The sequence below is a fragment of the Mercenaria mercenaria genome, chromosome 11 (genome assembly GCF_021730395.1).
Source record: "Mercenaria mercenaria strain notata chromosome 11, MADL_Memer_1, whole genome shotgun sequence".
Classification (NCBI taxonomy): Eukaryota; Metazoa; Mollusca; class Bivalvia; order Venerida; family Veneridae; genus Mercenaria; species Mercenaria mercenaria.
In genome coordinates, this window is record NC_069371.1 from 70,717,491 (window position 1) to 70,789,579 (window position 72,089).

The 72,089-nt window shown below is 33.4% G+C and overlaps 5 protein-coding genes across 5 annotated transcripts; all 5 read right to left on the reverse strand.

Moving 5' to 3' along the window:
• Window positions 1–5,198: 5,198 nt before the first annotated feature.
• LOC123531819 (sarcoplasmic calcium-binding protein-like) lies at window positions 5,199–7,498 on the reverse strand. The gene is made up of 4 exons (XM_053517679.1): window positions 7,389–7,498; window positions 7,006–7,112; window positions 5,574–6,020; window positions 5,199–5,533 (listed from the first exon to the last, which is right to left on the reverse strand). The coding sequence occupies exons 2-3, from the start codon at window positions 7,104–7,106 to the stop codon at window positions 5,579–5,581; spliced, it is 543 nt and encodes a 180-aa protein (XP_053373654.1). The 5' UTR covers window positions 7,107–7,112; window positions 7,389–7,498; the 3' UTR covers window positions 5,199–5,533; window positions 5,574–5,578.
• A 5,392-nt stretch (window positions 7,499–12,890) lies between these two features.
• LOC123532351 (sarcoplasmic calcium-binding protein-like) lies at window positions 12,891–39,916 on the reverse strand. The gene is made up of 3 exons (XM_045313762.2): window positions 39,771–39,916; window positions 39,401–39,507; window positions 12,891–13,593 (listed from the first exon to the last, which is right to left on the reverse strand). The coding sequence occupies exons 2-3, from the start codon at window positions 39,499–39,501 to the stop codon at window positions 13,152–13,154; spliced, it is 543 nt and encodes a 180-aa protein (XP_045169697.2). The 5' UTR covers window positions 39,502–39,507; window positions 39,771–39,916; the 3' UTR covers window positions 12,891–13,151.
• Window positions 39,917–49,251: 9,335 nt separating this feature from the next.
• Window positions 49,252–51,821, reverse strand: LOC123531763 (sarcoplasmic calcium-binding protein-like). The gene is made up of 3 exons (XM_045313001.2): window positions 51,667–51,821; window positions 50,574–50,681; window positions 49,252–49,972 (listed from the first exon to the last, which is right to left on the reverse strand). Exons 2-3 carry the CDS (start codon window positions 50,672–50,674, stop codon window positions 49,531–49,533), a joined length of 543 nt encoding a protein of 180 aa, XP_045168936.2. The 5' UTR covers window positions 50,675–50,681; window positions 51,667–51,821; the 3' UTR covers window positions 49,252–49,530.
• Window positions 51,822–61,223: 9,402 nt separating this feature from the next.
• Window positions 61,224–63,886, reverse strand: LOC128546922 (sarcoplasmic calcium-binding protein-like). The gene is made up of 3 exons (XM_053518329.1): window positions 63,347–63,886; window positions 62,438–62,538; window positions 61,224–61,897 (listed from the first exon to the last, which is right to left on the reverse strand). Exons 2-3 carry the CDS (start codon window positions 62,536–62,538, stop codon window positions 61,456–61,458), a joined length of 543 nt encoding a protein of 180 aa, XP_053374304.1. The 5' UTR covers window positions 63,347–63,886; the 3' UTR covers window positions 61,224–61,455.
• Window positions 63,887–66,285: 2,399 nt separating this feature from the next.
• LOC123532924 (sarcoplasmic calcium-binding protein-like) lies at window positions 66,286–71,154 on the reverse strand. The gene is made up of 3 exons (XM_053517680.1): window positions 71,001–71,154; window positions 67,702–67,811; window positions 66,286–67,049 (listed from the first exon to the last, which is right to left on the reverse strand). Exons 2-3 carry the CDS (start codon window positions 67,800–67,802, stop codon window positions 66,602–66,604), a joined length of 549 nt encoding a protein of 182 aa, XP_053373655.1. The 5' UTR covers window positions 67,803–67,811; window positions 71,001–71,154; the 3' UTR covers window positions 66,286–66,601.
• Window positions 71,155–72,089: the final 935 nt, after the last annotated feature.

Consider the following 72,089-nt stretch of genomic DNA (forward strand, 5'->3'; position numbering starts at 1 on the left):
TGATAACAGAAAATAACAACTAAATGACATTCAGTATGATTTGTTCATAACATAAATTATAACTGACAGTAATATTATAAAAATGCCTGGCATTTCTTTGCTTCAATCGTAATAAACAGTTTGAATGGCGTAGCTAACTTCCGAATGATGAAAATAAGACCACATGATGTCTAAATAATAATATGGTATTCTTGTTTCTATTATTTCTTTGATAAAAAGTAAAATTTTAGTATTTTGTTTTATATACAAAGCATAATAATATAATATATAGATTACGGTTGCATGGTTCCCAGTAACATTCTTAAATAACAACTACCTTTCATATTGTTTACAAGTGTCACAGGGTGAGAAAAATGTGCAGCCAGACCGTGACTCGAACCCAGGGCCTCGAAATACCGTTCTGAAGCTCTACCGACTGAACTACCCGGCCGCCTACGCACTTTCTCCCCGTTTTAACATTCAAGTTCTACACCGTGACATATTTCCCCACCATTTTGAAATTCGTCCTCGAATTTTAGCGGGTACTTTATATGTAAGCAATTCTACAGGCGTCGGAGACCAACCAGTGTTATGTCATCACGGTCCCATGTTAGGCGCCAAATTCTACAGGCTGAGAAAAAAGAGCAGCCAGACCGGGACTCGAACCCGGGCCTCGGAATACCGTTCCGATCCTCTACCGACAGAGCTACCCGGCCGCCTACATACTCTCTCTCCGTTTTATTATTCACACATATATAAGCACAAATAAATGTGTTTGAACATTACACATTTTAAAAATGTATTTCTTTCCCTTTCATGAGAAATGTCCACTGAATTTAGTCATTCTAAACTCGCATGCTTTTGACTTTTTTCAGTTTTGCTACACATGTCCATGCTTAAACATGTATGAGCATGTGAAAGTTGATGCATTAAAATAAAAGTTTTGACATATTGTTTCCAATCATGTCAAAGCTGAATTTACAAATACGGTTATTTCATCAAGACTGTATGAGCTGATAGATTCCTGTTTTCAAATCTAAAGCCCGACTTAGACTGCATCAAGTTTCTCCCATGCAAAGAGTAAAAAAAATTGTCTTAGACGCAATAAAGAAAACAACCTTTAAGACTCTCAAGTATATTTAAACTATGTAATGTGTTTGTCACATCGAAAATTTCAAACTGTGTCACCACTTGTCAGATACATTGTCAACAACAATTACATGAGGCTTTGGAGGTTTTGTGTACAAAATTTGTTTTCCATGGCGAAATTGTGATAAAGTTTTTCATCGTTATCAATTGAAATAAATTATTAGATAATGCCCGTATAAAGACAGAGATGTCACGAGTCAAAAGTGTTTGCCATTACTTAAATAACAAAATTTTAAAATCTCTGTTTCTTCTTCGTTCATTTCAGGTTTTGAATTTTTCACCTGTTTATGTCTCACAAAGCTTTATCACGTGTTTACAGAAAAGATCTTTTTCAAAAAGGCTAAGAGTAAATATGTTGTTTTTTAACTTAACACTTTATACACTTGTATCCACTTGTTACCTATGTTAAACATAATACTTTGAAAATAGACTGCGCGAATTCAATCCCCGAGATGGGTGCTCTCCTAAAATAATAATGAAAAAAAAGCATTTTACCTAAATGCTTTTTAGTTTTCAACGTCTGGTTCATGTGAGGAATTCACTGAGAACTGTCAAAGATAATGGTAATATAACATCCCTAAATAGAGGCGATTTTTTTTTGTGCGCGAGCAAGTCTTCCTTTACTGAGCAAATGAAATATGTAGGTTTATGCAGGTTTATCTGGTACAGTATGTGATCTAAATTTCTCTGACTGAGCAAACACAATGTGCAATATTTTAAAGTGTAAGAGTTCATATTATGATGTTCAAAGATATTTTGAACATTTAAAACAAAAAATATTTTTGTCATATTCTATCACACCAGCAAAACTTCACGAGCAGCCAAGATGTCTGAATGTTTATGTATATGTGTCTAAACAATCGGTAAAAATGAGAATGTAAACATTACTTCAAATATGGTAAACAATTAGATACCCGAAAAACAATGTTTTATCTTCATAACAAGTAGTTTAAATTTCTAACTTCAGGCATATTGAAGAGCAATTCAGATTAGAAGATCAGAAGAAAACAGCTTTGTACGGATGTACTTATCGTAGTGTCAAGTGACAAACACTTCATGAGTTTCTGTGTTTATCCCACGGTTCACTTTATGCTGTCTTAAAAATGATAAAGATCTGAACAGAGCGTTTTGTAACATGATCAACATTTGTGACATTTGTCACTAAAATAGTGTGCCCAACACATTATGAGGAGAGGTTACGAAAATATTGTCATTCGAAAAATCAATCAAGCTTTATTAATGCACATGTATAAAAACCTGATATGTGAACCTGGTGCCATTGTTCAATGTTTTAACTATGCTGAGGAACAGATGTTAGAATGGTGGTCATCCAAGTTATTCGTATTACTTTAGATCTAGGAATAGAAGAAAGCAACAAGAACATTTTAATAGAGATAGCCTCGGAAAAATAGGTCAATGAAAATATTAATAAAATCAGTATGATTCATGATTAAATATTTTAAAGCTGTCGATAAGCCAAAAACAAACTTTATAGAACATTAAGATTTTTAAAAGAGTATTACTCTCGTTTTATGCAGATTGATATCTTATACAGTTAATTTAATATCTTGAGACTGGTGAATACTGAATATGTGAAATTCATAAAATGGGTAAATGATATAGATATAAAATGTATATACTGTATGATATAAACATTATGAAGAAACATACACAAAAAAGTTAGATAGCAATAACATGGGAACTAGGTTAGTACTATTAACCTTGTACTCTATAATCTGGTCTAGTCTCTCTTATCATGTATATTCAGCGTTGCATCTCATCCTAGTTTTGTCAATGAGTCAAAGATATTTCTCATGCTGTACATTTTATTTGATATTAAAATATTTGTAAATAAAGTATTACTTCTAAAGTATTTAGATTAATATTGATAGTGGTAAATAAGAGTTGGGACATGGGTTTGAACTTTTCAAACTGTACATTCAAAAATGTAATTTTACGGAGCGCATTGTTTGAAACATTGCATAACAAAAGCCATGATGGCCATATATCTCTGACATGAATTCCATAGCTCCTTATGAAATTTTCAAGGTCAATGTCACAAAGTCACAGGAACTGAGACTCATATTAGTACAACACGCGCACACACCCAGATATACATTCACATAACAAGTTTGGTAAATGAAATGCACTTAGTCTGCAGTCAGACTTTTTTGTTTTCTTTTCGCGGGAAAAAATCTTTAAGGATCATCTAAAAACATGCATACTTTGAACAAAGACAGAATGTGACTGATATAGTCAAGGTAGAAATGAAAAAAAACAACCCAAAAAACAACAACAACAAAACCTCAATGAAAACAACATAGCCGTATCGACAGCTACATTAGTGAAGAAGCGTGTGAACCTACTGAAATATGGCATTTGAGATCAATCAAAGGCATCTAGTTTCTCTACAATTAAACATAGCCGAACCGGGTCTGCTATTATTTTACTTGGACGCATTCGCGAAATGATATTGTTATATACTTTTAATTAAGCAAAATTTTAAGGTTAAACCCGTTGTTTCTAAATATTATTCAGACTGGTGAAGAAATGAAGTAGCAAAGTGTAATGGTGACTAAACATGGCATGTTTTGATACATTAGGGTCCATAACTCTTAAATCCAATAGTTTGTCCATTATCGAAGTTGATCGAGAATTTCAGCCATATGAATTGTATTCAACTATGAGTTGGAATGCTTCGTAAACTGTAGACGGACGGCAAAAATCCAACTTTTCTATAGCTGAGCTCAAACACCTAACAATTACCCAATATCATGCGTTTACTATAGGAATTCAGTAGTAGCAATGAAATCAAAATATAAAACAATATGCAGTCTATTACAGACATTTCAGAATAAGATGTGTCTCTTTTTAGGTCAGCTTTAGTACAGATAGGACAAGGTCAAATTTTATATTCAAAGTACAGGTATGTGACGCTTCAAGTGTGACTGAACAGTGTTATCAGCTGTAGAGTGACTCTTTTCTATTCCCTGTCGAAATGTCTATTTCATTCAAACTACTGACTTTTTCTTTAACAAAGAATAAGTTTGTTTATGTCCATATCTGAGTGTGAACTGATATATCTTATTTACCGAGATTATTATAATAAACATTTAAGAACAAGGTGTGACCTTTGTCAGTTGAAGCTTACTACAGATAAGGCAAGGTCGAGTTGCAGTTATTACGTTTAAAGTGTGACTGAACAATGTTATCAGCTGAAGACGAAGGTTATTTTATTTCCTGTGGAAAGTTTCATTTCATTTGAACTATTGACCTTTTCCTTTACAAACAATGAGTTTATTCATGTTAGTATCAGACTATATTTGACGAGTCAAGCTTATTTCACAGAGCTTTCAGAATACCTATCATTTTGTATTGTATCAATTTTAAAGTTAGTACATATTCTTAAGTTTTAGATTTCTGAATTTAATTTAGTAATTATTGAAGTTTTTATGTCATTACAACAGGACTGGTGCTATTGGCAGTCAGATAAAATTACAATAAAGGACAGGCGTATGTATAATAAAACGGTACAAAAGTAAATAAGAGGGTGTCACATTCAAAGGCAAGACAGCCACCCTGTATAGCATAGCACACAAAATGGAAATACGGGAATTGTTCGCACGTGCACTCAGACATTGTACATACGTACACAATTCAAAGATTATTTTAATGATATAAAACACAGATGTAAAAATATGCAAAAACCATAAAAAAACACTCAGCTGGGAAAACAGCAGGGCATTGCTTCCGAGATGTCCGCAGGTTAGAGTCACATATACCAGATTGTCCATGGGCATAATATTGTATCGGAATACCTTTTCCCCATAAAAACATTCCCGTTTACATCTAATATTGAAAAGTTACATTAAAATTGATTGCTTATTTTCAGATATGTCTTCAAAAACTATAACTCCGTAAAATTCTAGCATTGTAGCAACTCGCATTTTAAACTACTTAGTTAGTGCTTATGGATTTATGCCTGTATCATAATATACCTTCTTCATTGTATAACAGGCAAATTCATATGTGCACGTTATTTTGTTGTATTTCGGAAAAAAATCAGAAAGTTTCGTTGCATCTTGATTTTTATTTATTCAGCTTAATCTAAAGTAGGTCATACATACACATTCAATACAAATGGAAATGTACATGAATTCAAATGAGACAACATGCTTCAAAATATAAAGATAATTAGCATTTTAATTTGTTTCCATTACCACATGATTACGATGAAAATGCAATCAATGAATTGCCACCAGAGTATTCATTCAAAGTTTTATCTGGACGTTTCTAGTTCGCAACTAAGTCATATGTTCTCCAAGATGAGCAAACGTCATAACATAGTCTGTTTATCAACGTAACTAAAATCATTAACGGGTTAGCTGAATAACAAGTATATAACCTAGGTTACAAACCAGCTTCGAACGCATCCTTGATATAACCTAGGTTACAAACCAGCTTCGAACGCATCCTTGACAATATCTTTCACTGAAGAATCTTCACAAGTTGTGAACTGGACCCATGAGTCGCACATTTTCTGGACGGAAACTTTTCCATTTACGGGCTCGTAAGCATTGAAGAAATCAGTATCGAGTTTAATATTTTCATGACCAGCAGACCGATAGGCAATTACAAATTCCTGTTCCGTCATTGAACCCTCATGGCTTATATTAAGAATATCAAAAATAATCTTCATACAAGTAACCATTCTTTGTTTAAACTTTTCCTTGTCAGCCTTGAAGTCATCATTCTGCATATCGACGAAATCTTGTTCTGATATTGGGCCTGGTCTCTGACGGAAGATGTATTCATCCCACCAGGTATCTAACTGCTTCATTGTGTCTTTTTTCTTCTCCGCTTCGAGGTGGTGTAAGTGGGCGAATTTGGCACTATGAAAAAAAATGAATGTAAAACATATATGATAATGTCTATAACATAGAAACTGGTTAACTTAATTTCTAATATGCCGAAAGCCTGAATCAATATAATGTTGCTAATTGTCCATTGAAATATTTATTTTGCATTCTTTGATTTCAGGTAGTCTTCTTATAGATATTGTTTTAAATCAACAGAAAGGCTAGAGCACATTTCCGAAAGTATATATCAACCTAAATAAAGGCAGAGGTCCCTGCATCTCAAGGTAGTCCTGCCACATGCAGAATCTTTAGTGGAAAGATATTGAAGATGGATTGCTTACAAAATCAAACAACTACTTGTAGTACATTTTAGTAGTATGCAAAAAAGTCGTAAAGATGTTGAGTGGAAAAAGCTGGGAATAATATTAAACATGGAACATTCTTGCGTGATGATTCCAAAATGTTGAACATCGCAAACATTTCAATTTCGAATTAAAATTAGAATTTTGTATCTGGCGGACAAACAGCTGTTAATCATTGTTAAGATAAATGTTTGATGTGTCTCAACATCCTCCAACTCTATTAGACTGGAATATTTTTATAAAGTTATCAAATTATAGGTGCAGTCTCTTTTATTTTCAATGTTCAGACTGTTTCTGAAAATTGATTTTTGACTTTTGTTTTATTTTATAGAAGCAAGAAAGAAACACTAAACTTTCTGATGTATTGATGTAACAACTCATTTCCATGATTCAATGATTTGTGAGGTAGTTTTACAAAGTATAGAAATGAATATTTTTCAATAACTCTGTCAAATTTTCTGTTGTCAAAAGATAAAAAATGCATAATTCAAAGATAAGTCCAAAATATATAAATAAAACTTACTTTGCTTTATTTGTTTTTACCTTATTAAACATAAATAACTGCAAGATGTAAACGTTTGTGTGCAGAGCTTGTAAATATTAAATAACATGTAAAGATATCGTACATATTTTACAAGCAAAGCAAAATGACTTACTCGATCTCATCCTCGTCCGTTCGTGCTATTTTACCACCATGTTTTACATCAAGACACTTGAACCACATTCTCCATTTTGATATTAAGTAATCATTCGCCATAATTATCTGAAAACAGCAGTGTAAAATTATTTTAATAAATAGTCTCATAAGCAGTTGCAGTTAAATCATTTAACAATACGCAATCGTAAGTCACTGTCGTCTGTAAGACATAAAAAAATCCCTTTAGATAAATAAATCAGCACACATTATACAAGAGTAACACTTCTAATATAAATGAACAAAATCAATTGTGGTGTTAAATTATTTTTCATAACTTCTCAAATATTACAAAATATATTTTCCTCATTTAAAGCAATGATAAATGCAGAATAGAAATATTACCGCTAATTCAGATCGGTCCCTGCCTTCTGGATAACTCTAACAAGATTCCCTCGTGGCGGGAGCAGTAATCTTATATAGTATTTTGCAGATGGCCTTGAAATGTAATCTACATGATTATTCGTTGTTATTTGGAGTACAGTAAATTCATGAATAATTTGTTAAAAATTACCGAATATTTAAGTCGTTTCAAATGCATATAGCTTTAAATTATTCATAACTATAGAATATAATTATTTAAATCAGCAACTTTAAAAGACAAACAAGATGCACTGTTTACTTAATGGTTATAAAACTGTCGTACTTTTCCATTCTTGTCTAAACAAGTAAAATATGTTTACTAAACATTTCGGTAATAAAGGGTGCAATTAATTTTTTACTACATATCAATAGTCAAGAAAACAACTCGTAGAGTAAACACAATTAAGTTTGAACAATTTAAGTTTGAATCCCGCGTTACAGAGCTCCCATCTATAAATGAAGTTCTGAAGGTCAGTGAAAGACCAAAACCTCTAACAGTGCAATTGTTCTGCTCAAAAGTGTCTGATGTGACATACTATTATAGTGATAAATGACGTAACAAAACACTCGGCTTCCTTTACTGTTTGTTCCATTCTTACAAAGATGCCTCTATGGCTGAGTGGTTGTGACCCCTGACTTCAAATCGCTTGCCTCTGACTGATAAGGTTTAAGCTTCGCTCGATGCTTAGAATTCTTCGTGTGAAGAAGCAATCTAGCTGGCTTGCAGAAAGTCAATGGTTCTACTAACGTGCCCGCCCGTAGTGAAATAGTGCCCAGAGGGGAACCTGGTGAAAGTCACCACATGGTATAAGTCAGTGAGATTTTGATTCAATGTCTTTTGTGCGAAATGGGTGAAAGGCAATACATCATATCCAGAACAAGTGTTTCAACCCTATAAAGGATAATTTTATGTTAAATCCTGGGTTCGTGAGAACAAAAACAACAACAACAAAAAACACACAAAAAAACAACTAATGTCAAGACTGATGGGCAATTTGCATCTGTATTTCTAATCTTACGACGAGGAGGACGCGGAAGATAAGGAAATCTACTTCAACAGGCGTAATTATCATCGTGTTAAAACACAATGCGCCTAACGCCTCATGAGATTTTGACATGTTTTGATGAGAGGTTTAAGCCATAAATGACATACGAGTCAATGTAGGGAGGCATTAGAAAATCGCAAAAGAAGGGAAAATTTGATAACATTTTACCTCTACGTTTACTTCCAGAGACTGAACAACAATTAATAGTTTAAAAGATTATAGATGTGAAAATACCGTTAGGTACAAATGTACTACGTAAGATATCAAAATAAAACATGCGTTTATATCCCACGTAATAGGATTATTATTTATATGAAAACAATGGCATTTAGATAGAGAAACTGTTGTTGTAAGCATTTGTACATCTAGACCAAAGCTGGAAAATACTAGTCCAGGTATTTGTATAAGTTGTGACAGACTGAAAATAAATATGAACATTTTACAGATGCCGCTTTCCCTTTACTTTGCTTAATATGTAGCAAAAATGCAAGAGCATGGAACATACTTCAAGAAACTGCGTGTGTCAAAGAAATGTCTTTGAAATGGTATTTAATGCTTTTTGTACCCACGGAAACGAAGGGCCATTACAAGCTGTTAGTTATTGTAAGGCAAACTGCTCACTGAAAAAAACATACGCATTTTTTTCACTGACATGTCTATGAAGATTTTTGCTATGAATCCCGGATGCTTTTTCTAAAGACGTTATTACGCCAAAATCTTTAAGGAGAAAATACTACTGCCCACTTACGCACATGTATTTAACAACAGAGCGATAACGCTTTTTTGACAAAAAGTATTGACTTAAGATAAAATGTATCATTCAAGGTGCTAGTTTCAAGATTAAACACTTACTTAGAGACCTGAAGGAAATGATAAACGGATATGACGGAACCATTAATAACCTGGCGATACAAGAAGCCAATTTAGTTTGTTTGAAGTCGATCATTCACTTGACCCTGCAATAGATTATCAATTTCCTAAAGCGATAAAAGTTTGACTATTTCTTCACTGAACACCTTTGTCTAAAACTATCTTTAAGTCCCCTGACTTACTTTATTAAACAAAAGGCATTCTCTACATTGACTTGTAAGGGTTTATTTTTAGTTTGTACGCATTTGTTTAAGCTCGATTTTGAGGAAAGCTTTAAACTTATTTGAATCACCCTCATACAATTCTTGTTGCAGAGTAGATGTGCTCGAGATCCCAAATGGCGCTGGTAGATTGACCTTGTCTTATCTGTGCTTAACTTGATTTGGTAAAGGACACAACTTGTTCCAAAATGTCTATCACTGACTGCATTTTGATTAATGTTTTTCATTTTATTGCTGCTTCTCGATTCATGTAGTGTGAACGTTTGACTATTTCTTCACTGAACACCTTTGTCTAAAACTATCTTTAAGTCCCCTGACTTACTTTATTAAACAAAAGGCCTTCTCTACATTGACTTGTAAAAGTTCATTTTTAGTTTGTACGCATTTGTTTAAGCTCGATTTTGAGGAAAGCTTTAAACTTATTTGAATCACCCTCATACAATTCTTGTTGCAGAGTAGATGTGCTCGAGATCCCAAATGGCGCTGGTAGATTGACCTTGTCTTATCTGTGCTAAACTTGATTTGGTAAAGGACACAACTTGTTCCAAAATGTCTATCACTGACTGCATTTTGATTAATGTTTTTCATTTTATTGCTGCTTCTCGCTTCATGTAGTGTGAACTAAACGCACGGCATACAGGTTATTGTTCACAGATGTATTCAAAATATTTAGAACCAGGTCTTGCATTCTAACTGAAAGTTTAACACAATGAACATTCTCGATCAAAATTTTGACAAAAAAGTACTTGAAGGTATGGTCCTTGATATATCAAAACTTTGATCAACTATTTAATTTAAATTACCTTTCATAACCTAAATAATATACAAAACAATTATATTCCTAATTTACATACTTTGTATAGATTATGAGACGTGTAGAACAACTTATTAAATGTCTATGCACTGAGATTATTCCGCGGGGCGTTTAACTTCTCGTTTTAGCACTTGTAAAACACGGTTACACGCTGACGTCATGCCGACCACTTATATTTGCCGCCATACAAGCTTCACTATATCCTCTTTATGTTTGCATAGAACACATAATAGAGTCGAAGTAAGGTTTAGCAGACCAAGTTTTAGTACATTTCAACAATACATATAGGATGTTTGTTTGTTTTGAGTGAATATTGAATATATATCACTGAGAAGTGAGAAAATTCAATATTCATGAAAAACAAACAATTTTTCTTTTTATTTTATGCTCAATTACGTTGAGATATGCATTTTGCAACAATTTTTAATCTCAGCGCGGGAAACAGACGCGCTTAAACAGACATGACGTCAAACGTGTTGTGACGTAAGAAAAACGCACACAACATAACGTTCCATTTTATTTTATTTTTTTGCTGCGTAACGTTATGAAATTCTCATTAAATAAAATAATTTGAATCGAGAAATATACCATATAGGACAAAGTTCGACTACAATTTTCATCCTGTTTTAAGCAAATAATTTAAAATTCATACACAATGTATGAGGGCCGGAGCTATATCTCTCACAGTGTGAAAATATAGATTTCATATTTTCACAGTGTGAGTGATGAGATACAAAAATATTTAACTGTTGAATACAGTATTTCATTAGTTAGCATAAAATAAAAATCGATTATACACCATGTTATAATTCATTCCGGTTTCGCCCTCATGGTGTTATTCCGCAAGTGTATAGGCGTTGGGGACGTTGTTTGCGAACATTGGAAATTTGTAAGTTCCTTAACCTTCAATGTTTCATGGAATTCGTTTTACACATACGGTTGTTTATATTCTGATATCAAAAGAAAGGCAAAACGATCGCTCTATTAGTAAATGTGATCGCACATTACGTTTAATAATTAGTATAAATTTATTTCGATACAGAATACTGTGAAATCATTAATATTCGTGAGGGATTAATTTTCGTGAATTTCGTGGTTGAGCCAATCCACGAAATTTAATCCCAACGAACAAGTAAAATTCCCATTCATTTAATGTTCAAAAGTTGAAATCCACGAATTCATATCCCAAGGAAATTGCCGTTTTGACCAAAACCACGAAATTTCATGCCCACGAAATTAAATGTTTTTACAGTAATAGAAAACATCACATAGACGTCATGTAAGATGTACATAATTTACCAAATTGAATGCGCATTATTTAACGGCTTGGTAAATTCACATTTATATTTTCGCCAAATAAAAAGACTCGGTCACCTGGCGTCAACTATTTTGACGTCATTTCAATTATTCTCTGTTCAAGACTTAGCGTAACAGCATGGGACTTTTCCGTATCTTTAACTTTAAGTTATATGTTTGCCCCGTTTTCTCCATTATCAAATGGTTGCACTTTATGTTTCAAAAGGATGATTTGTTAGATTTTATTTACTGAGATTATTGTTATTGAAAGTTTAGCACAAGGTGTGTCCAGGTCATTGTTTCCAGGTCAAGCTTAGTAGAGATAAGACAAGGTCGAGTTAAAGTGAGACTGTACAATGTCATCAGCTGAAGAGCGAGGCTATTCTATTTCCTGTGGAAAGATTTATTTCATTCGGACTATTGACTTTTTCCATCGCGTTTAGTTTATTTATGTCAATATAAGACTATATTTTACAAGCCAAGTTTATTTCACGATCTTTAAGAATACCACTTAAAGGTTTTATATCATTTTGTGTTGTATCAATCTTTAAACTAGTATGTAATCTTAAGTGAAGATTTCTGAATTAGTAATTATTGAAGTTTAATAACATTACAACAGGTGATATTGGCAGCCAGATAATATTACAAAAAGTACAGGTTGTATGTTATAATAAAAAGGATATGGAAATAAGAGTGTCACATTCAAAGACAACACAACCACTCTATATAGCATAGCACTCAAAATGGAAATATGGGAATGTGTAATTGTTCGCACGTGCAATCAGACTTTGTACTTAAGTACACACTTAAAAGATTATTCTTATGATATAAAACACAGATGTAAAAACAAATATGCAAAACATAAAAGACACTCAGCTGGGTAAACAGCAGTACATTGCCTTTGAGATGTCCACGGATTAGAGTCACATATACCAGATTGTCCATGGGCATTCTATTGTATTATATTGTATTGGAATACCTTTTCCTCACAAAAATATTCCCTTTTACATCTAATATTTCAAAGTTACATACACATTGCTCATTTTCAAATAGATATGTCTTCTAGGTAAAACTATAACTTTGCCAGATTCTAGCATTGTAACAGCCCGCATTCTAAATTACTGAGTTAGTGTTTACGAAATTATGCCTGTATCATAATATACCTTTTTCATTGTGTAACATGCACATTCATATGTGCACGTTAGTTTGTTGTATTTCGGAAAAAAATCAGAAAGTGTTGAACCATGTTGAATTTTATTCACCTTAATCTAAAGCAGGTCATACATACACATTCAATACAAATGGAAATATACATGAATTTTAAATAAACCACTATGTTTCAAAATACTAAGACAATCAGCATTTAAATTTGTTTCCACATGATTACGATGAAAGTGCAATCGATAAATTGCGATCAGAGTAATTATACATAGTCTGTTTATCAATGTAACGAATTGATTAATGAGCTATCGGAATTAAAGTATGTAATCTAACAAAGCTACACACCGGCTTCATACGCATCCTTGACAATATCTTTCACTGAAGAATCTTCACAAGTTGTGAAGTGAACCCACGAGTCGCATATTTTCTGGACGGAAACTTTTCCATTTACGGACCCGTACGCGTTGAATAAATCAGTATCGAGTTTAATATTTTCATGACCAGCAGACCGAAAGGCAATTACAAATTCCTGTTCCGTCATTAAACCATCATGGCTTATATTAATAATACCAAAAATAGTCTTCATACATGTAACCATTCTTTGTTTAAAAATTTCCTTGTCAGCCTTGAAGTCATCATTCTGCATATCGACGAAATCTTGTTCTGATATTGGGCCTGGTCCCTGTCGGAAGACGTATTCATCCCACCAGGTATCTAACTGCTTCATTATGTCCTTTTTCTTCTCCGCTTCAAGGTGGTGTAAGTGGGCAAATTTGACACTATGAAAAAGAAATGAATGTAAAACTAATATGAATATGTCTATTAAATAGAAACCGGTTAGCTTCTAATATGCCGAAAGCCTGAACCAATATAATGTTGCTAATTGTCCGTTGAAATATTTATTTTGCGTTCTTTGCTTTCAGATAGTTTTCTTATAGATTTTGTTATCTAGTCACCATATAAGTTTTAAATCAACAGAAAGGCTAGGGTACATTTCCGAAAGCACATATCAACCAAAATAAAACCAAAAATCCCTGCATCTCACGATAGTCCTGCTACATGCAGAATCTTTAGTGGAAAGATATAGGAGATGGATTGCTTACAAAATCAAACAACTACATGTTGTACATTTTAGTAATATGCAAAATACAAAAATTGGTAAAGGCTATAAAAAGTGGTTAAGTTGGTGAGTGGAAAAAGCTGGGAATAATACTAAACACGGAACATTCTTCAGTGTCATGATTCAAAAATGCTGAACCTCGCAAACATTTATTAGCATTTTGTATCTGGCGAACAAACAGCTGTTAGTCATTATTACGATAAATATTTCGAGGGGTGAATGCGACAAAGTGCTAAGTGCATTTCATGAAATTTTACAGGAGAAGGAAAAAAAATTCCTGTTGCTTTTTTATTCTGACAGCTGTTGTAATATTTTTAAATCTGATTAAAATCAACTTTATTTTTTTAAATCTAGTGGAATTTTTAAAGAAATGTCTGACAGAAAAGAAATTTTAATCAAAATGTCACTTAGAACTTTTTCGCACTCCAAATAGATACAAATTTGCAAAAAAGTTAAGCGCGACAAAATTCTAAGTGATTTTATATTTTATTATTAAAGGGACATAAAATTCATCTTTCTGTACCCAGTTTTTTGTAGTGTTTGAAATCATTGAATAAAATGAACCTTACTAAAACCATGTCACTTAAAACTTTTTCGCAGTCATTTTTGTGTACTATTCTAAAACTTTGTGACTTTGAAAAAAGTCTAAGTGACATTATAAGTAAGCCCTTACAATGTATAGGTCATCCGAAGTTTTTGCTTTTGAGCTTATTTTTCTTTAGAAGGAAATATTTTTCATGTATCTAGTAAAACAACATGGTGTTTGATGGCTGGACACAAGAAGTGGGCCCTTTAATTTCTTTCACAGTAATCAAAAGTAATGTTCACTGTACAGAGCATAGCATAACGAATGAAACTGCTTTATCTGCGGATTATCTTTTCAATAATACATGAAAATATTTATCACACTAAGAAACAACACATAATTGTTTTCCATTTTATTTATTTAAAGCTTTTCCCTATAGAAAATTCATGCGGGATCCCAGTGGAATCCCAGTGGAATTCACTGGGATTCCACCGGGATGTCGAAATCCCGCCGGGAATTCATTCATTCACCGGGATTATTTTGCAAAGTACCGGGATATTAGTGGGATTCCCGTTTAGCATGGTGGGATCCCGATGTATGTAGCGGAATTCCCGGTAGAGTTCCGGGATAATCAGAAAATAAATACCAGGCTGGGATTTTTATGCTGAGACCGGGATATCGGAAATATGAAATTCCGACACATCTATAATAAAAGAAGTAAATGTGACCTTATACTATTCTAAATACGAATAAAATCTGAAATATCGATTTCTTAGTGTTGTTATAAAGTCAAAATATTCGAAATACCAACAAGAGATGTCAAAGGAGACGGTTCGCTCGACTATATCTATTTATATTTGTAAAATGAGACATATTTGAGGAAACAATATCTATAGAGCAATAATTGGAATGTGATCAATACAACAAACTTGGAAAACAGTTTAGGTTTAGGTCAAATCCTTTTACTATTGACGTGCATCAAACCTTTATCCCGTAATTCAAAGTAAAAATGGGACCAAATTTATCACCTTTTAGTTTTATGTATCTTAAGCCATGTGAATGATGATGTATGACACGTATTTTAAGTTCATATAAAACCCGTCTTGCAGAGACAATACATCAAAACGTTATTCTGAAACTCTAAGTAAAAGGGAGGACAATCCATGCAATATCTGTGCGAGACGTATGCTCCAAGTGTCGTAAGATGTTGTTGATGATGACTGACAAATCAATCTAGTAAAAACGGATATTAAGCGAAATGCACTAAAACATTATTCAAAGTACGGAGGCAGACGTCGACGCCTGGGAGAGTAGTAGTTCGTATATTCTACAAAAGAAAAACATATTTTTTATGAAATAGTAAGAAAAAAGTCCTTTTAATCCGCGTCATGCTTTTCCTTTGTTTACAAAAATTCTTTTCTATCAATTTCTTGTTGGTTAAACGATTACGATAACTCGGTACATGTATTATAGCAACACATTATCTATAATAAAGGGAAGTAAATGTGCCGCTACTATTTTGAATATAAATAAAAAGTAATTGATTATCTCCCATTCTTTCCGGCCTCTTTTTCTATTTCAGTCAGAACATTGGGAGAGATGCGTGTTGTTTAATATGTGCCCTCAAAAAATTGGTCGATTAACATGCTTAGTGTTATAGACAAGAACTTAGTAGCATAATTTATGTAAATCAACCAATGTTTATATAAGTATTAATAAACTAGGATTTCACAAAAAAAAAACGACAAAAAGCATGCAATTAACTGCCTTTAGATTTTTTTATACGTGTTTTAGTTATGCTATAAATATTTTGTAATCTATGAAATAAATTATCAAAAATAGTATTTCAGAAAATACGACCAGAATGAAAAAAAAAAAACATATTACTTGTATTATGTACATTTGAGATATGACTGATAAAAGTTAACAAGAGATGAAACTAAGTGGAAAGTAACACTTATTGCTGCATATTTCACAAATAGAAGCCAATGTATGTTACACTTATTTGTTTGTAATTATTTTAAGTTAACAATGAAATTAGTTGCAGAAGTAGCATAAGAATCTGTCTCTCAGAGAAACTTTGAATCTTCATTCTTTTCTTGAAAACCTGAAGGCTTCTTTAATGTGGACATCATCTGTTTTAGTTTGTAAAATATTTATTATTTTTATTATATTAAACATTAAATCAGCATGTGATCGCAGACATTAATAACTGGGAACGGATACAGTGCGCCTTAAGACGGAATGCGCACAAGTTGAAGTTACTGTGTTCCGTTTCGACATTCTATTTAATATAATGTTCAGCATTTTCCTCATTTATTTCGTATTTTATACCGATGATATTTCTATAACTGATTTCATGAATCGTGATTTCACATCCGTCAGACTGTTTTTATAAATTGTTCTTTTTTTTCAGTCAACAAGTATCGATATCATATTTTCACATAACAATCTTTTGAAGTTGTATCAAACTTATGGAGATCATTTTAATTAAAAAGCCATATTTAAATTAACTTTAAAGGGACTTAACTACAAATTTTAGGCGAAGAATATATATAAAAGATTTAGAGCACTGAAGCGTTTAAAAGTACTGGTACACAAATTTGTTGCATAAAGTTTTGCACGAAATGCCCATAAATAACCCAAAATATTGTGCAGAAGCTAGTAAACTGTTGCAACATTTTTGAAATGCAGAAAATATACATTCTTTTTACCAATATCTAACTTTTAGCTCGCCATATCATTTTCATGTGTCATATATTACAGTTTATGACAAAAGTTGTGGAAATGTATATCTTGACAAATTTCACCAAAGCTGTCCTGGCGGGTAGCTTTAATGTGACGTTGGAGCGACAAATATGATATTGAGTTTGGAATACAAAGTTTCCTTCTTTGTCTTGTTTCATGAAAAACCCAGACGTAAGATACTGACTAATTTGATGGTTATTTTTTCTGTTAATTAAACGAATAGAATTATTGTGTCATCGAATTTATTTTCTTATAAATTTACATTACGCTACCCCTACCCCCAAATTAAACGACAGAACAATGCCGTATTTTTTTCTGTATCTCCTATTATTTTGTAATTAATATGAGCCTCGCCATGAGGAAACCAACATAGTGGCTTTGCGACCAGCATGGATCCAGACAAGCCTGTGCATCCGCGCAGTCTGATCAGGATCCATGCTGTTCGCTTTCAAAGCCTGTTGCAATTAGAGAAACCGTTAGCGAACAGCATGGATCCTGGTCAGACTGTGCAAATGTGCAGGCTGGTCTGGATCCATGCTGGTCACAAAAAACACTATGTTGGTTTTCTCATGGCGCGGCTCATAGGACAAGCTCATTTTTATTCCATTTTACGTGTAATGGTATTAATCAACGTTAAAATCACGTTGATCAAGACTGAAATTATTTATCTCGCAAGTTAATCATAATACATGAAGAATCACTATCGATGTTCATGACATAGTAAACATTTACAAATTATCTTTTATTGAACAAGTACATGTACCTGTAAAAAATTCCACCAAAACTCGCTATTATCTATGCGTTAAGAAAAAACTCAATACTTATGCATTTGATAGCATTTAGGTAAGCACATTTTAGGCCGATATATATGCCATGTATTGTTTCTTAGGTAATATTCGAGTTCAAACCGATCAGGCTTTTGAAAATCATAACGAGGTATACCGTCCTCGGAATTGATGAAGGTTAAATATATATATATATATGAAGAATATTTATTTTAGTAATAGCAAATGACGCGGTATTGTAATCGCCGAAGAATAATTCCTTGTGTAACTATATAACCATGTATTAATTATCTAATTTATCTAACTTTATTACAAATCCTGATTTCGAATATAGCTCATAATCTGAAAAACACCACGGGCAAATTGCATTTATTTGTTGTACAGATGTTGTTGCTGTGAACAGGTTAATTCATTCAACAATTTTTCTAGTTTAAAACAACATTCTTTATAAAAAGGTTCTAGCTCTGAAGAGAAGTTACACTTGCATGCATAGACACAAAATAAAAAATTATTCCATAGAGAGTGTTTTTGCTAACATTAGAAACCTGTCAAACATTACAAATATGAGTACAGTATATGCTAGATGCTTAAAATGTTAAATGTTCCGTAAAACGTAAAAAGAAAGATTTATTTTCGTTTGCTTTTTACGGTGTCCCGTTAGAGCTACAGCCGCATAATGTGAGCTCGAAACAACGTTACTACGATGTTGAAAAGTCGAATTGACGAAACATGTAGTTTCGTGATTTCGACTTTCCACCACCGTAGTTTAGTGTTTTAATCATCGTGATTTCGACTTTCCACCACCGTAGTTTAGTGTTTTTATCATCGTGATTTCGACTTTCCACCACTGTAGTTTAGTGTTTTAATCATCGTGATTTTGGCTTTTCAACATCGTAGTTTCGTTATCTCGACTACATTGGACACTTTGGCGAAAACATGTTGTGCTACAAAGGGTTTAATGGATACTTGCAAATTTATGAGTCTGCTTAATAACCATAATTATCGACTGAGTAAAATCTTGCTCATAATTATATATTATTTTATCTGTTTCATACAAAGTTAACAAAAAATATATATCAGATAATCTGAGCCAAGAAAGACTGGGCAGAATATGAGCAATGATTGAAAAAAAAATAAAATAAAAAAGATCATCTTGTCGGTAGCCAGACTGACCTTTCCAGTTTTCCTTGATTCTGTGTTTTCCACAAGAAACTGTCAGAATCACGACTAGACTAGCTCATAGACAATGATGCGTTTGTTTTAAGTTTTATTCTTGAAAGTGTGAATGTAGCCAGTCTATATCCTGTGTCCAGTATCATATAACATTTAATAATACAATGCGTTCTCTATCGCCAGGTCAAACATGCAACTCATGTCTTCTTATTTACGAGACATTAGGAAATGTTCGAGTACGTATATATGTGAAGGAGATTTATTTTTTTATTTTCACTAGCGTCTGAAGTGTCAAAACTCAGAACGTTACAATTTTTAAACATTTATTAGTTCATAAGGATTAGATACGCTCACATCTTTTATATCACACAGAAATTATGATGTAATTTAGCGACTGCTTTCTAAAATTTCAAAAATCATCATTGGCCTTTAAAACCAAAATCTGCCATCAAAACATGTGTATAATTTCTTGGAGCGGCAACATGCGCTGTAATTATCTTTTAGAATGTATGAACAGAAGCATGGTATTTCTTTATGCAGAAAAAATGGCATAAAATACTAGGAGAAATGTTGTTTAATTTTTAATAAATTTGTAAGGAAACAACACCAGTAGGCCTTTGAGTTTTTTTTCTATGATTCTTAAATTTCGCTGCAACCACTATCAATGTCCAACATATATCTATATACTGCTATAGGAGTCTCAGTATTCTTATATCTGTATCGTACTAAACTTGTTATCTGTTATTCACATGTGACATTTATTAGTGATTGCATTGATATTAATTTTATTTGTTAATTACAATACTTAAAGACATGTTGTTGCAATATACGCTTTAAAATATTACGCAAGAAACATGTATAAAGTAAGATTTTTCGATACCCGATTTCACATATTATGTGCATATCAAATCCACAAATCAAACGTGCAGGTACGCATGTCAAATTATAAAATCATATGAGCATTTAATTGTAAAGATCACAATTTCATTAAATGCACAAACTGAGCACAATGATTATAACTCAAAATATGCATAAATTGTCAAACGTATCTTCGTGTAGATTCGGTAAGGCGTAGAGGTTGCGGGTTGGAAATCCGATGAAAGCGGCAAGGACCGAAGTCCCCACTGTTTTTACAACACGCGAAGCTGGTCAGAAATGATCAACATAATTATGTACATTGCGAGAACATTCTTCTTGACTAATAAAAACTATTTAGATTTGCTGACATTAGGAAAATTATCGAAAATAGAGAAGTGTTTTCGTGCTTCAACAGGTATACCTACACTAAAAATGTATTTATTTTTAAATACGAAGTAGGGAAAATAAAGAATTCGAAAAAAACATTGTCAGAAATAGAAGTGTGTAAGAGTGAGAAAAGTTGTCGCATTGCCATCTACATGCACCAAATTTTTTAGTTCTTGTAATAATAGAATGCTCATTTTATAGATAGTGTGTGTAGTGACATACTATTTCTGTTTTACTTTTTCTGTACATGTTGTGGAATTGTATTTTGTTGATATCTTACGCATAATCCGCTGGTTTTCATCAAATGATACCCTTGTTCGATAAGAAGAACTGCATGGGCGAATGCCCAGTAAAAATAAGTAATATCGATGATAAATGGACGGTTCTTTGATCTTATTTCCATAATAATAAGACATGGCATAATTTTACTTTCTGACTAACACAGATGACGCACGTAGTAAATATACTTGAAATCGAGCGAACCGTTACTTTTCAGGAATACATAGCTCTTTAACATATTGCCGGGATATCTAAAATAGCGCAAATTTTGTAAATTTGTAAAAAGGTATATCAAAGTTAGCTTACAGGCAGAGCACATTACTGTTAACGTGCAAAGTAGTGAGTTCGATACTCAGTCAAGGAAAAAGTTCTCACTTACGATTTGTTAAAGACAGTATTTCTGAAGGGTAATTTGTTCTGCACCTTTGGTCCATGTTACTTGTGCATTTCAGGTTAGAGCTGATAAAGTATCCAGAATCACTTTAGGTCAATCGTCCGTCTTTAATATGATTGACATACTGTTCTTAATTAAGAAATAGTATTATAGCAAACCCATGTTTTATAACGCAAATAGCATGAACATCAATAAAAAGGATAAAAAGGCAATATGTGACCAGATCTGGATCAATGTCTTTATGAACAGGAAATCCTGATGATGATAATGATGATGATGATAATAACGATGATGACTTTTGTAATAAATATCGGGTGAAATATTTCGATGATTAGTATGAAAATATATTAGCTGTAATATTACTGCTGGTAGCTTTTTAATAATACATAATGGTAAAAGTATCTGTTTTAATGGTGTCTGATTTGTGACATTTTGTTATTTCGTTCTGTCGCACTTACACAACAAACGACGTTATTGCACTCCGTCTAACGTCGCCACTATGGCACGCGGATTGCACAATAAATCCAAAAACCTAGGTTCTCACTTCAGATCACAAGTTTTTCAGAGAACCTAGGTTCTCAGAATATTTGTGCAAATGGCCATACGCCACGACAAGTCGCCTCGCCGAACACTACCCAGTTCTACAACTTATATCACTCATTCTCGAAACCTTATTTCTGATGGAATCTGTCGCCACGAGGGTATGAGAGAAGATGCCAGTTTCCCTTTTAAATGTTGAGCGTCAAGCAAGGGAGCTACTGGTACCATTTTACGTCTTTGATATGACGCGACCGGGGATCGAACCCAGGAATCCCGCACCCCAACGGACGCTCTACCACTTGGCCTTTAAAACTGAATTGTTGATTGCAAATAGCTACCTGTATTTTCGGTTTTTATATGCTTACTCACTTACCTTAAAATTGAGAACACCCATGATCAGAGTTGTTAAAAAATAATGTTATCAACTGCGTGCAATTTTAATGCAATCATCGCTTTGTTGTTTTGGTTTTTTTTTATCTATTCTTTCCCTAACAGTTGTATTATTAAATTTTATTATCTCCCTTTAACTTTCGATGAGACTTTTATATTTTTTCTTATATCACCCTTTTCATTAATAACTAAAAGGTTCTTTGAGTATTTTTTTTTAATTTTTACAGTACCCAATATTGATTTAATTTTAAACTTCTGTCACAATGTGATGTAATTCAATTATAAAATTTTTTATTCCTGAGCAAAAATGTGTTTTAACAATTTTTGTTGTCTCCCTTTTTAAATGGTACTGTAACTGTTTCTGCCTGCTTCGGAAGTTTTGTGCGTGTACACATTATGCATTTTACAATATTTTTGATTGCTGCAAAGTCTTTTTAAGACGTTTCCCGTATTTTTAGGTTACGTCATTGCATACTGTCTGAAAATATGTACAATTGAAACTGCTTGCAGTGAAAAATTAACATTTTGAAAAGAAAAAAAAAGCTCAGAAGAATTATGCTATTTTTACCTGGAAATTGAACTTTTTATATCATTATTGATACATGTACTATTAAATATATTAATTGAATAAAATAAAGGCATAGTAATGCAAATAATTTCGTTGCTGTTTCTATTGTAATATTGTTAACGGGACACGCTGATACTTCATGCATGTGGTTTTTATACATATTCGGTTTCAATCTGCGGTATGAATGAAACAGGGCACTAATGATAACAAAATACTATAATTTCATGTTGTTACTATATGTAATGACCCACAGAAAACTCCTTTCTTTCAAAAATCAAAATATGTCGAACATCAAAATTTAACTTCATATTTTGTTTTTAGTCTAGCTCCCGTCACTATGTTTATTCTTATGTACATATATCAGTTTCCTTCATTAAGAGGGAAGTAACTCCAGAAGGTTGCTTCTACATTGACATTTTATTGCCCCCGGCTCCAAACATAGGTATGGTTCAGCCATCAGATAAAATTGTGCTATTTTAGAGGCTTAAAGTTTTCTTACAAAATGTTTCCAGTATTTATAAAAAAATAACCTTGCAGTCAGGGAGCCAGGCTATTTTGTTTTCTGCACCTTTATTTACAACGTTTAAAAATGTTTGATAAAAATCGATTCGGTTTTACCACCTTTGTTTTCTTCTTCATGTATTCTGCAACAGACCCATCTAAACGTCAGTTACGATTGACCAGGTCACTAGTGAGATAACTCATTACTTTGCTTTGTATTAAAAAGTCGTTATCGCCAGGAAACGCCAGTAAATTCTTTGAAATTCGGACAAGTACTTCAAAGTCTACAAGAAAGACAAGAGTTGTAAAATGTTTAGTGGAGTGCGTGAAAATTTGATCCGGCTGTGTATAGTTGTTTACATGTACATCTTCGTTTCTCACAGTAGCAGGAACATTGTGGCGTAACAGCAAAAGAGAAAAGAATATACTAGGAATATTTATCTCTCCAATCTATCAAATGTATCTTTGATATCAGTTTATACAGCTGATATAATACATATCATATAAAAGTATTTGTAGATTGCAAAATTAGCTTACTATAATAGACAAAGATTCGCATGCACAGTTAATATGACATTTTTAATTAAAAATACCGTGTTGAAATATATCGAAATAATATCGTTGCGTCAGAAAATCACGAGGCGCAGCGTATAACCGATTCGTATTTTTGATATATGTTAAAACATGGTTCTGCTGTATATTATTTCGATTAGATGATATATGGAAGCAGTATATCATGGCGCTCGTTTTGACAAAATATAGAAGGTCTGCGTCACGTCAACTCGTAACTGTATTTTGACAGTGCTAAATACGGGAAATATGCACGTCCCGCGGAATAACTTTGTAGTGCGAAGACGTCTAATAAGTTCGTTTGCGCGCCTAATTTTTAGTTTGTGTAACATCATTTTGTCATATCATTTCGGTTCTAAGCCTTCTTTAAAAAGGTAGATCAAATGTAGTTGAAATCTTTCTCGGCGTCTGTATGTCACAAAATAATATATCAGCGTGAATTCAGATTTGCTTTTTTATAGAATTATCAATGGTTTTCCACATGTCATTTCTTAACTAAATGATGAGAAGTAAATGATAAGTATGGCTACTGCGTCGTTAAACGTCATATTATTTGTGTTTGCAAATAAATTAAATAATTTTAATGAATTTAAAAACAACCAAGTATGAACTACTTATCAGACATAGTTACAGATCTTAGGAAGCTAGAGGTTTAATTAATCTCTCGGCATCCATATCTTGTACCATTTGCTGTATTCTTTTTCGGAGCAAAGTGATTGTTAAGTGTGAATATTTATAAGTGTTAGAGCGGGCGAGAGAATCTAGCACTGAGGCCTCAAGTTGCTCAAATTGTGTAATGGGGTATTGGGGAAGTTGGGGGTGTTAGGGGCTGAAGCACCCAGATTTAGTCATCCGCACTGGGAATACGCCATTATAGGTAGTCCTGGACTAACTTACTGTTTGCTTCTTAAAACGAAATTATTGTACATTGGTGTTTTTCAGTGTTTAGAATGTAAGTCATCGTGGTAAAAAGAATCTGCGTTGCTAAACATCGTTTTATTTATTTGTAAAGTTAAAAATCAGTTTTAAAAACAACTGAATCTCTTTGACTTGTTATACCTTTATTTTTTGTTTTCGTTTCATGTAAATTATCAATATGGTCGTTTCAACCGGGAATATTTATATTTAAAAATTAATCGACCGCAACCAGTATTGTACGTCTTTTTGACATACGTTAACTTCTGTGGGCCATTTAAATAAGTTGCCCTTAATTCTAATTTCAAATTTAGTGTAAATCATAGTTTGAATTTTGTACACAGAGCCTTCAAGGTAGTTTATTTGAAACCTTCTTTACTAGGTGACTTGCAACCCAGTTGTTTCATGCATACATGTATACTTTTATTTGTATATCATGACATACCGTTTACAGAACTAAGACTGGACTGGAACATGAACGTGGATAGATATGCTGATCCAAGCTCCTAAGAATATAAAATATTCAGCCTGTTTAACAGTTTCTAAGTAATTAAATTATCGATCTCGATCGGAAACCTCTAGTACTACCCAATAACCCACATCCAGCCCCCATCCTACTCCCTAAATTTCATAGATATTGAATGAGTTGCGAAAACGGATGGCACCTAATCAGATGGCATCCCTATCTGACCTTTTCTACTTGTTTCAGAATAGACTATATTCCTATTTGATTATTCAAAAAATAATTTCGTAAGGATCGAACATTTATTATCTTCAAGTTGTGCACCCACACCCAGCCACCCCTGCTCATACACCCTCCCCATCCTTTTTTTATGGAAGGCCTGTGCTTCATGCCAATTGCCAAGTGCTAATGATTTTTTTTATGCCAAATGCCAATTAATTTACGCTAAATGACAAAACCTTAATGCTTCGTGCTACATACCAAATGCTATGTTCCATAATTATATTGAATGCTAAATGCCAAATGCTCAATGCTTAATACATCAAATCGCTAACTGATAAGTGCTAATGGTCATTTTCTTTTTGAGTTAATGATCTGTATCTTTAAACTGATAAACACTCCTTTGAGTTATGTGAAACATATCATGTTCTATCAGTCTGATTTGAAGCCATAAGAACGTAGGACTGAATCTGTTTACTCTGAAATGTCTAGAAAATAGGTTTTTAAAAGGAACAAAATTATGTAATAAGGGCCAATGAATATTTGAGGTTAAACTCATTAGCCCTTTAACTGAAAGGAACACTTAGCAACTAGCATTTGGCATTTATTGGTTAATACTTCGCAATTCACGATTAGCATATATCAATTGATAATTTCAATGTGACAGTCAATATTTGACAATAAACATTTAGCAAAAAGCATTTTGAGCTTTCTGTTTGTCATCAGCATTTAATTTGGACATTTAGCATAGCGCACCGGCCTTCCATACACATCATATTAAATTCTTGACGAACTTCTATCACGAGGGCTTCAGGCGATCAAGGAATTGTTCCTGTGCATTTAGTTGAAGACCCATGCACCATGCTAATTGCCAAATGCTAAACGACATTTTTTAATGCTAAAGACCAAAGACTAAATTCTCAAATATATGAAAATTAATAAACTTTTATGATTACTTATCATTTTCAAGTAATGAAAATAACTTTTACTGATTTGAAAAATAAAAATGTTATACCAGTCTTAGTTGGGACAATAACATGTTGCACCAGTTATAAGAACACGGAAACGTATGTATTTGCTGTAAAATGTTCACTAAAATATTTAACAGAGCGAATTTCAATTAACACTTAGTAATGAATATTTGGCATTTATTGTTTTAACAATAAGCATTTATTATTGACAATTACCATTTTGCAGTCAATATTTGATAAGCATTTGACGAACAGCATTTTGCATTAACGATTTGCCATTTAGAATTTGACAGTTAGCATGGCGCATCGGCCGCCCATAGGCATATAGCATTTGAAATGTTGCATTAAGAATTAAGTACTTGGTATGTGTGCACGACATAATTGGCATTTAGTACAAGCAAGTTCCTATTTAGCATTTGGCAATTAGCATGGTGCACCAGTCTTCCATTGTAATATTTGTCATTTCGTTTGAAAATCATTTTGCATAAAGGTATTTGGCATTGATATTTGGTTTCTAGCACTTGGCAATTAGCACTGCGCACCGGTCATCCGTAGATACATTTATAGGAACATTAGAACCAATTTGGTAGAACTACCCTGCACTGAAAGGAAATTTAAACTCCCAATATGGTATCGCTGAATAAGGAAGAAAAGTCCAGTTATATGCAACGCATTTAGTTATCAAAGTCATAGAACTATAAATTTGAAGTACTTCATTTCATATCAGTAAAAAATTCAACAAAAAGAAAAAAAGTCTAATGCATGCATTAAACTTTAGCGTATCTATATAATACTGACAGCTTACAAAAGGTAGTGTCATCGAAACACATAATCTGTCCACATTTTTTTCCAAACTATTTATTTAACTAACATATTTTTCATACTCTATACGTTAAATATTTCAAGCCGATATTTAACGAGTCATCTCTTAACGTCATTGTCCTTATGTATTGAACCTAAATGGCATGTAAATGCTGCATTAATCTTTCAAGTGATTATAAACTTATGTATCAAAACCTTTAAATATATATTTTCATGAGGATTATAAAATATTTTCATTCCAAAAAAAAAAAAAAAATCAGTCATAATTGTAATTAAATCTTAATAATATTTTCTAATTAAAACAGACACTTTTGGTTCATTATTGAATGCACTTGCTAATTACTAGAAATCCACGAGCAGACGCTTCTAGATTTCTAGACTGGCTCATAGACATAGATATAATTATTTTTCAGTTGTATTTTATTCTATTTTTTAAATACGGCGAATAGAACAGGTCTTTATCTTATCTTATTTTCAATATGATAATCTTACAATCGAAGAAAAACTTTAGAACAGACTGGCTTTTGAAATAACATTGAAATAAAACTCAAATAAAAAAAAAAAAAAAAAAAAAAAAAAAAAACAACAACACTATTATCAGTCTTGTGACTAATCTATTTGATTTCCTACACATACAAGTATGAAACTGCAACTTCTATGTTATTTCAAAACTGCTTTTAATCAATTTTGTGCTCTCTTTAAAGTGACGTTTATAAAATATGCTTTCATTATAAGCAGCAGAAAAAAGAATGGGGTCGTCTAGTCTGTATTCAGACCCGATGTTTTCTTCACAGGAGATAATTATACAAATGTTGCATAATTATGCACGCCTTAGATAATAAAAGAGTTAGAGAGGAGATACTGTGTACAAGTAAAAGCGAAAAAGTAGAAATTTAACAAGAAAAAGATTCAAAAAACAAACGTTAACATTAAACGTTGTGCAAGAAGTTTAGGGTATGGTTGCTAAAAACGTGCTACATTTTTGACTCCGTCTTTAGTTGCAATTGAAATATCTTGAACGTTCACTTAGCAGGTACATCATAGAATTATATGCAGTGTAATGATATGAAGTAAACTGAAAGCGTAAATTTCTGTGTATTTGACTGCATTTCCTGTAATTTACCGACTCCCTGGTCCGCTATCTAGGCATTGCATTATGGTATACATGTAGCTCTAGGAACACTAATACTCGTTGTTTAACTATTTCTATGAATGTGTAAGAAATATATAATATTAAGAACACTGTGTCAATGTGATAAGAACGTTTTTGATAATATAGTCGGATACTCGTTATTTTATTGAGAAGTTACTAAACAATGATGTTGTGATCGACGGGAAAACAATTATTTGCGATGTCTAAACATGAATGGGATTGATTAAAAGATCAAAAGACCAATACTGGAAAAGCTGATGACTGTAAGTGAATATTTATATATCATTTCATGTCTTTTACGATATATTTTGTATTTATTTGAATACCATGTGAGAATACCGTAATTGTTGATTATCTGACGGTGACCTTAATTAGCTCAGTAGGTATAGAGCGTTGGTCTACGGATCTCGGGGTCGTGAGTTCGATCCTCTGACGGGGCGTATGTTCTTCGTGACTATTTGATAAACGACATTGTGTCTGAAATCATTAGTCCTCCACCTCTGATTCATGTGGGGAAGTTGGCAATTACTTGCGGAGAACAGGTTTGTACTTGTACAAAATCCAGGTACACTGGTTAGGTAAACTGCCTGCCATTACATGACTGAAATGCTATTGAAAAAAAGGCGTTAAACCCAAAAGAAATAAACAAACGTAAGGATAGAACTGCGATTTATTGAAATCTTACATCTCGATCAACAATTCAGTTTGCATTTATCTTCAAAAACAAATTCTTAACAAAACTGTTATTTACTTCAGCATAGAAAGGCTATGTCAAAATTATTTCATTATCTCGTCTCCCTAGATTTTCTTCAAACTGCGTTTGGAAAAGATTTTTTAATTACTAGTTATACATGTTAAATGTAGAAAAGTTCAACCGCGTCATTGATGACATTTTTGTTTTCAATGGTAGACCTTTAGACTTTTATTTGAATAGAACGCTGTACTCATAATTTGTTCATTTAATAATATCTGAAACTCTTAACATTAGATTTTTTATTTTTACTTTCGAATAGTGTAGAATTTTTATAATGGTAAATGGTGCATGTGTTGCAGTTATCATTGTCAAATTATTTGATATTGAAATGATTCTTTTTTTATTGCTATCAATATTGAACATCTTATTTGAAATAGGCCAATTCATTATAATAATTGCACAGAACCGTCACAAATTAAGATGTTGAACGTTTGGTTCACTGCTTGCACTGTAATATCGAGCCTTGACATTTCTGTTCTAAGTAATGTATTCTTTTTTTTTTACTGCGTATAAATAACTGTTACTTCGATTATATTCTCTCGTGATGATTTCGCTTTTACGAAGTGATAAAAAGATTTTATCAATTGAAAAAATAAATAAAGAAAATAAATATGAATATTATTCCGTGAAAAGAAATTTAAATTTTCGTGCCTTGAAAAAGAATCCTTTTCAAGTTAACAAAATACTTCTCGTTTAAACCAGATACTATTTTGTTTTTACTCCTTTAAACAAAACTGCCAACTTCCCCACTTGAATCAGAGGTGGAGGACGAATGATTCCAGACACAATGTCCTTTTATTAAATCGTCACGGAAAACATACGCCTCGCCGAGGGCCCGAACTCACGACCACGAATTCCATAGAACTGGGCTCTCCCTGTTGAGCTAAGCGGGCGGGTTATGATATTTCGTTTTTACGATATGATACTTAAACATTTCAAAATATAATTTCGATTTTACGACGTTATATCAAAAAGTATTTAAGATCGCAAATAAAATTGCTGGAGGTCTTGCGAAAAAGTCATTGTAAATTAATAAAGAACAACAATTTAAAATCTATTAAATTGCATGCTACATTCTACAAAATCTAAAATAAAAGATGCTCTGATTTCGTTGTTGTTTGGGGTGGTTTTTCGCTACTTTTACAGCATTGTTTTAAGCAAAATATAGTATGTAATGATTATTTGTAGTACGTATTGTAGGATATAGTGCAATCTAAATGTTATTTACGATGTTTCGAATACTTATTTATTAGATCAAATATTTTGTAAAGTAATTATCATGATTATTGTAAAATACATTGTAGGTGACAAAAGGCGCTAATCGAAGAAGAAAATATCAGAGACAAACAATTACACATGAATAAGATATACATGATCAAGAGAAGAACAAATATACATGCATAACATCACAGGTGCGTATACAGCTGTATTTTGCATCGACAGTCATGTTGATTTTCGAAGGGGTTAAAAAAAATATTCTAAATTTCATCTTTAGAAAAAAAGCAGAACAAACTAGCCTTTGACAACAAACAGCCGGCTGAAAGTACTACATCTATTGTTTAGATAAAATTGAATTTGATCAAAAATGCATAAGACACTTTTGTACGAATTTTCAACATATGGGATTTATTTTGCCCATTACTGAATTTAGGATCTTTTATTGGATTTGTGTACCTTATGCCATGATTGTTCTGTTTATTCAAAATAAGTAATACATTATTTAGGAGATGATCATACGAATACCAGAATTTGTTATTTACTTCCAGAAACCTAGCAAATTATTTATTTACTTTACATCTTAGTTTCGTTTGGCTACCGACTAGAAAAACTTATTTTGTTATATATTCTGACTTCTTCAGACTTTGCTCTGATTATCTAGTATTTTGAGTAGACAAGGGACATAATTATACAAAATTTGAATAGCCTCAGGAGTTATGTCATGTGAATAAAACACAGGGTCTGAACACAGACTAAACTTAGTCCAGCTCATTCATAAAACCTTTATACTTTTATGTGAAAAACTATGGTAGACAAAATCATCTCGAGGTGAAAAGTTTGAAAATGGTCGTGTTACATGTATATTACGATGTGAAAATATTTTTGCTTAGCTAATGATATACCAGTTCAGTTTGTCTATATTTTCTTTTATAGATTTAACGTTGTCTATTTATCTGTCCCAGGCATTGTTTTTTTCTGTACATGTACTAATTTATTATCATCTAGTTACTGACATTTTTAATTCATCAACCAAATGTGGAAAACTGGATAGGATAGAACACTACAGAAAGTTCATTTAATTAGCTGCATTTTTAATTAAAGATGTAAGCAAAACTGTGTTTTGTTTTCAAGCAAAACCTTTATCTTTATTTGCAGGTCTAATATTGAACAAGAATCGGAAGAAAGAATAGATTTAGACATTTGTGAAAGGAACAATGGAAACTTTGGAAGTTTACTCTTTCTGAAACGTATAACTACAAGAAAGATGTGATCATTGTATTAGAAACTGAATTTTCCAGTCTTCTAGCATGTCTAGTGGTTTAACTAGCATACCAAGATATATACCTTCATGTTTTTATACACTTATCTTTTTCATATCTTTTTTTATTTTTATATTATATTTGATCGAAGTAGCATTGAAAAAACGGGAATATATAAATATTGTATGTGATACTGATATCTCATTTTGATGGAATATAGCGGAATTGAGATACATCGGTTGGAAAAAAGCGATGCGACATTGACTCGGCCCATATGTTTACTCGTATAGAATACCTTTTTGATCTTATTTGAAATTCCTATTTAAATAAAAACTATCTATTTGTATTTATTGGATCGTTCGACAAAGATTAAAGGTGCAAAATAAAGACAAATGAATGGACATAAATCTTTAAAAAGACTACACATTTTGAATTATACTACTAAACATTACGATAGCCGTGTAATATTCCTTTGAAATCAACACATGTACAGAGAAACAAATGATTGTTTTTGTATTTTCTTAGACTGACATGGGTGGTCATTTTGTCCTACTTTCGTGTTTATCGCTTTTCCGTAATCGGTCGGAAAGTCTTCTGGATCACGTGATATTTAAAATTGTTTCAAACGATCGGATATCCGTTTAGACGCGCGACAAAATAACTGTATTTCCATGATGGTAATTATACATGACCTTCACGAAAAATATGAGATATACCAATTTAAGTTTAAATTGACAGTGACATATATTAGGCCAAGACAATGTGTTTAATGTCTAAAATCTTATTAAATTAATCTAGCCATATGTGCATAAATCAATTTATTTAGGTAATTTTCAGTCACATTTTGTTTCTGCAGTGTAAGCTAATTATTCATTTATATTCTTAAAACTATGCTGAAAAGAGATTAACTGCAAAAGTTTGCAGACGAAGTTGCGAAAACACTTTTATTCGGCAATGGCCTGAATTGTCCTCCCTAAAACTTGTAGTATAGCTGTATATTACCTGTATTATAAGAATGATTTTCATGAAGTTTTTGTGAGTTACAAAATTGTTGATTTCCCTGTGCTAAGTTTGTAAAAATCACGTTATCGTTTGGGCATATAATATATTTGCATCTATTTTATAAATTATAGCCTCGTTTCGGAGGACTCTTCCGAAAAAATCCGAAGATGCGCGACGGGTTCGTAAGCAGTCGGAAAACATACTTTCCGTTTGACATAGGCAACATTTTTTGTTTATTTGTTACTTATTCTTGAACATACTCATGACTTTTTGGTCACATCCGATGCAGTGGGTCATATTTTCAGTAAATAGGAAGTCTCAGCTACAAACTCTGGTTTTCTTAAAATACTCGTTCGGGTTTTAGTAGTGGACCTTTAAAGATATCAGGAAATTATAGCTATATTTCTTACGAAGCTTTTAAACTTAGTTACTTACAGATTATATGTATGGAAACTCTTGAGAATTAGTTACTTTAACTATGTTTTCCATTTTAAAATTAGAAAGCATTTGTAACGGGTATCAGATGTAAATTGTCTCAATTATAAAGCTTTGTAAGTACGACTGTTTAATGGTCAAAATAGTAGGAAAGCTTTTACTGGCGAGGAAACCCGGGTTCGATTTTTCAGTCGGACATATTGTTTGTTAATTTAGCATTTTTAAAATAGTTTAGAAACAAAAGATCTTGTTCTAATACTCATAATATGACAAACTTTCCAGAAGGATCATTCTTAGCCTATAAATCTGGAGTCCAGGTGATTTTTTTTTCTTTTTGTTTTTGTTTTTTTTTTCTTATTATACATTTCTCTGTAAACCTATTGTATTTCTTCTAAATTGCATACTTTTACTCTTTATAATAAATACGTTATTATTATTTTGAGTAAGCATGCAGCTGAAGCATCTTTAGTTCAGCTGCTTTGTCTGTTTGGGCAACATCAAAGCGTATATATCAACACACACTAAAAAATAACAGATAAAAGTGAAAACTGTAAATTGAAACATTCGCTTTTATCTTATTTTAATAGATAAAAGAAAATTATAAAGAGATTCAAACCAGGAACTAAAGAACTAGGAAATTCTACACGGTCGGGTCGGCATAACGCTTTATCAAAATTTCTAGTTTTATGCATGTGCAGGCTTTTCATTTACTTTGCAAATAAGTTATAATTTATAAGCAACGATAAAGATGTTTACTAAGAGTTAACATAATACATACACAAGATACTGGACAAAATTAATAGCCACGGATAGGGTAGTATTGATACAAGAACACCTTTATATTTTACTCTGCGGGTCTTAGTCGTGTAACGTATCGTTGACATTACTGTTGTTATAATGATATCTTAAACAATGTGCGTCATTTCAAGTCTATGATTCACAGGTTTTGATTTATTCATGCTGATGTTAAGGATCTGCCACAACATACATGCTTGTATTTGTTAAAGGGAGCAAACTCGAATAAACGGGTTCAATTTTAATATCTATTTATAATTTTGAGTTACGAAGAAACCAATTAAAGGGAGCAAACTCTATGAAAGATAAACGTCTTATTCTGTATATATTTTGTGCTGTAATGCAACTTCTGTTGTTGCAGACTTACTGTGTGTTTCCTATTGAGTACTTATTTTAATTAGAAATAATGTACTGGTAAGACTATATAAGCACAAATATTGTTAACATATTATTTACATTTTATAAGGTAAAACATTGTTAATATTATTAACCTGCAAAGATTTAATTAAAATTTGTGAAATGATCGTTAAGTTTTCGTCTTACGACTTCCCTGTCAAAAAGTAAATCAAGATTGTGTGGAAATATTATTGGTGCAATAGCTAAAACTAACATCGCATTCGTTTCTGCAGTCGATATGTGTGCTTGTTTTAGTAGAATTATTGTTATTTTGGAGAGATTTGTATTTTTTCACGTCGTCTTTATACAGATTTAGCATGAGTTTAAACTCGTTTTTCTCTCCAGTTAAGTAGGTATCATTTTGATTAGTAATCATTGTCACTATGTGGTATCATTGGAGAAAAGACTCAGAGCAAAGGGGAAATGTTACAATAAACTAATTTACAACTTCATTTGAAAGAAAATATAAAACGTGGTGTTAATTTGCAACCATTTAACTTTAAAACCTGTGCAAAGACATTTATTTCTCTATGTAATACTGGTAGTTGATTTCACCAGACTTTTTGTTGCGTTATTTTTGTTGGGATCCTGCTGTAATTCAGCGGGATTTCAACCAAAAACGCTCTGGGATCCTGGTTACTCCCATAGTCTGTATATACTGGGATCCCACTGAGATCAATTGGGATCCCAGCGGAATTTCAGTGGAATCTTACCGGGATCTCAGTGAGAAAAATTTTCGGGATCCCGGTATATCTCGCTAAGATCCCGGTATATCCCACCGGAATTCCCATATGAATTCCCGGTGGAATCCCACTTGAAATCCGGGATTCCCAATGAGAAATCAAGTGGGATCCCGCCGGGAAAACCAATGTTTCCCACTGAGAATCCCACCGGAAGGCACTGGGAATCCCGAAAATTTTTCCCGCTGAAATTCCCACTGAAATCTTACCGAAATCCCGTCGGGATTTCCACTTAAATTTTCTATAGGGTTAAACTTCAGTAATTTCTCAGACTCACAATTACACTGAACAAAAATGGCTAGCCAATCACAATGTATCTTTTTAAATTATATTCTTTGGCTTAATTAGTGTATCAGTTTTAAGAGAATTATAAAAACTGTATTTCAGACATGATATTTTCCTCAGAGTTAAAAATTCATGCATTCTAATATGACTAGCAATGCATTATTCATCACAACGTTATTATGTTAACATCATGTCAACATGATATTTAGCACCATGTGGTGCTTTCAAATTTGATTCAGTATTTTACCTTAGATAGCATTTTTAAAACGAATTGTAACACTGCACAACTGTCTAGATTAATTTACGCACATACTAATCTGGTATATTTGCTTTACAGAATAATTTGCCATCATTTTCGTCCAAATTGAACTCTTCTGCAAGATTTACCATTTCCAGTCTGGTGTGTATAAACAAAGGAGCATGATGACACGCCATGCATACACGAGGAAACAGTTCCATAATATTGATCTAAATTTTACAACAAAGACATATTAGAAAGGAAATTGTCTATATAGTAAAATTATTTATACAATCTGGCAGTAATAATCATTCGAAATAATTTCACTCAAGCTGCACCCTCATGGAATTATTACACCTGATGTATAACCACCTATCATGCATAAATAATGTTAAAACACTGCTTTGGTGTAAATTATTTCTTAATTACTGTATCACTAGAATTAAATATTTCTAGACAGCTGGTATTGTTCAGTATAATGCTTTGATTCAGTAAAACAGTTCTCTTTCAATAGCAAAATGTTTTTTTCCTATAAAAAAAAAACTGTTTACAATAAATAATGTTTAAATCATCATGCATTTTCCTATTTTGTACTTAGATTATGTTGAGTACAGAAAACAGTGTTTCAATTTATTTTTTGTCCAATGAAGCTTCAATACTTTAATTATTGAGAAATATACTTATAAGTTGGAAAGCTTGTTTCAAGATCTAGCATCTCAAAACAGTATAAATAAATAACTTAACCTGACTAAATAATCTATTATAAGAGTTTAAGTCTCAGTTACACTACACCGTATAGCGTTAACGGACGTTTAACACAATTTTCAATCCATTTGTGTCCATTCGCATGCGTTTCTTTTCCGTTTCTCATGTGGCACCTGCACTCCTTGTTCTGCACTCCTTGTTCTGCGAAATTCGTTCTATCCAGTGGAAAGTTTTGAGCATGTTCAAAATTTAGAACGTACACCACCGGACAGAGTTGTCCGTTAGATGTATGGTAGCAATGCGCTGATATGCGTTTTGTTCGTTACTCTTGCGTTCCCTATTCTGAACTTAACTGGTTCGCATCTGTTCTTGTCAGGTTCGCATTCGTTCTTGTCCGGTGGACCCGATTCATGGCCGGACCACTACCGGATTATGCAACGGATGTAACGTATGTTCAACAGTCGATAACTGACAAGAACGTTTTATCAGTTTCTCATGCATTGCGCTTTTGTTTTACACGGTACAAGTCTGTTACTAATACGGTGATATCCGTTAATTGAACGTTGTTCATCCTGTATATATGCGTAAATCTTGCGGTCATTGTGTGTTTTATGCGCCCAGTACACCGATCGCGAGAGCATCGAGCAGCAGTGGGGAATGCCTTTCGTCACCGGATAACTTTCTGTCACAGTTTTTATATACATTTGGCGTCCGTTAACGCTATACGGTGTAGTGTGACTTACACATAAGGAGTTAATGTCAATCTACGCCACATTGCCATTTCTTTGCAGTGCAGGTCATGCATACTAATAACATACACTACAAATCAGACTGTCATTGTATAACATAGATTCCACTTTAATATTAGGTTTAGATGTTTCTTCAAGATATATTAATGATTTTGAGTTTTTATTTGGTTACAAATATGAAACAGTTTCCAGAGATATAGCTTTATTTTCAGTGTGGAATTGTCAATCATATTCTCTGTGGCATGCTGGCATTAATCAACAGTCACTTTAGGTGACACTGAACCTTTTCAAGATCATTAAACTTTGATTCCAAAGATTTCATTACATGTTCTATGAAGTTCTCCAGATATCACTATAATTATACAAGGCAGTTAACCAACAATAAGACAAGATACATGTGTTCCTAATAATTTGCTGAAAACCATGGTCATGCAGTCATTTCAGTTTCATCATTATAGCAGTTACTGTAATGACTGTGTTAAATGTCATTGAACACTACTGACTACCATAACTGGAATACACTTGTATCTTTTTAATTAGAGGTATTTTTGAAGGTTTTTTGATATAATTCAATCATATATATCATAAATAATTAACATATGAAAGTAAAATAAAATACATTCACTCAAAACGGTAACTGTGCGGGAAATTATCATAACCGAAATACACCCGTATTTTATGAATAAATGGTACTTTTGTAGGGTTTATTGCAGAACTCATTTGTATATAATATAAATAATTAATTTACAAAAGGAAAATAAAATATGATGATTTGTCAGTTTCCGCATATTAGTTGTGTGCTAAATTACACGATTGTTCTTAGTATTCATATATTACAATGTAGTTAAGTACTTTTTGTTTTGTGTGGTAGCAGCACATAAAACACATGACATGCTGCTGAAATAAGAATAAGGTCATTGTATTTGACAGGCATCGTGGGATCAGATTCTCCCTAAGCTGTTGCAACCGGGTATACTGCTTGGATCAGGGGGTGTTTCATTTGTACACCTGACCCAAGAGGCAAGATTTACAACACGTTAGTCAGAACTAGTGCAGTTGTACATATAGTAATACTTTTTGAGTTCAAATAATTATATTTCACTAATATATACTTTTCCCTGTCCTCATTTAGATAAAATTCTTGAGACAAATGTTTGAAATTAAAAAAAAAATCAGACAATTTCATCTGAAGAACTTTAAATGCATTCTGTCACTTAGCACTTTTTCGCAGTAAACAATACTTGGTTTACAGCCACATGTTTACTGTGAAAAGTACCAAGTGAAAAAAAAAGAAGAATAAAAATCAACTGTTTGTCAAAAAAAAAAAAATAATCCTTTATACCAGATACTGATAATGATATCATACTTAAAAAGAAACCAACAAAATGGCACAATTATTGGAAAATATTTGTCACTTGGTACATATACTGAGTGCAAACTTAATATAATTCGGTGCGAAAAAGCGCCAAGTGACGTAAGGCACTTAGCACTGTGTCGCATTCAAATGGAATATCATTTTCACTTAGCACTTTTTGACCATTTTGTTATAAATTCGTTTAATGACTTGCTATAATCTTGATATTTTTACAGGACATGGGCAAGGTCATAAACACTTGATATATGAAAAAAAGTGATTTTTTCAAAAAATGTCACTTAGCACTGTGTCGCATTCACCCCTCGATTTGGTGTGTCTCAATATCCGCCAACTCTATCCGAATAGAAAGTCTTTATAAAATTACTAAATTATAGGTGCCGTCTCTTTTATTTTCAAAGTTATAACTGTGTATGAAGAATGATATTTGACTTTTGTTTCATGTTATAGAAGCAAGTTAGGAAACACTAAAACTTCTGACGAATTGATGTAACAAATAATTTCCACTTTTAAAGTATATATATCACATTCAATTACAGATGTTGAAAACACATAGAGATGGTACTGAAGACCTCAAACATTTAATACAAGTTGATCCTAAAATATTCGGCAACAAAGAAGGAAAAGGAACTACTGACAAATTACTGTAGAGAGGTATCTGTTAGATTTCAATTCTTAATTCCGTAGCAGGGACCTATTTTCATTGGTCTGTTTACGTCACTGTGAAGTGATTTAATTTTGTAGTCTGAGCCAAAATATTTATTTCCTGGAAACAGGAAATGATAGTGAGAAGTTGAATAAAATGTAATTTGTTCCATTGGTTTCTTGGGTTGGCGCAAGTATGAAATCAATAAACATTTGTCCCCCACATCCCCTTTCCCCCTCATAAATTTCAAAGATTTTTCTGTATTAATGTAGGTCTGTGTCCAATTTTTTAATTATTAATTTTGCAGATAAAATGTTATGTAAAAGGAGTCTATGATTTATGAGGTAGTTTTACAAAGTATAAAAAACGAATATTTTTCAATAACTCTGTCAAATTTTCTGTTGTCAAAGGATAAATATGCATAATTTAAAAATAAGTCCAACAGATATATAAATAGAACTTTATTTGCTATATTTGTTTTTATCTAATAAAACATCAATAACTGCAAGATGTAAACGTGTAAATGTTTGTTTGCATGTAGGGCTTGTAAATATTAAATAACAGTGTAAAGATATTGTAAATATTTTACAGACAAAGCAAAAATACATACACAACCTCATTCTCGTCCGTTCGTTCTATTTTACCATCATGTTTTACATCAAGAGACTTGAACCACATTCTCCATTTCGATATTAAGTAATCATTCGCCATGATGATCTGAAATATAATGTTAACTCATTTTAATAAATCATGTCTCAAGCATCATTTAACAATTATACACAATCGTAAGTCACGGCAGTCTGTAAGACTCAAAAATCCTTTGGAAATAAAACAATTATCACGCTTTATGCAATTAATTACTTCAAATATAAATAAACTAAGTTCAGATTGTGGTGCTAAATTATTTTTCATAACTTCTTAAATATATAAAATATATTCCCCAACATTAAGCCATGATGTATGCAGAATAACAATATTACCGCTAATTTACATCAATTTCTGTCTTCGGGTTTAATTTGTGCTTAGAAGATTTTATCGTGGCGGTGGCTTTCACAATGTCTTATATATAGTATTTTGCAGACGTCCTTGAAATGCATTGTAAACAACTGATATATTCGTGTATAGCATATCGAGATTTGCTGCAGATCTGCTATTAGAATGATTAACACATTTTTTTTCTAAACTGATATTAAGTGACAAACGTTGTGCACCATTTATAACATATAATTTATTGTAAACAGAGTGTATGACTTGTTGAGACAAGAATGGAAAAGTAATTTAGCTTTATGACTATGAATTAAACAGTGCATGTCGTTTTTTGTTTCAAATTGCTGATTTAAATAATTTCATTTTTTATAAATAAATTAAAGCATGCAAAAAATTGCTAAAGAAAATATCTTTTACATTTTGAATCCCGCTTCACAGAGCTTCTGCCTATTATAAATTACTGACGGTCAGGGAAAGACCACAATCTCTACCAGTTTACTGTTTGGCTCAAAAGTGTCTGAAGAGGCATACCTAATTGTAGTTGTTCGGTTGTCTCGATAAACAACGTAAATAAACCATCACCTACTTTACAGTAGGTAATATTCTGGCAAAGAGGCCTCCGTGTCCGTGTGGTTATCATCGTTGTCTTCGAATTACTTGACCCTTACTGACGTGGGTTAAAGACCACTTGGGGCGTAGATTTCCTCATGTGAGAAAGCCATCCAGCTGGCTCACGGAAGATTAGTGGTTCCACCCGGGCCCGCCCATAAAAATGTAATGTTCGGAGGGGCACCTGGTATCTCCCTCCACCATGGCAAACTGGAAAGTTACCATATGACCAATAATTGTGATTGCGTGACATTACCTCGGTTTTAAAAAGAAAAAGAAAACAACAAAAAACATTCTGACAAAACATCTGCCTAGATTGTATTCCGTAAAGTAATATATTACAACGGTATTATCATATTTGGTGGGTAGATAAAAAGGTAAATAACTTTATCATACTTTATATCGAACTTGCCATTCAAGTTATCCCGTTTTGCAAATTTCTATAAGTTTTTTTTTTATCTTGGGATGTCAGTGTCTGTTAGAAATTTATATCAATATAAAGTCTATATGAAAATCCTTTTGATGCACAGTACGCAGCCAGGCAAAATGATTTAATACAAGATGCATTAAGTTTATCATTTGACTTTGATTCAGTGTCATTTGCGCAAGTTGTGTAAAGGCAGTACATGTTCGTCATATCAGGCACGAGTATTTTAATCCTATAAATAAAACAATAATTTAATATGAAATGCGAAACAAACTGATGTTAAGACTGGTGGGGTAAATGCAGCTGTATTATCCAATCTACGGACGAGGAAGATAAGGAAATCTACTTCAACAGGTGTAATTATCTGCGTGTCAAGACTATGGTGGCATATTTCTGCCACGAGGTAGCTAGGTAGCTATCGCGATACTTCACAAAATTATCTTGATAAAGCGAAATTTTCTGATAGTGAAAGGTTTCCTGGAAATTTACATTATTTTCTCGATACATTTTGTGTAAGTGAACACAACTGCCATTTGTAAGCTAGATTACCTTTCTCAATACTCTCAGAAATTATCTCGATATTTTGAACTTTTCTGACAAGTTTATCGCAATAGTCTAAAGTTTCCTGGAAATAAAAAGCATGTCGAGAAAAATAATTCATTGCGATGATGTTTCAGAAAAATGCACAACTTTGGTGGAAAGTTTAAGATATTATCATGATAGTTACCGAGCATCTCGTGGCAGTTCAAATCATTGACGCAATATTTTTGCGCTAAAATGTTTTCATGATATGAAAAAGAATATCTAGAAAATATTATTTATTGCTGAAATTCATGGAAAGTTCACAAATTATCGTGATAGCTACCTAGCTATCTCGTGGCAGAAATATGCCACCATACAAGACACAATGCACATTATGCGTCATGAGTTTAACGAGAGGTTTTAGCAAATGGCATACGAGATTATAGAGAGAGGCATAAAACATCGTAAAAAAGAAAGTTGACAACATTCAAAGTCATCGTGTACGTTTATAGATGTGAAAAGACTGTTAGGTACAGATGTACTACGTACTAAAATATCAATATAGGTCATGCGTCTGTATGCCCGGTAAGGATTTTGCATTTATGAAAACAATGGCATTGAGATAAGGAAACTGTTGTTGTAAGCATTTGTATATCTAGACCAAAGCCGGAAAATATACAACTCCAAATTGTGACAGACTAAATACAAAAATAAACATTTTACATATGCCGATTTCCCTTTACTCTGCTACATATATAGCAACAACGCAAGAGCATGGAACATATTGCAGGAAATTGCATGTGTCAAAGAAATGTCCACACTATTGAATATCTTTAGTATCCATGGAATCAAGGAGCTATTACTAGTTGTTGAAGGAAAACTTAATCCGCTATTGCTAAATGAAAAACAGACGCATTTTTACTGATATGAATATTTTATATAGTATCTTTGAATACATTCTGAATTCTATTTCTAAAGTAGTCATTACCTCAAAATCTTGAAGTAGAAGAGATTAATACCCACTTACACACTGGTATTTAGCAACAGAGCGATGAACCTTATTTGAACAAAAATATTGACTCGAGATAAAATGTTATTTGAACAAAAATATTGACTCGAGATAAAATGATAAACGGATATGACGGAGCCATTAATAACCTGGCGAAACAATATCAAATTCAGTTTGTTTGAAGTCGAGCGTTCACTTGATCCTGCAATAGATTATCAATTTCCTAAAGCGATAAAAGTTTTCTTTTCACTGAACACCTTTTTCTAAAGCTATTAAAGTATTTAAGCCCCCGGGCTTACTTTATAAAACAAAAGGCCTTCTCCGCATTGACTTGTTACGGTTCCTTTTTTAGTTTATACTCATTTGTTTAAGCTCGATTTTGGTAAAAGCTTTAAACTTATTTGAATCAGCCTCATGTCATCTTTGTTGCAAGATGTGGTCGGGATCCCAATGGCGCTAGTAGATTGACCTTGTCTTATTTATACTAAACTGGATTCGGTACATAAGGACATAACTCGTTCCAAAATGTCTATTTTGTCTTTACAATCACTGACTGCATTTTGATTAATATTTTAATTTTATTGCTGCTTCTTGATTTATGTAATGTGAACTAAACGCACGATATATAGGCTATTGTTCACAGATGTATTCAAAATATTTAGAACTAGGTCTTGCATTCCAACTGAATGTTAAACACAATGAACATACTCGATCGACTTTAATAATGGAAAAAACGATACCTGAAGTTCTTGTACTTGATTTATCAAAACTTTGATCTACTATTTAATATCAGTTAGGTAGTCTTGTAGCACTTTTCAAACACGGTCATGTCGACCACCTATATTTGGCACCATATATGCGTCCCTATTTCATCTACTTGTTTTCATAAAAGACATATCAGAATTGAAGCTATGTATAGCAGAACCAAGGTTTTGTATACAAATACATTTTTTACGCCGCGTGTATATTTCATTCAGGCTACGCCCACGTGAAGCTAATCCGCAGGTGTATAATCTGTTCGTTTATCAATTGCCCCTCACCGATATGGGTTCTGGCCTCACTTGAGGTGTTCAATTCTTCCAGCTGGCTTACGGAAGGTCGATGGTTCTACACAGCACAGATGTCCGCCTTAAAAGTTGGAAAGGCGTTATATGACCTATGACTGTGTCGGCGCGATGTTAAACCCAACAAAACGAATGAATCAAAACATTAAAAATAATCAGCATTTTAAATTGGTTCCGTTGCGATCAGAAAATACAATAATTTGCTATCAGAAATACAGTATTTTCTGAACAGTTCTAGCTCGCAGTAAATACATTTCTTCTTCGGGGTGAGCAAATGTCATTATATCAGTCTGTTTATCAACGTAACGAAATGATAACATACCACAATAAATAAGAGACATTTGTCCTAATAAAATAACACACCATTTTCGAACGCATCATTTACAATATCTTTAACAGAAGAGTGATCACATGTTGTGAACTGAACCGAGCGCAGATCTACGGATCGCCGGGTCGCGAGTTCGATCCCCCGGCGGGGTGTATTTTATTGACTATTTTATAAAAGACATTGTGTCTGAGATCATTCGTCCTCCACCTCTGATTCATGCGGGGAAGCTTGCATTTACTTGCGGAGAACAGGTTTGAATTGTCCACCCTTACAAAACCGAAATACTAGTGAAAAACCGCGCTAAACCAAAAACAAACGAATCGTAATTTAAAATATGGGGTTCTAATTTAATATATCTGATTGCAGGACAAGGGAGGTGTTAGGAAATTTTTTATTGATGCCATTACTTCGGTGTCTAGACTAGCTAAAAGACTCTTTCACTGGTTGTAGGTGCATATTGGAATATCCGGCTCAAGGGTAACTGTTCACAGTGATAACGAGGCTCTGAAAAATTTATAGTTTATAACAGGCGCGTGTCGAAGAAATCTACCCTATTACTGGTTCCTAGATCTTGTGAAAAAAAATTAAGTATTCTTAGACTACATAATTAAAAACTATTTATTATATCAATGTACTTCATTTTAGACATTAAATATAACAGCTTTAAATACGTTCTTAAGGTCCCCGTTTCTTTTTTTTCAAAGTAGAACATCAAACTCATGCCGAATAAAAAAGATAATGATCATCTTACACACGTGAGCCGCGCCATGAGAAAACCAACATAGTGGCTTTGCGACCAGCATGGATCCGCGCAGTCTGGTCAGGATCCATGCTGTTCGCTTTCAAAGCCTATTGCAATGAGAGAAGCCAATGTTGGTTTTCTCATGGCGCGGCTCATGTATTACGCTTATTTGACAAAGAGTATTGACGCGAGATAAAGGCTGTTATTCAGCGTGATAAGGTGAAGGTCAAAATAAATATTTAGTACTTCTTTATCAGTTTTATTATTGATATGAGCCTTTCTGTAGTGAAAAACCGGATATATGAGAGTCATTAATAATCGTTCGAATACAAAAAGAACATTTAGGTTCAAATTCAATTTGCTTGAAGTTGATCCTTCAGTTGATCCTGCAATAGATTAGTAAACAAACTCATTTTCTAAAGCGGCACAGGTTTGATAATCCCTTCAGTAAATATGTTTCTCTAAAGCTTTTAAAGTTTGAATGTAAGTCCGCTGACTTGCATTATTCAATCAAAAGTCTTCTCCGTATTGACTTGCAATGTGCTACCAGTTTATTATAGCTCGTTTGCGAATTTTTTGAATGACTCTATTGTTCGCTTTATATGAAAAAGAGCGCTAGTATAATCTGAGAAGGTGTAGCCGGGACCACATTAGAGCCATAACCGAAAATTGGGATTGAGCGGATTTAATCTTAACCAGTAAATTACTGCGCCTCAAAAAATCGGATTATTCCACAGTCTTCTTTGTCCAGGTATTGCGCTTAGAGCTGCTGGTTAGCGGCAAGTGTATGGGGAATTTTAACTAGCGCCTGGTGTGGTACTATACCAGATCACATAAATATATATAACGTACGTTGTTTTGTAGGTATTTTAAGGTACTAGTATTTACAAAAGAAAGATGGAACAGCGCGATGGTGGCACCAGACAGTACCCAAGCAATCTGTGTAAGACGTGTATTACGAAACAGTTCAATCAAACGTCCTCGTTTCAATAATCAAATTTTATATCTCACATTTGTTTTACCGCCATTTACAATTCAATGTGAGGAACACTACTTTCTGACCTTACTTTAGTTCATGAATATTACGTTAATACTACTCTAAAGTGAATTTATACGTAGCTTAGATCTTAAGGTCAACAGAAATATTAAATAAGATTTGCAATAGTTTACGCAAAAGTCAATATTTTTGTAAACGTGAGTGAGTGAGTTGGGTTTTACGGCGAACCGACACAAAATGGTCATATATCGCCGACTTTGTAAACGTAAAACAAGACAAAAGGCATGTGGTATCAATATTTGTTTTACATAATTTGTTTACAGATGGCATATTCTTATATTCTATGGATATTGTGGCCGATTGAACAATAATTAAGCGGCAAAAATCACATTTTGACATGTATCTGTACAGTAATTTTTTATTGTATGTTTGTCCATTTAAATAGGTTTCAAACATAGCATTCTGCAGATACCGCCTAACGTGGTTCACAATAATAATAATATTTAAACTATTCGACGGTTTTAGAGTACAGCTGATAAAAGATATTAGACTGCATTGCAAAGTTCATGGCCAAACTTTCTCAAGACAGTTCTAATGCTACGGATTAATGTTCTTTAACTCTTTTTATTTTCATAGTTATTTTTTCTTTCGAAGATTTACGTACCCTATCATTTTTTTACGCTAGATTTATGATGTCGCGCTAATAAAAGATGTTATATTATTTACAAAACAGGAATGAATTTTACATCAGTTAACGTTTCACTAAATATGTGTATCACTGTCCTATAATAATCATAGAAACTAAAACAAAATATGAATTTATTTAAGCCATTATTCATATATTTAGGCGTCCATTCATAAATGATGTCAAACAATAACGTAATAATGACGTAATTTATAGCTTGAATAACGTTGAAACCCAGGTTGTACGACGAGTGTTTTCAGCTACCCGTGAAAACAGCGTAAAGTTTTGTTCGTTATGCAAGCATAAACTTGGATCAGTCAGTTGCAAAAAGAGTTATAGCAGTGCTAATTGTCTCAAAATGAATATGTAGATATTTCTTTGCACAATCTTTACATACAAGGTTCTCGGGGGACTATTTTAATTATTATTGTTTACGCCATGCTGATCTGTTAATGCCGGAGCCTCTAAAATTTTGAGTGCCTATGTTATATATAATCAATGGCTTAATATCAGCTTACTTTAACACAGTTGTTTTCTTTTTGGTTACATTTCGCCTAAAATATTCAAGCAAGCATGATTAATTTTGTTTATTAACATCGTCACCACAAGTATGGCTTATTTTCTGAATAATTATATATATATTATGGAGAAAATATTAACTTGTTTCTCTCAATCGATACCTGTTCTTTTTCTAACATTTTGAGCTGTGAAACAAAGGTGAAGCCATCACGACACTCTTGAATCTATCAATGTTATATGATAAGATATCTTAAAACAAAATCAAAAACTATATTATTTGACTCAAATCGGTATTTACAGGGAAATATGTAACTGTAATATTTAAAAAATTAAATAATAATTCTTAAATTTATTATTTTTGGTTAGAGTCACAAACATCATTGCAGCTATTAAATAATAATTCTTAAATTTATTATTTTTGGTTAGAGTCACAAACATCATTACAGCTATTATGTATATAGACATGGTAACCCAGCAGGAGACATTAAAACTTGTATTTCGTTGCTTCGGCCGCTAGTCAAAATAATATATACAATGCAATACACTTAAAATGTTTCCTGATATACATGAATTTGCATTCCAACTTCAAGTGCATCTTTGAAGATATCTGACTCTGAGTTGTCCTCACTACCTAGAAATGTAGCCTACTCCTCTAAATTTTTCTTCATCCGAATTTTTTATCTATTGAATTGAGGGCGTGGAAAAAAAATCTTTAAAAAATGACATTTTCATCAAAGAGATAAAAAAATTTACTTTATATATTTTTCCATCATGGTCATTGTCCAAGACATCAAGTACAGTCTTCGTACATACTTCAGCACATTTATGTTTTAAACTACTTTTCAATTTCATAGACTTTGTTTTGCATATTGCTGCTCTCCTGTTTTGTGAGAGTATCAGCTTCTCCAACGAAATATGATTATACTAACAGTCCCTTGATATGAAATTTTATCTTTGGCTCGAACGGATTTGCCAGACTTGTATTCCATGATTCAACTATGCGCTTGTACCGCGTGTGATCCTGAAAAACTTCAGGAATGCATCATAACAGATCACGGTTCTGTTATAATGACCTGTTTATCATATACATTACCTATTTCTTCAGTTATATAACTTTTGGCGCAACTAAAACAAGTAGTCCCATTACTGAATATTTTTAACCCTTACAATATTAAAGGACTGCCTAAAGGAGCTCCACTTCCGGACAGTCAAACGCCTTTAAAAACTCACCATTTTCAAGGAACTGTTACACATGTTCGTTTTAATGCATTTGCAATAGAGTGCGAGTGTTGAAATGTCACATAACTAGGTGGAACACAGTTTTCAGCAAATGTTTATTTTTATTTCTTTACAAATGGCATTCATTTTCAAAGGGGGACAACTTTTTCAGAATATTTTAAGTACGGGACATTACGGCAGAACATGTTATGGTCAGGTAAAATATTGGTAACGATGTTGTTCGCTTATCAAAAATTTCTGTGTTTTGGTGATATACTCCTAAACCTTGATATTTAATGGAGGACGACATTAGCCAAAGTCATTTGCAACGCTTTCCGGCTCTTTTCTAAATACAAAATTGCTCAAAAATCTTATATTTCTTAAATAGTGTCATTCTCTTCATGAATATCATTTTATGTGAGTTCTTGCTAGAAATTAGTTTAAAATTATCCTCTTTTTGGATCAAAGTCGGAAGAGTGTCTATTTTAACTGCCTTTGTTATTTGATGAGCCTGTAAACCTGAATGACCTTCTAAGGCGCTTAGATAAAGAAAGGTGTTTATATTCTAAAAGTAATAACAAGCATGCCACGTGCACTTCACAAAACTTTAATTTTATCAGAAATGGAACGTCATGTAGCTCGATGTTTACTCGAATAATTTAAGGTACACAATAACGAATATGTTCAGACAAGATACAGGTGGTAATTTTAATTCATTCTCAGTCATAAATACATTTCCATATTTCAAAGCGACATATTCAAATTTAAACTTTTTTTTTATTCAAAAAGATTTTTCTTTATTAATATTTTCTGCTGTATAGCTATTCAATGCATGCAAGCGCATATACTATATTTAGCAATTATGAAGAGGCATGCATGAACTAGTTACGCCAAGGACAAAAGTATAGGAATATTCAAAATTCATGTTTTACAAATATTGTTTTGCAAGCATGCTGGCAACTGTATAAACTTAATCAGGCCAGGATCAAGAAATATTTTTGATTGGGGTGGGGTGGGGAGAAGGGGTGAGGATGTAGTTTGTGTCCCAAGTTTAGAACGAAGGCATCACCGGCGACACACATAAAGCCGAGAGAATTTAGGTACAGCAGGAGGCCATCCGTCGGGCCGGAGGTGGGGGGAGGGGTGTCTTCCAGATTTTGAGAAAATATTACTGATTTATTAAAATAGTAGGGGGCAACTTTGATGAACATAGGTTACTTCTAAGTCGACTGGTGGGAGAGGAAGAGGGGTGTTCATGGCCCTCGGGGCCCGGTCATGGAGCCGGGCCAGCTTATTATGTTTATTTATTAATTTTCAGGAAGTCGAACGCATGGAAAGAACGATAACTTGTATGTAATATATAGAAATTAAATATTTAATGTGAAATCTTTTATTTATTGAATATTCTTCATTTGTTATAGTACATACATCGCAAGAACAGTACATATATGTTTATATACATGTACTTTACCAATCAAATGACAGATAATTGAAATTAGCCATTTTCTAGTAAAGTGCTTTAAATGTCTTTTTATTTGTTATGCTATAAGAGCAAAACCGCTGGTTATTTCTTTTGGTAGCCAGAATAAAGATAATAATAACATACAAGAGAATAAAATGTCTTCAGATACTTTTATAATCCACCTTCAAATGCATCTTTGATGATATTTGGCTGTGAGCTATCCTCACTGGTGAGAAATGTAACCCACGTGTCTACCATCTTTTTCACTGTAACCTTTCCATCTTTGGGGTCGTAAGCGTTGAAAAAGTCCTTATCAAGTTTTACATTTTCATGACCAGCAGATCTGAAAGCTATCAAGAACTCCTCTTGGGTTATTGTACCATCGTGCTCAATATCTAAGATATCAAATATCGTCTTGGCGCATTCTTCAGCCCACTTTGTGTACTTTTCTTTATCTTCTTTGAAGTCGTTATTCTGCATATCGATGTATTCCTGTACTGTGATTGGACCAGATTTCCCACGAAAGATATACTGATCCCACCATTTATCTAACTTTCCAATAATATCCTTTCTCTTCTCCGCGCCGAAATGGTGAAGGTGCGCAAATTTGTCTCTGTAACAGACAAAATAGAATAAAAGTAAATGAGATTTAATCTTAACCATGCTATATTTCTAAAATAGACTGGTCTATCATTCAATTTGGACAATACTGCTTATCATTCGTAGGGATGTTCACTGAACATTTACTGACTGAATAGCGAACAGTGCAGGCCATGATCAGCCTGCACCGATGTGGAGACTGATATTGGCCTGCACTAGTCACAATGGCAGACTCATTTGCAGCCGGCAGGCTAAATGTTAACGAACAACTTCATCAGTTTTCTCCATCAGCTGAACTATGTTATTTAATTATAATAAAACAGGTACATTTGTAAACTAACTATTGATTGAATTAACACTTTTACTTTTATGTGGTTCCTGCAAACTATTATCATTTTGTATTTCTTTTTGTCATGAAATAACAAAACAATATTTCTGACCTTTGTCAATGACACGCTACAGGCATTTCAGTTTATCCCATCCCATATCAATTATACCTTAATAACATGTGTTTTAAGGCCTACATTTTCTTTACATTTCATTAATATTATAACAAGTAATTGCTGAAAATCAATGAACAATGTTTGTTTATGTTTTTGCAAAAGTGTACTTACTCTTCTTCGGTCACATCTTCCCGAGAAAGAACACCATCTTTTTTCACGTCAAGTGCATCAAACCATAATCTCCATTTGTGTATTAGATATTCGTTCGCCATCTTTAATCTAAAAGAAATCTGCTTATTATCCTTCTTTTTTTTTACAGAAGTACAAAATGCTGAAATTATATTAAAATGGCCTGGTTTCTACTGTCATAAAAGATAATAAAATATTTCATGTATTAATCATAATTCGCATGCATGTCATATATACTGCGCTTTTATTTATACAAATGATTTTACAGCCGCTGCAAGACATTCAGTGGACATTTTTATGTCAATTCTAAGATGAGGCAAAGATGAAAAGAGTCGCGTCATGAGAAAACCAACATATTGGCTTTGCGACCAGCATGGATCCTGACCATCCTGCGCATTCGCGCAGTCTGATCAGGATCCATTCTGTTCGCTTTTAAAGCCTATAACAATTAGAGAAACCGTTAGCGAACAGCATGGATCCTGACCAGACTGCGCGGATACGCAGGCTGGGCTAGATCCATGCTTGTCGCAAAACCACTATGTTGGTTTTCACATGGCGTGGCTCAAAAGGTCATCATATCTGCATTTTATATGGCAGAAGAATTTTACATTAACACTTTACAATAAATTACAGAGGCGTATAACACCTACTGATCGAATAGATATGATGTTTTCGCTGAAACATTTAAAGACATTTTATTGCACTAAGAAAGTATAAATGACTAATAATTTTTTTAGAAAGGTATGTGAATCTTTTAACAGATAAAACAACGGAAACAAGATTATACACAAAAATAATATTGTATGTTAAACACGTAAACCTAATTCTTTGAGAACATTTTAGGGCATATTTAATAGTAAAATTTACATCTGTTTAAAATATTTTGATATAATGTCTGAAGAATAGGTGGCTTTAAATAAAATGACTTTATTATTTATTATTATAATTATTATTATTATTTGTTTAGGATCAAAATATTTTATAGAAGCATTTTGAGGCAGTCATAAAACGCATTTAATTATATGTCCCTATTAAATTGCAGCTCAGTTCCTTTTAAAAACATATTTAAAAATTACCTTTAAACAAAGTATCCTGCAAGACTCTGCAGCCGCAAAGATTGTTATTTGTCTGAATTCAATGCACAATGTGTGACTATTCACGTGTGCTTTTAAGATTTATTGTTCAAGATAAAGATGTTAATTCGAATAGTATAAACTTTAAGACGTAATACAGATAGTTCAATGTCAATACATGTTATTGTATAATTGCCTCACGCCGGCACAGTTATAGGTCATATGGCGACTTTCCAGCTTGTTGTGGTCGAAGAAGACCCCAGGTACCGATCCTGGCTTTATGTCATCACGGGCTGGCCCCTAGGTAGAACTACCGACCTTCCGTCAGGCAGCTGGATTGCTTTCTTGCATGAAGGATTCTAACCACCAGGTAAGACACGAACCTAAATCGATGAGGGGCAAGTGATTTGAAGTCAGCGACCTTAACCACTTGGTCACGGAGCCCCCTTCAGTAACATGAAAAGTGATATTACAATATGTCATTAATATTTCCATTGCAAAGAATAAATATGATAAAACTTATATAAATAAAATATAATTATAATACGTGTTTTATATATCGGAATATGTTCCTCATGCTCAGTGTTTTGTGATTTAAAACAACAGTAACGCCCAGTGGGTATACTTGGAAAGAAAGAAAGTTTAAGCTAAACGGTGAATTGGAAAGCATTTCCGTGCAACATAATTTAAAATTATTTCTAAGGCCCTAACATGACAACTTATTTGCAGTTACACCATTAGTATATTAAAAAGATCGGAATCTTTTGAAGAATTCAGTATCTAAAATTCATTATGCATTAAAGAAGACTATAGTGTCGATCCCCAGGAGAACTATTGCCCTCCATGACTATGTAACAGACGACAATCGGAAATTCAATTCGTCTGCTGCCTAATTTATGTGAGGAATTTGTTAATTACTTGCGCAGCAGAACGGCACTACGCTGAATTCCGTTTTATTAGGAAATCGATTCAAATTCGCAAATCAACGAAAATCGGATAAATTCCACAACGGTAACATGCGAGATACCAAAGGGTACAGTAACTACACTATTGAATAGAAAAGTGTCCTTCCTGCACGTACACTGAGCGTATAGCTTCCTTGTGTAAAGGCATCTGCACAGTTTGTCGAACAGCAACAATATATGCAAAGTAGTGGCCGGTGGGTTGCTTGTATGCCATATCAAATAGAAAAATCCTAGCTTTAAATCTTAAATTTACATGGGATGGTGTTGGAATGTGATCTGCATAAACTAAATGAAAACAAAGGAGTCAACATGAGTTATTTCCCATCCAGAAAGATCATGTACCTGGCGAACATAAGATATTTAGCGGTCGTGAAGTAATCTGACAGCTGCAAGATTTCGAAATGACATAGAATCTATGACAAGTTAAATATGCAGGATGTAACATCTTGACATTTACTACAACGTGCGTGAGCAAGAAAATAAAGACAAAACCCATGTTTGAGGGCAGACCGATTTCCAATTTAGGCAGTGCCTTATCTAATATTAGAATACATAAAATAGTTCCCTCAATTGCGTTCTTCACAGTGGCGATTAACTCTGCATTCGAGGAGGTATGAACTAATTCATCCAATCGTAGAACATCACAGACGTATTAACAAAGGTGACAAGCAGCTGGTCATTTAGAACATATGTTTCTGATTAACATCTAACCAATAGTTTAGACGTCGTTGATGCTTTTCTTTCTGTCCCGCGCAAATAAATGCTACTCGGGAGGTGCGTTTCTATGTAAAAGTATTTGTATATAGTTCATTTTTACGTGAGCTGTTCTGGTCCAGACGTCTGACAAACGTTAGATTTGTCTAATTTAGCCTCTGTACAACTCGGTCCGTCCAGAATGGTCATTTTTACGAAAATATTTTATCTGAAAAAAAAAAAAACCGAAAAAAAACAAAAAAAAACAAAACAACAACAACAAAACAAACAAGAGTTTTTCAAATCATCGGAGTTTTAGCACCTGCATTTCTGTTTAACTAGCTAACGTACTGCAATTAGCCCAAATAGACTCTTTGTAAACGAAAGTTGTTTGCCTCGGTTTATGTACGAAACTGTATGTTTCGACATTGATTATAGCTACAAGTCATTAAAAGTTTAATAAGACTTTATGTGTGAATATCATAGAGAGGACACCTGACTAGCTTTTACAAAAATAGTAAATATCGCTGGAAGCGGGAGAAGCAGGTGAAACATAAGGTTATTGTTAATGGAGTTTTTCCTCTTTAACAACCCGACGAATGCAACTCCATTAATAAAATTACTAGAGATGTTTAACTGATATTATAACACAATACATTGCGTATATATACATTGTATCTATATGACCTATTACTGTGCCGGTGCGATGTTAAACCCAACAAAACGAATGAATCAAAACATTAAAGATAATCAGCATTTTAAATAGGTTCCGTTGCGATCAGAAAATACAATAATTTGCTATCAGAAATACAGTACTTTCTGAACAGTTCTAGCTCGCAGTAAATACATTTCTTCTTAGGGGTGAGCAAATGTCATTATATCAGTCTGTTATCAAATTAACGAAATGATAACATAGCACAATAAATAAGAGACATTCGTCCTAATAAAATAACATACCATTTTCGAACGCATCCTTTACAATATCTTTAACAGAAGAGTGATCGCCTGTTGTGAACTGAACCGAGCGCAGATCTACGGATCGCCGGGTCGCGAGCTCGATCCCCCGGCGGGGTGTATTTTATTGACTATTTTATAAAAGACATTGTGTCTGACATCATTCGTCCTCCACCTCTGATTCATGCGGGGAAGTTTGCATTTACTTGCGGAGAACAGGTTTGAATTGTCCACCCTTACATAACCGAAATACTGTTGAAAAACCGCGCTAAACCAAAAACAAACGAATCGTAATTTAAAATATGGGGTTCTAATTTAATATATCTGATTGCAGGACAAGGGAGGTGTTAGGAAATCTTTATTAACAGTCGCCATTACTTCGGTGTCTAGACTAGCTATAAGACTCTATCACTGGTTGTAGGTGCAAACTGGAATATACGGCTCAAGGGTAACTGTTTACAGCAGTAACGAGACTCTGAAAAAACTATTTATATTTTAAAACAGGCGCGTGTCAAAGAAATCTACCCTATTAATGGTTCCTAGATCTTGTGAAGGAAAATAAATATTCTTAGGCTATTTAATTAAAAACTATTTATCATATCAATGTACTTCATTTTAGACATAAAATATAACAGCTTTGAATACGTTCTTAAGGTCCCTGTTTCTTTCTTTTAAAGTAGTACATCAAACTCATGCCGAATAAAAAAGACAATGATCATCTTAAACACATGTATTACGCTTATTTGACAAAAAGTATTGACTCGAGATATAGGGTGTTATTCAACGTGATAAGGTGAAGGTCAAAATAAATATTTAGTACTTCTTTTTCAGTTTTATTTAGTATTAATAATCGTTTGAATACAAAAAGAACATTTAGGTTCAAATTCAATTTGCTTGAAGTTGATCCTTCAGTTGATCCTGCAATAGATTAGTAAACAAACTTATTTTCTAAAGCGGCACAGGTTTGACAATCCCTTCAGTAAATATGTTTCTCTAAAGCTTTTAAAGTTTGAATGTAAGTCCGCTGACTTGCATTATTCAATCAAAAGTCTTCTCTGTATTGACTTGCAAGGTGCTACCAGTTTATTATAGCTCGTTTGCGAATTTTTTGAATGACTGTATTGTTCGCTTTATATGAAAAAGAGCGCTAGTATAATCTGAGAAGGTGTAGCCGGGACCACATTAGAGCCATAACCGAAACATTGGGATTGAGCGGATTTAATCTTAACCAGTAATTACTGTGCCTCAAAGAATCGGATTATTCCAGTCTTCTTTGTCCAGGTATTGCGCTTAGAGCTGCTGGTTAGCGGCAAGTGTATGGGGAATTTTAACTAGCGCCTGGTGTGGTACTATACCAGATCACAAATATATCTAACGTACGTTGTTTTGTAGGTATTTTAAGGTACTAGTATTTAAAAAAGAAAAATGGAACAGCGCTATTGTGGCACCAGACAGTACCCAAGCAATCTGTGTAAGACTTGTATTACGAAACAGTTCAATCAAACGTCCCCATTTCAATAATCAAATTTTATATCTCACATTTGTTTTACCACCATTTACAATTCAATGTCAGGAACACTACTTTCAGACCTTACTTTAGTTCATGACTATTACGTTACTACTACTCTAAAGTGAATTTGAACGTAGCTTAGATCTTAAGGTCAACAGAAATATTAAATAAGATTTGCAAAAGTTTCCGCAAAAGTCAATATTTTTGTAAACGTGAGTGAGTGAGTTGGGTTTTTCGGCGAACCGACACAAAATGGTCATATATCGCCGACTTTGTAAACGTAAAACAAGACAAAAGGTGTGTGGTAACAATATTTGTTTTACATAATTTGTTTACAGATGGCATATTCTTATATTCTATGGATATTGTGGCCGATTGAACAATAATCAAGCGGCAAAAATCACATTTTAACATGTATCTGTACAATAATTTTTTATTTGTATGTTTGTCCATTTATTTAATAGGTTTCAAACATAGCATTCTGCAGATACCGCCTAACGTGGTTCACAATAAATATAATATTTAAACTTTTCGACGGTTTTAGAGTACAGCTGATAAAGGATATTAGACTGCATTGCAAATTTCATGGCCTAACTTTCTCAAGACAGTTCCAATGCTACGGATTAATGTTCTTGAACTCTTTTTATTTTCATAGTTATTTTTTCTTTCGAAGATTTACGTACCCTATCAATTTATTTACGCTAGATTTATGATGTTGCCCTAATAAAAGATGTTATATATTATTTACAAAACACGAATGAATTTTACATCAGTTAACATTTCGCTAAATATGTGTATCACTGTCCTATAATAATCATAGAAACTAAAACAAAATATGAATTTATTTAAGCCATTATTCATATATTTAGGCGTCCATTCATAAATGATGTCAAACATTAACGTAATAATGACGTAATTTATAGCTTGAATAACGTTGAAACCCAGGTTGTACGACGAGTGTTTTCAGCTTCCCGTGAAAACAGCGTAAAGTTTTGTTCGTTATGCAAGCATAAACTTGGATCAGTGAGTTGCAAAAAGAGAAAAAGAGTTATAGCAGTGCTAATTTTCTCAATATGAATATGTAGACATTTCTTTGCACAATCTTTACACACAAGGTTCTCGGGGGACTATTTTAATTATTATTGTTTACGCCATGCTGATCTGTTAATGCCGGAGCCTCTAAAATTTTGAGTGCCTATGTTATATATAATCAATGGCTTAATATCAGCTTACTTAAACACAGTTGTTTTCTTTTCGGTTACATTTTGCCTAAAATATTCACGCAAGCATGATTAATTTTGTTTATAAACATGATCACCGTAAGTATGGCTTATTTTCTGAAAAATTATATACATTATGGAGAAAATATTAACTTGTTTCTCTTAATCAATACCTTCTCTTTTTCTAACTTTTTGAGCTGTGAAACAAAGGTGAAGCCATCACGACACTCTTGTTTCTATCAATGTTATATGATAAGATTTCTTAAAACAAAAACTAAATTTTTTGACTCAAATCGGTATTTACAGGGAAATATGTGACTGTAATATTTAAGAAATTAAATAATAATTCTTAAATTTATTATTTTGGGTTAGAGTCACAAACATCATATTTATAATTACAGCTAGTATGTATATAGACATGGTAACCCAGCAGGAACTTAAAACTTGTATTTAGTTGCTTCGGCCGCTAGTCAAAATAATATATACAACGCAATACACTTAAAATGTTTCCTGATATACATGAATTTGCATTCCAACTTCAAGTGCATCTTTGAAGATATCTGACTCTGAGTTGTCCTCTACTACCCAGAAATCTAGCCTACTCCTCTAAAATCTTCTTCATCCGAATTTTTTATCAACTGAATTGAGGGCGTGGAAAAAAATCCTTACAAAATGACATTTTCATTAAAGAGATAAAAAAAATTACTTTAAATTATATATTTTTCCATCATGGTCATTGTCCAAGACATCAAGTACAGTCTTCGTACATACTTCAGCACATTTATGTTTTAAACTACATTTTCGAAGACTCTGTTTTGCATATTGCTGCTCTCCTGTTCTGTGAGAGTATCAGCTTCTCCAACGAAATATGATTATAATAACAGTGCCTTGATATGAAATTATATCTTTGGCTCGAACGGATTTGCCAGACTTGTATTCCATGATCCAACTATGCGCTTGTACCGCGTGTGATCCTGAAAAACTTCAGGAATGCATCATAACAGATCACGGTTCTGTTATAATGACCTGTTTATCATATACATTACCTATTTCTTCAGTTATATAACTTTTGGCGCAACTAAAACAAGTAGTCCCATTACTGAATATTTTTAACCCTTACAATATTAAATTTCTATATTGAAATCGTCTATCTTTCAATTTGGACATTACCATTTACTGTTAAATGGGGTGCTTACCAAAAAAAAAAAAACAGACTGAATGGCGAACAGTGCAGATCATGATCAGACTGCACGGACCTACACTGGTCGCAGATCATGATCTTCACTGGTTGCAAAGGCAAAATCAATGTTTAGCATGATAAGGGTTAATAGATGGTATAATTGTGAAACATAGGGTTATATTACAATTTCCTATCTGCAGTACAGTATACCTGTTTTGAGGAGTACTGAGTTCGATTACCGGTTTTGACATAACATTTGTGTAAATGTTTGATGTTATAAGTACTGTGAATATAAAACAATGGACATCAACTAATATAGCAGATTTTACCATTTCGTTCAATATGAAATCAGACTATTCCTTTTTAAGATGGGAAAAGAAGCCAGCAGCAAACTGCAGACAAATGTATAAGATATTGCTTCTTAATTGTCAATGAATGGCACAATCTAGCCATGTGTAGCAAATATGATGGCTCAATACTCAAAGTATGACTGTTTTTGTCGAATTAGTAATATATAACAAAAGTAAAACATCAAAATGTATTCCATGTTTTGTGCTTTATAGTTGGAATGAATCTAAAATGAGACATAATGGGAAGAAATTTATCATTTTTAACAAATACTATGAATATTTTCTGCTTAATTCGGCTAATATTGTCAAGCTCAGGGTAAATTAAGGAACTGCTATAAGTATTAAATAGTTCTGTATGGCTAAATGCTCATTACTAACAATTACCAAGAAATGAAATTTAATATCCGATTCGGTTAAACGTGTTTTTTTTTTTTTTTTTTTTTTTTTTGAATATTTAATGGGGGACGACATTAGCCAAAGTCATTTGCAACGCTTTCCGGCTCTCTTCAAAATATAAAATTGCTTAAAAATCTTATATTTCTTAAATAGTGTCATTCTCATCATGAATATCATTTTATGTGAGTTCTTACTAGAAATTAGTTTAAAATGATCCTCTTTTTGGATCAAAGTCGGAAGAGTGTCTATTTGAACTGCCTTTGTTATTTGATGAGTCTGTAAACCTGAATGGCCTTCTAAGGCGCTTAGATCAAGAAAGGAGTTTATATTCTAAAAGGAATAACAAGCATGCTACGAGCACTTCACAAAACTTTAATTTTTTTCAGTAACAGACATTGTCGGTTTATGTGAAGTCTGACTGTGAACATCGAATGCCTACTGTCTAGCTGTCTAGGGAGCGTTTCAAAACACATTTATTCATTTTTTTTTGTTGTTGTTGTTGTAAGCGCCGTTTTAACAGTATTTCAGTAATGTAATGACAGACAGTTGGCCTAAAAAGGGTTCCTGGATTGTGTAATGGTGCAAGTTAACCTGTTCTCAGCAAGTAACTGCCAAACTCCTCAAATGAATAAGAGGTGGTGGACGAATGATTTCAGACGCAATCCTTCCTATCAAATCGTCACTGTTACTATAATTCTAAACATTGTGTGTCTCAAAACATTTAATTTCATTGATTGCTTATTGCTAATACTGTAACATTTGAAATTAAAAGAAAGTCCGATATTGATTAAGAAACAATTGTCTATATATCTGTTTCTTTTTGCAAGCATTGTCATGGACCAGGTTGTATGGTCTGTTTGGATGAAATAAGTCTGACTGAAAATGGTCAGTAGTTCCTTCCTTTTTGAGCATATGTTACATTTATGAAAATTATGAGATGACTGTTACTATTTATTCATGGAAAATGTTAAAATGTAACGAATAGATAATTTTTAACTTGCTTTAACACAGTGATAAGTCACACCCATTAACTGTGCATACTGAAATAAGACTGACCAGAGATCATGTAATTACAGTTTGGTGATCATCTGATGTTCACTTCAAATTCAAAAAATACTTTAAAGGGACACTAACTCTACAAAAAAAAATCCGAGGATACTCACTACAAGGCTTCATACTTATCATTTCTATTAAAATCCTAGCAGAGGATTCTGAGAAGCTCGATCAAGCTATACGTAGACGGACAGACAGACGGACAGATGACGAAGGCAGAAATAAGATGTATCCAGTGAAATTGGAAACATAATCTATGGTATTTTGTAGATAAACTCTCTGTTTATATAATACTTGAATGACGTTCTGGCATAACCAAAGTCAGCTACAGTGAACGAAATACAAGTATGTCTTGAGAAGACCCCCAGGACTTACAGCGCATTCACAGTTTATTGTCAGCATCAGCTTAGGCCGACAATGTCTAATAGAACGTCACGTAGCCCGATGTTAACTCGAATAATTTAAGATAAACAATAACGAATATGTTCAGACAAGATAAAGGTCGTAATTTTAATTCTTTCTCAGTCATAAGTACATTTCCATATTTAAAAGCGACATATTCAAATTTAAACTCTTTTTTATTCAAAAAGATTTTACTTTATTAATAATTTCTGCTGTATAGCAGTTCAATGCATGCAAAGGCATATACTATATTTAGCAATTATAAAGAGGCATGCATGAACTAGTTACGCCAAGGACAAAAGTATAGGAATATTCAAAATTCATGTTTTACAAATATTGTTTTGCAAGCATGCTGGCAACTGTATAAACTTAATCAGGCCAGGATCCAGAAATATTTTTGATTGGGATGGGAAGGTGGGGGGGGGGGGGGGGGGGGGGGGGGGGGGGGTGTGGTTTAGGGCCCAAGTTTAGAACGAAGGCATCACCGGCGATACAAATAAAGCGAGAGGATTTAGGTACAACAGGGGGCCCTCCATGCGTGTTAGGGAGGTTTTGGTCTTCCACGTACATTTTTGAAATATAGGTATGAAATGATAGAGTCTGGTGCATTTTTTGTCCAAATTTTTAGAAAATATTATTGATTTGTTAAAATAGTAGCGGACAACTTTGATGAACATAGGTTACTTCTAAGTCGGCTGGTGGGAGAGTGGGGAGGTGGGTGTTCATGGCCCTCGGGTCCCGGTCATGGAGCCGGGCCAGAGAAGTGGAACGCATGGAAAGAACGACAACTTGTGTGTAATATATAGAAATTATATACTAAATGTAAAATCTTAAAATATAATTTTTATTTAATGAATATTCTTCATTTGTTACAGTGCATACATTACATATGTTTATATACTTTACCAATCAAATGTCAAACAATTGAAATAAGCCATTTTCTAGTGAAGTGCTTTAAATGTCTTTTTATTTGTCACGCTATAAGAGCAAAACTGCTGGTTATTTCTTTTGGTAGCCAGAATAAAGATAACAAAAACATACAAGAGAATAAAATGTCTTCAGATACATTTATACTCCACCTTCAAAGGCATCTTTGATGATATCTGGCTGTGAGCTATCCTCACTGGTGAGAAATGTAACCCACGTGTCTACCATCTTTTTCACTGTAACCTTTCCATCTTTGGGGTCGTAAGCGTTGAAAAAGTCCTTATCAAGTTTTATATTTTCATGACCAGCAGATTTGAAAGCTATCAAGAACTCCTCTTCGGTTATTGTACCATCATGCTCAATATCCAAGATATCAAATATCGTTTCGGCGCATGCTTCAGCCCACTTTGTGTACTTTTCTTTATCTTCTTTGAAGTCGTTATTCTGCATATCGATGTATTCCTGTACTGTGATTGGACCAGATTTCCCACGAAAGATATACTGATCATACCATTTGTCTAACTGTCCAATAATATCCTTTCTCTTCTCCGCGCCGAAATGGTGAAGGTGCGCAAATTTGTCTCTGTAACAGACAAAACAGAATAAAAGTAAATGAGATTTAATCTTAATCATGCTATATTTCTAAAATTGACTGGTCCCTCATTCAATTTGGGCAATGCTGTTTATCATTTGAAGGGATGTTCACAGAAAATTTGCTGACTTAATAGCGAACAGTGCAGACCATGACCATCCTGTACCGATGTGCAGACTGATCTTGGTCTGCACTGGTCACAAAGGCAGAATCATTTGCCGCCAGCAGGCTAAATGTTAACTAAAAACTTCATCAGTTTTCAGCTATACTATGTTATTTAGTTATAATAAATCAGGTATAAAGAAACTAACTATTGACTGAATGAACACTTTTACGTTTATGTGGTTCCTGCAAACTATTATCATTTTATATGTATTTTTGAAATGACTAAACAATGTTTTTGACCTTTGTCAATGATACACGCTACAATCATTACAGTTTATCCCATTACATATTAATTGTACCTTAATAACATGTGTTTTAATGCCAACTTAAAAGTGTTTGTATATGTGTTTGCAAAAGTATACTTACTCTTCTTCGAAGACATCTTCCCGTGAAAGAACACCATCTTTTTTCACGTTAAATGCTTTAAACCATAATTTCCATTTGTGTAATAGATATTCGTTTGCCATCTATAATTTAAAAAGAAATCTGCTTGTTATCTTTTTTTATTTTTGTTTTTTTTTTACAGAAGTACAAAATGATGAAATTATATTAAAATGGCCTGGTTTCTACTGTCATAAAAGATAATAAAATATTTCATGTATTAACCATAATTCGCATGCATGTCATATACACTGCGCTTTTATTTATACAAATGATTTTACAGCCGCTGCAAGACATTCAGTGGACATTTTTATGTCAATTTTAAGATGAGGCAATAAAGAAAATGTCATCATATCTGCATTTTATATGGCAGAAGAATTTTACATTTACACTTTACAATAAATTGTGATTACAGAGGCGTATAACACTTTCTGAATAAATATTATGTTTTCGCTGAAACATTTAAAGACATTTTATTGCACTTAGAAAGTATAAATGACTTATAATTTCAGAAAGATCTGTTAATCTTTTAACAGATAAAACAAAACTGATCATAGAAAGTACGAGTACAAAACAGCCATTTAAGGGAATACAAGATTATACACTAAAATGATATTGTATGTTAAACACGTATACCTTATTCTTTGAGACCTTTTTAGGGCATATTTAATAGTAAAATTTATATCTATATAAAATACTTTGATATTATGTCTGAAGAATCAGTGGCTTTAAATAAAATGACTTTATTATTGATTATTATAACTATTATTATTTGTTTAGGATCAAAATATTTTATAGAACCAATTTGAGGCAGTCACAAAAAAAAAAAACTTTTAATTATATGTCCCTATTAAATTGCAGCTCAGTTCCTTTTAAAAACATATTAAAAATTACCTTTTAATTTAAACAAAATATCCTGCAAGGCGCCACCAAGAGTGTATTTGTCTGAACTCAATGCAAAATGTGTGACTACTTATGTGTGCTGTTAAGACATGTTGTTCAAGATAAAGATGTTAATTGAAATAGTTTAAAGATGTAGTACAGAGGGTTCAATGTCAATACTTGTTATTGGGTTTTTACCTCACGCCGGCACAATTATAGGTCATATGGCGACTGTCTAGGTTGTCGTGGTCGAAGAAGGCACCAGGTGCCGATCCAGGCTTTATGTCATCACGGGCTGGCACCTAGGTAAAACTACCGACCTTCTGTCAGGCAGCTGGATTGCTTTTTCGCATGAATAATTCTACGCACAATATAAGGCTCGAATCCAAATTGGTTAAGGGTAAGTGATTTGAAGTCAGCGACCTTAACCACTTGGCCATTGAGCCAACCTCAATAACTGTAATATTACGATATGTCAGTAATATTTCCATTGCAAAGCATAAGTATGATAAAACTTATTTGAATATAATATAACTATAATACGTGCTTTTATATATGAGCCGTACCATGAGAAAACCAACATAGTGGGTTTGCGACCAGCATGGATCCAGACCAGCCGCGCAGTCTGGTCAGGCTCCATGCTGTTCGCTTTTAAAGCCTATTGGAATTGGAGAAACTGTTAGCGAACAGCATGGATCCTGACCAGACTGCGCGGATGCTGGTCGCAAAGCCACTATGTTGGTTTTCTCATGGCGCGGCTCATATGTGAATATGTTCCTCATCCTCGGTAATGTTTTGTGAGTTGGGACAATAGTAACGCCCAGTGGGTATACTTGGAAATAAAGTTTAAGCTAAACGGTGAATTGGAAAGCATTTCCGTGCAACAGAATTTTAAATTAATTCTAAGGCCCTAACATGACAACTTATTTTGCATTTTATATACCATTAGGGAATCGATCAACGAAAATCGGATAGATTCCTCAACGGTAACATGCGAGATACCAAAGGGTACAGTAACTACACTATCAAATAATAAAATGTCCTTCCTGTACGTGCACTGAGCGTATAGCTTCCTTGTGTCAGGGCGTCTGCACAGTTTGTCGAACCGCAACGTTTTGCACAATATGTACAAAATAGTGGCCGGTGGGTTGCTTTTGTGCCATATCAAATACATGTAGAGAAATCCTAGCTTTAAATTATTTACATTGGATGGTGCTGGAATGTGATCTGCATAAACTAAATGAAAACAAAGGAGTCAACATGAGTTATTTCCCATCCAGAAAGATCATGTACATAGCGAACATAAGATATTTAGCGGTCGTGAAGTAACCTGACAGCTGCAAGATTTCGACATGACATAGAATCTATGATAGATTAAATATGCAGGATGTAACGTCTTGACATTTACTACAACGTGCGTGAGCAAGTAAATAAAGACAAAACCCATGTTTGAGGGCAGACCAATTTCCAATTTAGGCAGTGCCTTATCTAATATTAGAATACATAAAATAGTTCCCTCAGTTGCGTTCTTCACAGTGGCGATTAACTCTGCATTCGAGGAGGTATGAACTAATTCATCCAATCGTAGAACATCACAGACGTATTTACAAAAGTGACAAGCAGCTGGTCATTTAGAACATATGTTTCTGATCAACATCTAACCAATAGCTTAAACGTCGTTTATGCTTTTCTTTCTGTCCCGCGCACAAAATGCAACTCGGGAGGTGCGTTTCTATGTAAAGGCATTTGTATATAGTTCATTTTTACGTGAGCTGTTCTGGTCCAGACGTCTGACAAACGTTAGATTTGTCTAATTTAACCTCTGTACAACTCGGTCCGTCCAGACTGGTCATTTTTACGAAAATATTTTATTTGAAAAAACAACAACAACAAAACAAACAAGATTTTTTCAAATCATCAAATCATCGGAGTTTTAGCACCTGCATTTCTGTGTAACTAGCTAACGTACTGCAATTAGCCCAAATAGACTCTTTGTAAACGAAAGTTGTTTGCCTCGGTTTATGTACGAAACTGTATGTTTCGACATTGATTATAGCTACAAGTCATTAAAAGTTTAATAAGACTTTATGTGTGAATATCATAGAGAGGACACCTGTCTAGCTTTTATAAAATAGTAAATATCACTAGAAGGGGGAGAAGCAGGTGAAACATAAGGTTATTGTTAATGGAGTTTTTCCTCTTTAACTACCCGAAGAATGCAACTCCATTAATAAAATTACTAGAGATGTTTAACTGATATTATAACACAATACATTACGTACATATACATTGTATCTATATTTATACGCTAAAATGTGTATATGCTGCATAAATGTGCAATTTGAATTAAATAAACAGTACAGATTTATACCAATGTATGACTTCAAATTCAAAATCATTTCAAAGATGAATTGCATTCATCTTTTTGAGTTTTATTGTATAACTGTGAATATTTTGCATTCCGTTTTTTTTTGTTTGTTTACATTTCGCCTAATTATTTATAACATGTGCACACTGCTGTGACCTCTAGACCGGATGTTCACGCAAGTTGTTTTCTGTAACGTTGACGCAAGCAAAAAATATGTGGAGTATCTCTGCTATATGAAATATTGAAACAAAGTGACTGGTGCACGATGGAAGATAAATTACAGTATCGCTTGTTTGATACCCATTCACCGAACTGCGCGTTTTAGGTGAGAAATGTACGATTGAAAGTGGTAAGTGCATTTTCCCGTTCATGACCACGGTTCTTATAGTAAACCTAGGGGTAGGGTATAACATATTCAGTGGCATTTTCATTCTGGTCTAGTGTCAGTTGGAATTTAGATCACTTATCGATTAAGGTATAAAACAAAACCATATTATGAAAAAAATAAAACAAATTTTCATCCAGTCAAATTCTAGATAAAGTCCATCAATCATTAAAACTCCTTAGTTTCGAAAAAAGACAATGAGCATCACAAGTTTATTGACCATTATCTTTTAATATTAATCATTACGTAGATAAACATTCTGTTTATAGATACATTATAATATGATCTAATAAAAACAAAATCAATCGAAACGGCTCTTTCCGGATGTAACCCTATTTGTCGTCTTGGACCTATTTATTATCGAAATCATTCGTCAAAATATAGATAACATGTAACAAAATTACTATCAAACACAATTTATGAAAATATCGGATAAAAATCTTTATACAAAAAAATATATATTGACTTAAGCAAGAGGGCCATGATGGTACATGTACTTGATCGCTCACTAGAGTTAGAGATCTGGATACTTTTCAAACACATCTAGCACGACATCCCTCGTTGAGCTATCTTCATTGAAATAAAAATCCACCCATGCATCAGAAATGACAACATTTGGAACTTTGCCATTTTTAGGATTGAAGGCATTGTAGTACATTTTATTCCACGCTTCATTTTCCAATCCCATGGACTTGTTGGTACAGGTGAATTCTTCCTCTGTTATGTAACCTTTTCCGCCTTGGTCGATCATTTTGACATCAGCAATCACTGCCTTTCTGTAGACCTCCATAAATGTATCCTCCCCAGCCCTGAAGCGGTCTTTGGTCATTTCAATGAACTGTTCCTCAGTTACAGGACCGGATTTACCATGGAACACGAACTCGTCCCAATAAGAATTGATCAATGTTATTGCGTCAGTTCTGCTTTCTCCTTCCAGACCGGTCAGCTTAATATAGGCGTCTCTGGAATGTTAAGATATACTGTTATATTTTATTTACGTTGGAGCTAATCATTTGGTATTCATGTGCTAAAGAACATCCATGCATTAAACGTAACTAGTTTCGTTTTGGAATAAAGCATTGGCAATGTTTTTGTCTAAGTTGTAAAATACCTACAAAATAAGGATGTCTAGCTATATAATAAAGAATACTATCTATTCCATGTAACAGGTGTGAGTGATTGTACCTTTTACAGCTACATGTAGATTATAAAAAAAGTGTTTGTATCTACATTTCGGTTAGAAACATGCCATTTAAGATAGAATATTGCCCTTTCATTTGCAAAATAGCCATTTCAGTGAGAATATTGCCATTTCAGTTCAAATGTTGTTCACAGCACTAAACAGAAAACAACTTATTCATGTATTTCTTCCTATAATAAATTCATCTAAAGTATTCTTAAAATTTTCCTTTGGTATCGCCTTGTTTTCATATAATTCTCTTTTTTTTCAAATACGTGTTGGAACGACTTATGAAAATTTATGTTATATGTGTTCATCTTCTTTCAATTTTATCAATTATGCTAACTGGAGAAGTAAAAAGCATATGATTTTTTTTTTTATTTCTTATTATTGTCATTAAAATGGAAACTAGAAAAATAGAAAGAAACTATTACACGTCTCTTCGTTGATCGGCTCGTGTGAGTTGTCCTGCATGTTTTCTATCAAGTGCCTTGAACCACAATCTCCATTTCTTGATTAGGTACTCGTTAGCCATTGCAACAATCTGAAGTTGTACAAATCAATAATTCCTCCTTGTCAGAAACGAAATTAACAGTAAATAAACCATGAGCATTTCACCAGGGAAAAGTTTCTTGCATATTTTAAAATGGTGATTTTTTTGTGAGAAAGGAAAGGACCCATGAATACACATATACCTATACTTTTGCAGACATATACATGTATCGTTATGTTAATATAGTAATTGCATAAATACATATTTTAATATATAGTACTCGCACATGTATTCAGGTATTGCTGGAAGTTGCTCCAATTTTGATTACATCATTATTTTGTTATCTCAGCTAACATTCAGTCCCAGTACCTTAGTTTGTTAAACTCAACAGAGGATGCCGTTTTAATTTGAGATTTGTTATAAATTGAGCCGCGCCATGGGAAAACCAACATAGTGGCTTTGCGACCAGCATAGATCCAGACCAGCCTGCGCATCCGCGCAGTCTGGTCAGGATCCATGCTGTTCGCTAACGGTTTCTCTAATTGTAGTAGGCTTTAAAAGCGAACAGCATGGATCCTGACCAGACTGCGCGGATGCGCAGGCTGGTCTGGATCTATGCTGGTCGCAAAGCCACTATGTTGGTTTTCCCATGGCACGGCTCAATTATACTTAGAATGTAAGGTTTAAGGTTTGATGCAGATTATTATAATAACTTAATGATGGACGTTCACTGTATCTATGTTGTTGCTGAATGAATTTGATTCAAACATAAAATAAATGTTCTACATCATCAATCGTAACATATGAAATAAGGTAATTAATGCTAGCACCAATGAAATAATTTCATTTTTCGTTAAGATTTTAATGCACATTTAGCCTGTCTCTGACACAATGTACTACTAAAAGGATTTGGTTCAAATTCAAATTTAAAACTGTTATGGTTGTTTCACATTATTACATGTATACAAAAGATAATACAAAAGCGTTAAAACTCGCACATAAATATCTAATGAATTATGCCCTCATTTTGTATGGAATTTCTAGATAATGTTTTGAGGCCATTTCAATCTGTTTTGTATCTGGATGGAAATGATTCAAACTTAAAAAACACAGTTTTTCCTAATCATCACTGGCATCAGATTTCACACGGTCAATGAAGAGTGGATTTGTGTGCCATTGTTAGCCCGCCGTGGCAGATGTCACAAGAACTATTGCTATACCATCGGCTTTGGCGTCGGCCGTGTGTATAGAAACATTGTTAATAATTCTCAGCAAAGTGCATACATGTATCTAATAACAGAATGCAACTGCACACAAAGATATAAGATAGGACTAGATCATGTGGGGATGTTTTATGAAAACAAATGGAAAAGTACGAAACATCATTTCTAATCTGTTATTGTGTTGTTGTTTTTGTTGTTGTTGTTGTTGTTGTTGTTACTCTTTTGATGCGGACTTCGTTGCTTGCCGAAAACTCATTTTTCTTAGATAGACGAAGTTGATCGGCACTTGTAACCCCTCTCTTCCTCCCAACAGTATTGAAGGAGTATTAATCACTTTAGTGATAGCTCGCTATATCTATTTTAGTACAGTACAGATTTTAGAAACTAACGCCGTAACTAAAACATACTAAAAGCAAAGACGTCTACAGTTATTTAAATTTTCTTGTAGTTTTATATTTTCAATAATGAATAAATACTTTTATTATGCTTAATGGTCAATGTATTTGTTGATCGAGGCCGCGATCATATTGAATAGGACAAGTATTTGCACGATGGGGAAACTATTTCATGATGGACCTGTCAATTCTTTACTTATGGGTGAAACAGGTCTCATAAGCGTAAATACGACCAGCTTCTACTGATTATAAAACATACCGTACGATTTGTTGTGAATCAACTGTTGTTGTACTTTTAGTAGTTCAACCGCCACCCTTGTTTAAGAGCAACATTTAAAAAACACGTTTTTTTCATCCTCAAGTAATAAGTAAGTAGACTCGCCCAGTTTAATCAATCTAGACGCATAATCTACATAGAGCGCTTACTTCACCCGATTTACATTCGGAACATTTTCACGCGTTTCGGGCTTTATCGTATGTTTAACATGGGATTTTTGAACCGTCCAAAGATGTTGGAAATGTTTGTCTCATTGTTTATTTTTTTTTAATAAAAATGTTACTGCTTTCATTGTCTACCACTTTTTTTCCACCCTTGCCTGAAAAAACAGTAATGAGTTTGTACACTGTTCAGACAATTGTGCTCTGTTGAAATTTAACCAAATACAAGTTTACCTGCATAAACAGAAAGCATGATATGTCACCATGCGCGGATCCAGATGGGGGGGGGGGGGTGGGGACCGGGGGTCCGGACCCCCTCTGGAAAATCTTTAAAAAAGGAAAGAAGACAAGAAGGAAAGAAAATGTTTTTCGAAAAAGGCAACATTAGGACTGCATGTAAAGTATATGCGGCTGCTGCTACATATGATCCCGACATAATTCATATTATTTATCTAAAAGAAACTAAGAATTTTACCTTCAAGAAAGCTTGATTTTATCATTTTCGCAAATTTAACAGGTTAGTCCATAAAACTGTCCCAGAATGCAAAAAATGAAGTGCCAAATTGCAAAATTTCCAGGGCGGGTGGGGGTGGGGGCAGGGGATCGGAACCCCTCTGAGAAAATTGGCTGTGTCCGTGCATGGTCACTATACCTGTCCAGTACTGGACATGCTAAACGCTTCATTCCTGCACAAATGACAATTTCGCAACTTCTGTCCGGTTTGTACAAATTTCTGGCCGCGATAAACCATTTGACTTGTTAACTTTATGGATAGGGCCTGTGACCAGGTTTCATCTTCAAGTTATTCGTACCCAGAATATTCGACCCAATCATAAGGCGGTTAAGTGCCACGACGTTAGAGGTTTAGCAGTTATCCGATAACGCAGCCCATAGAAAAATAATGCATATAAACTGAGCTCGACTTTGCACGCAACAAATTAAGCGTTACTGCCCTGTGATAGCTCTTGTTTTGTTTAGGTTTTTACGCCTGGTCCAGTTTTTATAAATCTGACGGAATGTTCAAGTTATCACAATTTCTTTAGAAATAGATAAGAAAAAGAAATGATTCTAAAATAGTTTTTAAAACGTAAATATTGTCCGCAAAGTGTATTTGATTATTTGATAAACAAGATGCAACCATTTACCATCAAAATTTAACATTTACGTAAGCAATAAGGACTTACCGTTTGATCCTGCAACTAGCACAATAAAACTTGGTCAGAACAGATAATATATATTATAAAGCCTGTTTAATTTACTTGTTCCTGCGTGTTAGCAAAGAGGACGTCATTAGGTTATATACTAAGAAAAACGGCTTATCTTAAATCCGTTTCGAAACAAAAAATGAAAAACGCATTAAGATTCCGTGTCTTTGCACAAGTTATTATAAATGTTTTTCTCTGAAATGTGACTAAGAAATTAGCATGATTCGCTTATTATAGTCCCTATAATGCACGGTCATTAACTGCGACTAAAAATGCAATAGAAAACTTCATTATCAATACTGAAATTTCTGTTCAAGTATGTCATGTCCAAATTCCAGGTGTCAAACGTTTGAGCATGTTTTCTAAATTTTGTTCCTGACCTCCACAAATGAAGATTGGTGGAAATGAATTTTTTACATGATGTTTTATGGTTTGCAATCAGTGAAATTAAAGTTTCTGTTTCAGTATTTACTATTTTACAGGACAAGACAGATATGATAACTATCTATGTTCTTCCGTGAATACAGTCGACATCGTACATGCAACCACCTGTATGGATCGATCTTTTATGTAGGGATAATACACGTTTTTTTGTGTATTAACGTCTGCAGAAGCCCGCGGGATTGTTTGTGACCGAGACCGAAGGTCGAGGTCACAAACATATCCCAAGGGCTTCTGCAGATGTTAATACACAAAACAAACGTGTATTGTCGCTATTCTTGCATAAAAATATATTTCACGGCGATTTATGTATTGTTTTCATACGTGATGACTTGACGATTCCGGTACATTTTTTATTTACCATTCCAGTTGAAACGGTAAACATGTTTTAAATATCCGTATCCAGGGCCCGGAAATAAACAACGCTGTCAAAAGCACCTCCTGAAGGTTTTTAAGCGATTTTTTATCTCTCATTATTACAAACATAAAATTACCAATAATTGTTCATATCATTTCACAATTTGGTGGACTCGATCACAATTTCAAGAATAATAACTTTGCATTCGAGTTATATTGAGTACGGACACGCAGTTGGAGTACGGATAAGTACGAACGTAGTGTCAAGTT

Bases quoted from the DNA above. Each gene is read 5' to 3' on its own strand.
- LOC123531763 (XM_045313001.2), bottom strand. From the start codon at position 50,674: ATGGCGAACGAATATCTAATACACAAATGGAGATTATGGTTTGATGCA. The intron at 49,973-50,573 runs GTAAGTACACTT...TGTCTGTTACAG, and splicing joins GAAGATGTGACCGAAGAAGA to AGACAAATTTGCGCACCTTC.
- LOC123532351 (XM_045313762.2), bottom strand. From the start codon at position 39,501: ATGGCGAATGATTACTTAATATCGAAATGGAGAATGTGGTTCAAGTCT. The intron at 13,594-39,400 runs GTATGTATTTTT...TCTTTTTCATAG, and splicing joins ACGGACGAGAATGAGGTTGT to TGTCAAATTTGCCCACTTAC.
- LOC123532924 (XM_053517680.1), bottom strand. From the start codon at position 67,802: ATGGCTAACGAGTACCTAATCAAGAAATGGAGATTGTGGTTCAAGGCA. The intron at 67,050-67,701 runs GTAATAGTTTCT...TTAACATTCCAG, and splicing joins GCCGATCAACGAAGAGACGT to AGACGCCTATATTAAGCTGA.
- LOC128546922 (XM_053518329.1), bottom strand. From the start codon at position 62,538: ATGGCAAACGAATATCTATTACACAAATGGAAATTATGGTTTAAAGCA. The intron at 61,898-62,437 runs GTAAGTATACTT...TGTCTGTTACAG, and splicing joins GAAGATGTCTTCGAAGAAGA to AGACAAATTTGCGCACCTTC.
- LOC123531819 (XM_053517679.1), bottom strand. From the start codon at position 7,106: ATGGCGAATGATTACTTAATATCAAAATGGAGAATGTGGTTCAAGTGT. The intron at 6,021-7,005 runs GTAAGTCATTTT...TTTTTTTCATAG, and splicing joins ACGGACGAGGATGAGATCGA to TGCCAAATTCGCCCACTTAC.